Source organism: Nelumbo lutea, chromosome 1 (genome assembly GCF_056320005.1).
Source record: "Nelumbo lutea isolate HS-2025 chromosome 1, American lotus-T2T, whole genome shotgun sequence".
Taxonomy (NCBI): domain Eukaryota; kingdom Viridiplantae; phylum Streptophyta; class Magnoliopsida; order Proteales; family Nelumbonaceae; genus Nelumbo; species Nelumbo lutea.
The window spans coordinates 95,948,168-96,020,256 of NC_142684.1; the positions used below are offsets into that span (position 1 = coordinate 95,948,168).

Genomic DNA, 72,089 nt, shown 5'->3' on the forward strand with positions numbered 1-72,089 from the left:
ACACTAACACTCATTCAAATATATTTAATCAAAAGAAACTAAAAACAAAAATTCCATTTTTGCCCCTAGTAAAACATGGACAACCACTTTATTTTTCTCTATTTGATCAATTTTGTTTTCTGTACAAAAAAAGTGTTAAGGGTACTTTTGGAAGAAACAACCATGGGTCCATGCCCTTTAACATTTTGCACTTAACTTAGGTGATCATGTTACTATTTTCATATGACAAACACAAATAGTTATTAATGAAAGGTCAATTAAGTAAATAGTTTGCAAACTGTAAGGGGTTTTTAGTAAAATGCAAACTCTAGGGTAGGTTTAAGTAAATATGTGAAACTATAAGGGGTATTCTAGTAAATGACCCATGGAAATAAGAACTTATTGAATAAGTGCTTAAAAATATGCTCAAAATCCAGGCTTCTTGAATAGATGCTTAATTTCAAGATTAAGCATTTACTTAGGCTTATTTCCTCAAACACAAATAAATGCTTATTAGTGTAGCCTCAGCCCAAAATAAGTAGTTAAAATAAACACTTGAAAATAATTACTCCCAAACATGGGCTTAAGCATCCAAATGAATGGAATTTAATATATTTCCAACTTTAAGGTAAATGGTATCGTTTTTACTCTTGGTTATTGGTCAAATGGCCCGACCACCTAGGTCACCAAAGGGTCACAAACACTATATGGCTAGGTTGACAAATTTGTCATGTAGGGTGGGCCTTGTTGACAGCCCCACTACCCCAAGTTGTTGAACATGGACAACTGAATTTTTCCCAATACTTCAATGTTTTATATGTATCTGTCTAGTTTCATCAGAATGTAACGATTGCCTTGAGAGTAGATCCATGGCCTCCGAACTACTATTTTTTATTATTACTATAAGTGTACATGTTCTTTGCACATAATAATGTTTATGGTGATGATGACAATAGTAAAAAATAGGTTTCCAAATTTTTTTACAATTTTTTTTTATATTTTTATGTCTATAAAAATTATTTGTATTTTCCATACTTATTTTTGTTTAATATGATGAAGATACAATAATTATTTGTATTATTATTTTTGTTATCTCTATTGGCCCTATAGATAACCCAACTCCAAATTTCTTAGAGAGCCCTCAAACAATGGTGTTAATAGAAGGGGAAATGAGAGTAGGAATCCTAGCGGGTTTGAAAGGTTGGGAGGAATCAAATGTATGGAAGGTGTTATTTCAAGGGGGAGGGAAGCGAAGGCGGTATGACTGGTGATGACATTACTCTTAGGAAATGGGCAAAGAGATTGGGACTGAGAATAAGTAGCCAGGAAAGAGAAAAATTAAATAGGAAAGAGAAGGTAGAAAAGAAAGAAGAAGGGGAGGATGAAAATAGAAAGGAAAAATCTGAAAAAGAAAAGGAAATCTCAAAGGTTAGTGGAAAAGGGGGAAGAAGGAAGGGAAGGAAATAGGATTAGAAGGTTAGGGAGTATGAACTATTTGGAGATAGGAGAGGAAAATCTTAAGCTAGAATCCAAAAAAAAAATGGAGGATTATTAAGTGATATAAGAAGAGAAAAACCAGAAGTACTACTGATCAAAGAATCAAAGGTCCAAGACTTTGATAGAAAATGGGAACACAATATCTAGAAAGGAAGGGGAATAAGATGGAGTTAGACTCCTTCCTAGGGAGCATCTGGGGGGATAGTTACCCTTTAGAGTGAAGAATTAGTGGAGTGTATAGAGGAACTAGTAGGCATATTCTTAGTCTTTGTTAAGCTGAAAAGTGTAACTGATAATTTCGTGGGTGATAACAAATGTTTATGACCAACTTCATATAGGGAGAGTGAATTGTGGGAAGAATTGGCGAACATAGAAGGCCTCTAGCAAGGCTCGTGGTGTTTGAAAGGGGATTTTAATATCATTAGATATATTGGGGAATCTAACAACCCAAGACAACGAATCACAAGCATGAGGAATTTTAAGGATTTCATTGAAGCTTTTGAGCTTAAAGAGGTTGAAATGGGGCAATTTAGATTTACCTAGTCAAATTGCCAAGAGAATCCCATTTGTTCAAGACTGTATAGATTTCTAGTTACATTAGATTAGGAAGACCATTGGAAGGGGGTGAGTGGTAGAGTATTGCCTAGACTGAACTCAGATCACTGGCCAATTAATATTAGAAGGGATAAGCGGAATGAGGTTCGACACCCTTTAGATTTGATAATATGTGGCTAATATCTCCAAAGTTTCTACAAAAAAACAAAAGAGTGGTGGGAAAAGGACAATCCAAATGATATTTAGGAATGGTTAAAATTCCATAGAAAACTAAAAAATCTGAAAGTGAATATCAAAGACTAGAATCTTAGGCATTTTGAAAGAATTGAGGAGAATAAATCAAATTGGTAAGCTAGATTGAGGATATTGTTGAAAAGGAGGGGCTAGACATTTTGGAGAGGGATAAGGAGAATAGGTTCAAACTAAAAAAAGAATTGGAGACAACTTTATTAAGGGAGGAGATTTCTTGGAGGAATGGAATGAAATGGATTAAAGAAGGTACATGATAACACAAGATATTTCCATAAAGTAGCAAACGGAAGGAAGAAGAGGAACCTCATCTCAATGTTGGAACTAGGGGGTGAAGGAATAACTAACTAAGAAAATATTGCAAAGGCCTTTATGGATTATTTTAAATCAATACATAGAAAGTCAGACTCCAAGAAATGGAGTTTAGAATATCTAAATTGACCTTTGGTGGGGAATGAGTTATGTAGGGAATTAAAGAGAAAGTTTGAAGAGGAAGAAATTAAGGAAGATATCTTCTTTATGGATTGTTCTAAGGCCCCAGGCCTAGATGGTTTTACTATAGCCTTCTATCAAGATTGTTGGGAATGGTTAAAAAAAGACATCTTAAGAGTTTTTGAGGAATTCTTCATTAGAGGGGAGATCAGTAGGGGAGTAAATGCAACTTTCATTGCTTTGATTTCAAAGAAATCAAACGCATGTCACCCCAAGGATTTTAGGACAATTAGTTTGGTAACTAGCGAATATAAGATTTTAGCCAAAGTCTTGTCCCTCCGTTTGAAAAAGACCATTCCATCGATCATTTCCCAAATCTAAGGCACTTTCATTCAAGAAAGACAAATTTTGGATCATATACTAATTGATAATAAATGTGTGGAGGATTTTAGAAAGTCCAAAAAAAGTGATTATGTACAAATTGGACTTGGAAAAAGCCTATGATTTCGTGGAATGAGAGACATTGATTGAAGTGATGAAGAAATGTGGATTTGGATCAAGGTGGCGCAAGTGGATAGAATGATGCCTGCAATCATGTCATTTTCAACTTTGGTAAATGGGGTGGTTAGAGATTTCTTTGAGGCTTTCAAGGGTATAAGGCAGGGAGATCCTCTGCCACCTTTTCTGTTTAACCTATATAGCAGAAGTTTTTAGCAGGTTGATTTCAAAAGCTAATGATATGCGAGCAATTAAAGGATGGAGGATAGGAAGAGAGGAAGTGGTTGTGACCCACTTATAGTTTGTAGATGACGTTATCATTTTCTATGAAACTGAGTGAGTACAAAGTGCTGGAGACCTAAAGCTATTAGTGGAGCTTTTTAAGAAGGTAACAAGGCTAAGGGTGAATTTAAGCAAAAGTGTGGTGATAAGGATTAACATGGATCAAAAGAGATAGACATTTGGGCTAATAGAATTTGGGTGTGTATTAAGTGGTTAGCTTTTGAAATATTTAGGACTTCCTCTAGGTGCCAACCCTAGGTCATTGAACTTTTGGGATCCGGTAGTGGAAAGATTTGAGAAGAAACTATCTACTTGGAAGAGAAATTGCATCTCTTTAGGATTAGGATAACTCTTATCAAATACACTTTAGCAAATCTCTCGATTTACTTTTTTTTTCAGTCTTCAATATGCCTAGAGTCATTATTAAATGATTAGAGAAGATTATGAGGGATTTATTGTAGGAACCGGGGGAGGAGAAGAGGGATCACCTATTTAGATGGGATATTGTGTGTAGAGGAAAAAAGGATGGGGGCTTGGGATTGGGAAGAATAAAGATAAAAATGTGGTTTTATTAGGAAAATGGATTTGGAGATAGATTCCCATGGGAAATAGGTAAATTATGGTCTAAAGTAGTGGTTAGCATTCATGGGCGCTCTCTGAGAATGGTTTAGATGTTGGGGTCTCTAACAGGGCTTCCAGAGCTTCTTTAAAACAATTTACAAAGTCTTCCCGCTTTTCCTCAATCACATCAGGTATGATCTCAATGTGGGGAATAAAGTGACATTTTGGGAAGAACTCTAGGCGGGTGAAAACCCCTTGAAGATTTCTTTTTCCACACTATTTGCCTTGTCTTCCTTCAAATGTAAACTCATTTCTAATTTCATTTTCATTCTCATTCGCTCTCAAGTTTTGGACGGAATCTGGGTTTCCAGAGAAATTTTAGAGATATTGGTTTAGATCAGGTCTCTAGTTTCCTTCACTTGTTGGCTGGGGTGTACCTTGATTCTAATAGAAGAGACAATTAGGTTTTCACTATAGATTCATCAGGGGTATTCAATGTTCTCTTTTTTTTATGCTTTGTCTACCTCCTCACATCCCCTTTTAGTCTATTTCCCAATGAAAGAAATCTAGAGTCGTCCTATCCCCCCTAAAGTGAGTATCTTTTGTTGGGAAGTTTTCCATGGTGCTATTAATACATGTGATATGATGGAAAGGAAAATACCTAACTAGTGCCTCTCTCCAAACAAGTGTATCATGTGCTATTTAAATGATGAAACTTCTTATCATTTGTTTATTTCTTGTCCCTTTGTAGGTTACATTTGGGATATGATCTTTATACTTTTTGGTTGCAGGTGGACTATCCCGATCAATTTGGATAGACTTTTTAAATCATCTACTTTTTGGTGGATAAGAAAAAGGGGGAGGTTGCTTTGGAGATGTACAAGGGATGTAGTGATATGTACGATATGGGAGGAAAGGACTCTAAGAATATTCAAGGAAAATAAAAGAATGGTGGAAGATGTGTTTGAAGACATTATGGTTAAAATAGTGCATTGGGCAAAAACAATGTAGTTGTCCACTAAATTTACTATTGATGATATACTTAAAAATTGGAAGGTGATTGCAAGTTCCTCTTCCTTAAAGAAAAAACTTATACAACAATGGGTTCCACCTACAATAGGTGTTCTCAAACTGAATTTTGATGGTAATAGTTTTTGTAATCCTTTGTTGGGATAGGAGTGATAAGAAATGAGATGGGAGAAATTTTGGGAATGTTCTCAGGATTAATTGGGGAAGGGAATTCCACAAGAGCTGAGCTTGAGACAGTCATGTTTGGCCTACAAAAAGTTGTAGAGTACATTCAAAATTTGATAATTGAAGGTGATTCTAAAGTAATTTTAAGCTAGTTGAGAAAAGAGGAAAAGAGCCATTAGTGGTTTAGAAATGAGATCAAAAAGTTTATAAGACTGTCAAAAGATAAGCAATTAATAGTTCAGTGGATTCTGAGATTAGCCACAAGCCTAGCAGATCATTTGGCAAAACAAGGGGCCAGAAGAGAACATATTTTATGTGCATAAATGTAATATCAAAAGAAAACTCTCATGTCTTTGCTCTTTTTACTATTATTTTCCTAGTTTGTAGGGGTAGTCGAGGCTGCCCATTATGTAAATTCTTCTTATAAATTAATAAAAAGTTCTCCTGTCTTTTCTGATAAAAATAAATAAATAATATGTTTTCAAAATTTTTTACAATTTTTTATATTTCTATGTCTATTAAAATTATTTTTATATGTCACACCTATTCTTTTATATTTCTTTGATAATTATTTTTGTCACACTTATTTTAATTAATATAGTATTCAATGAAAGAATAGGAGTTAATACCCTAAATAAAAGACTTAATGAGAGATAATTAAATGAGAAATGTACTAATTCAAATTACATTTTGTGCCCTCACAACAAATGTTAATAGGAATTAATACCTTAAATATAAGACTTAATGAGAGGGATTTGAATGAGGAGAAAAGTGATTGTTCAAACTATATTTCTGTCCTTACAATTAAAGAGAGACCACATTCAAAAGTTGGGGTATTTTAGTCAAACAAAAAAAGTTCCACCTCCCCTGAAGCTTCATTTTAACAAAAAACCTCTCATGTAGTTTTGAAAAATCCTATAGTTACCTCCTTTCCATCACCATCCCGGGTAGAAAATGTTGGCCTAATGCATTAGTTTTTTACAAATACCCATTTTACCATACATTTATCAACTAAGATGGAGATTTACTAAAATACTCCAAAAAAAAAGCTTTGTAAATTTAACTAAAAAAATTCCTAGGCCAAATTAAAGAACAAAGTAATTTAATTTTGTAAGCTCATTATGAATGGATTAAGTTTAAAAGGGAAAATTTGGAATTTTGATTATATTGAAAGGTTTCCTAACAAATAGTAAGGGTAATTTTATAACTTCAATGTTTTTCTTGATAATAAACCAAGACAATGATGGAAGGGAGGTAATCGTAGGATGTTTCAAAACTATAGAGGAGGTTTTTGTTAAAATGAAACTTTAGGGATGGTTTTTTATGATTATCAAAAACCTGAGGGGAGGATTTTATATTTTACCCTTATTACAACGCTCTTCAATGGGGTTGTTTCATAAAAGTGTTTTTATGTCGACTTCAATTTTTATTGGTTTCAAATTAGACAAGGGTTTGGCCTCATGATCAGATTATTGGGAATTTGATTTAGGACAGATTCAGACCGATAGGCATATGAACCAATTTATTTTGGATTGGCCCAATTCAATAATTATAACGGATCACTCAAATCCGATTTGATAAGGTTAAGATTGGATTGGATCCAATCAAAAACCGGTCCATCAACACCCCTAACAGCAATCAATGTCTCTCAAGGTGAGTATCCACAATAATCCACTAGTAAACATTTATGGCAACAGTTTTGTAGGCAGAGTTTCCTTAGCCTATTTTTGGTTTAAAGGAAAATGTAGGGAAATGAAGGAAAAGGTAAGGAAACATTTACAAACCTTGTATAGGTTTCCCTATCTTTCCCTTCCTTTCCCTACCTTTTCCTTCAAACCAAACATAGCCTTAAATAATGAAAATGAGCAAAATGGTGCATGATTATTTTTCAAGTTACAAGTTACCTCAAATTTTGTGCTATGGGCTGATTTTTCATTCTGAAAAGAATGTGGATTTTGTAACCAAGCATTCTAGTGGTATTCATTCTTGCCCATAGTGAGCAAGAATTAAAAGAATGAAGCCTAGAGTAATGAACCAAACACAGCCAGCTTGAGAATGAGAATCTCATTCCAATGGTCAAAGAAAACGAAAGAAGGAAAGGCAAGTGACTTAAAAATTCGTAAAAACACTTTCTCTTTATTTGATGCCAACCCTTCTTTGTGCTTATCTTATGTAATCCAATTTCAATTCCTGTCTCAACCAAACAGATGAGGGGATTGGTGATTCCAATTTCGATTTTTATTCCACCCACAAACCAAATGGACTATGTAAATGTCATGGAATTGAGTATGAGAAGATATTGCTTTACTAAAACTGATTTGCTGCTTGTTTGAAACAGATTATGGGTTGAACACTTGATCTTGTTGCAACTTTGTGTTTATTTAACCACATTCCTTTAAATTATTTCATTTATGAGGGACTTTTGTCTGAAATTTTTGTAATTAACAAAGTAAATTCTATATGTGATTCAATCAAGTCCGATGGATCTCACAAAGGTCAATTCAAATTGGAATATGATAAAGATGTGAGATATTGGAATCTGATTTGATTAGCCATAGGTTTGTAAAATTTAAAAAAGAAATATTAACAAGAAAAAAATAAATAAAATAGTCACAATCTATACACAAAGAGAAACAAAGAACACAAGCATATCTTTTTTTATAAAGCAACACAAATAATATAAAAAATCAATTTGTAAAAACACAATATATAGGGTGTACTCCAAATTTGGTCTGGATTTTAAATGGATCTCATTTTCCAATATAATCCAATTCGAAAATCCAAGAGGGATACCTCACAAAATGGGATCTGGTTTGTATTCATCCGGTCCATTTGTACCACTAATTTGGATGACTTTATTTCACCAAATCCAACCTTGACAACATGTACTCTCTACCAAGAGTAACATGTATGCTCAATAACCACTCGCTAGGCATAAATTGTAGGGCCTAAAATAGGACGGTAGATCCCATGGATTCAGAACAAATTCATAGTGTTAAATACCAAAAAAAAAAAACAAATTCATGGTGTTAAATACCAAAAAAACTAACAAATTCATGTAAATTAGCAAAAAGAAAAGAGAGAAAGGGAACAATGTTTGGACCTAGTTTTGGAGAAAATGAATTTTGGGCAAAATTGGAGAAAATGGATCAAAGTTTGCGTCAAGACCCCTAAATTCTATATTCTAATCAATAGGTAATCGACAAGGTTTTTTGATAGTTATAAAGGTTTAAGGCAAGGAGACCCTCTTTCTCCCTTGCTTTTCATCTGTGCCATGGAAATTCTAACTCTTTTTAGCAAGAAGGTTGCTGAGAATGGACTTTGGGATGGCTTTGCAATTGCGCCTAGTAAGGAGAAAGTTATTGTTTTCAGTTTGTTGATGACACCTTATGTTTTGTTGATGCTAGCCCAAGTCAATTGGTGGTCGTGTTTGGAATTTTGAGTTGGTTTGAGGTGGTGTCTGGTCTCAAGGTCAACTTGAGCAAGTCTCAGATCATTCTTGTGGGTCATGTTACAAACTTAGAAGATTGTGCAGATGTGATGGCTTGTCAGATTGCTCATCTCCCAGTCAAGTACTCGGGGCTTCCTCTTGGGGCAAAATGTACTTCCTCTGAGACTTGGGTTCTAGTTATCAAGAGAATGGAGAGGAAATTGGCATTTTGGAAAGCTAAACATCTTTCTTTTGGGAGTAGAATAACATTGATTAAGAGCACTTTCTCTAAATTTCCTACTTATTTCCTCTCCATCTTTCCTATTCCAATCAAAGTTACAAATAGATTAGAGCAGATCCAGAGTAACTTTTTATGGAGGGAATGGGAGGAGGAAAAGAAGATTCACATTGTAAGCTGGGACCAAGTGTTTCTTCCTAAGGAAGTTGGTGGGTTGGGAATAAAAAAATTGAAGTTCAATTCTACCATTCTTTGTAAATGGCTCTGGAGATTTGCTAATGAAAGAAATGCATGGCGGAGAAAGCTTATTGTGGATAAATATGGAATGGATTGGGGTGATTGGAGATCCAAGCGCCTTATTGCAAGAGGGATAAGTTCCATATGGAGATGTATCTTGAAGGTCATTCCTTTCTTTGAGGAAGGAATCATATATAAGGTGGGAAATGGGGAAAGAATTAAATTTTGGAAAGATTCTTAGTGCTCTAAAGTGTGCTTGAAAGATGCCTACCCTCTCTTGTATCAAATTTCTGTTAATCAGGATTCCTCTGTTGCTCAGATTTTTAATGTTTCTGGTAATTCTATTACTTGGAGTCCGTTTTGTAGGAGTCTCTTTGATTGGGAAGCTGAAGAGTGTGTGAATTTATTGGGTTTGCTTCACAATTAAAGGGTTGACTTGAATAAGGAGGATGCTTGGAGTTGGAAATGGGAAGCTGATGGATTTTTCATTAAGTCTATGTTCCTTAATTTGGTCAGTTCAGGTCATGTGAACTTTTCAGCTAGGCAAATCTGGAACTCAACTAGTCCTAAAGTAAAATTTCTGATTTGGACAATGGTTTTAGATAAGTGTCTGACCGAATTAAATCTGATGAAACGTAGCATTCAGATTCTGGATATTTCATGTGTTTTGTGTCCTGGTTCAGCAGAAACTATTGAACATCTTTCTATGCATTGACCAATTTCAGCTTATATTTGAGGGTATTTTCTTTAGGCCTCAGAAGTCAATTTGACAATGCCAAATTCTGTGAAGGATCTGCTGTATTGTTGGAGAATTGAGGGCCTAACACTACTCCAGCAGCTGCTCTTTGGACTGGTGCAGAAAGCTGTGGGCAAATTATTGTCTTGGGTGTCGGCAACGGAGGAATTTAAAAAATCAAAACATGCGATTGTTTTTTAACTGTCTTGGATGAGATTGTAATCTGAGGTGGCTCTAGGCAACCTCTATTGGCCTAGGCTCCTCTGTTTTGTTATTTGATTTAACTTTTCCAAAATAAAACGAAGGGTTTGATTTTATCTCTGCCAAGAAAAGGGACCAACTAGAACATGCCTACGGCAGAAAAGCCGAAAAAAAACACCCTAATTATCATTGTCATATAATCAAGGGTTTGATTTATGCTCAAATCAAAAGAAATAACCAAAAAATAAGTAAAAATGCAAAATAAACCATCCTAATTATCATTGCCATATAATCAATCGAATAACTCTTAAGAAAAATTGGTTCCGTCTGAAAACTTGTACGCTAACAAAATCAGTCCAACATGAAAAACATAAGAAGGTTTCCCGCCACCAATACGCTCTGGAGCTACATCTTAATGCTGAAATGTTCCCGAACAAAATGATGCACCCTAACATGACTATCTTCACCTCCAACATAGAAACTGCACAACAGAAAACAATTCAGAATGTCAAACGGATTTATGTTCAAAACACAAGCACATTACTTTGCCCTGATGTCCACATATCACACTCCAAATGTGCCTTTATTAAATTGAAAGTAAAAATGTGTTCATGTACAACAGTGCAAAGCAAAGAACTAGAAGAATGTGTATAGGAATCATATGGTAAGCATAGCATGTTCAAGTAGAAATATCTAGGAAAATGACATTGGCTTATGTTTGCAGATACAAGTACATAACACAGTAGAAAATTTGCAGATAAATACTTATTCAATCATTCTCTTGAATGTACTTGTGAAAGCATTTACCAAATTTACCAAGTACTAACACATGTGCATCATCATTTATGCATGGGATTATATATCCTTTTGGACCCATCAGAGTTGTTTTAATTTCATGTGTGCATATTCAATTCACTCAAGTGTACCTTGAAAAGAAGAAAGGTAAATTCCCAAGGGAGGCATACTTTGTGCCCCATTTACTGCATTGTATCACAGCTTAAATACACAACATGGGAGAAGGTAATGAATCTAATGATACTAAACAAGAGTTCCAGACTTCCAGTATAAACCATAATTGCCCTTGTAATAGCGAAAAAATTATAAGCAGAAGCAATATAACCAAAGGCAATAAATTTGGGTGAGGAAATCAAAAGCAACAAAACCAATGTAATTCAGAAAATATAAACAAAAATGATAGGAAAAAAATAAATGAAAGAAAATAATCAACTGCACCTCTTTTACATCTTATGGGAAGAAATTTTGGAATTCCCATATCCTCTGACACCAGAAGAACTTTGACTAATCAGAACCCCACCTGGGTAAATTTTGATAAATAGCAATTATTTATTTAACACTACTTTTATACCTGTTGACTGGATATCAGTTTTTCAGGTAACATAACTGGATAGGATCACCCTAAAGTAGTCTTCAAAAACATCCAAACTTACAATTCCATGACAACGTTCAAACTCCTCCCATTAAATAGACTGCACAGGTGCTTTTAGTTGAAAGGTTTGAAATGGAAAGGAAAAAGCACTCTTACACAATGAATGGGAAAGGAAAATGACATTCTTTGTGCATTAAATGATCAACATGGTCCACCCATTCATACTGTAGTTGAAAGCCAGCACTGTGAAAGTGTAAAACTTTCAAAGTTGAACAACTTCAACAATTCTGGATCTAGGATCTACTGTACACAGGATGCTTTACATACAGTCTGCAAAGGAGTGCAGCCCCAAGCCAGTGCCTCAGCCCTGGCATGTGCCTCAACCATCGTTGATGGCTGGAAAGAGAGGTGACTGGTAAAAGGAGAAAGCATATGAGAAAAATAGACAGAGAGAGAAGAGTAAGAGTGGAAAAATAGGTTGTGCTTCTTCTTTTTTAGATTTTTAGACTAGGAATAACTTGACGGAGAAGTTTATGCTACCAACTTAAAGTTACAAACTCCAAGCATTTTAATGTCAAACACCTGAAAGTTTAGAATTATGATTTCAAGGATAGCAAATTGCCAGATCCAGCTCCAGCAAGGTGCGACAGCTGGTATTATAAGGAAAAGACAGGTGCAAACAGGACCACTGGTTATATAAGACTGTCGCATTTGTGATAATTATTTACTAATAGAAAGAAACTTCCAATGCACAACAATGGAACAAATTGGTGAAAATTTAATGAAATAATAAATAAAACTAGTAGGAAAAAAGAAGAAAAAGAAGAGAGAGAACAAAAGGGAAAAGGGAATATATACACCATCAGACAATGGAATAAGCATTGCTGGAAATATGAATCTAATCATAATCTAAAATCGCATAAAATATAAAACAAACATCATAAGCCCCCACTAAAAGAAGATAAAACTAGTACCAAGGACATTGCAAGCAATAAAATGGCAGTTCAATACAAGATCATTAAACCAATAACCCTAATCATAAAGGAACGGCAAGGAAGTTTAGGTGAATAGCCTTGGTACTTGCACAATCAAATACATGAAGCCAACAGTAGAACAACATCAAGTTAATCTAATCAAGAAAATAAGGGCCATAATGTGTAGACAAAAAATATGCATCTTAAAAGGCAAAGAAGCGAAGAACAACAGAGCTAAACATGGTCTTAAAACAAACATTCTCCATCAGAATGCAGCAATCCATATTTAATGTTTTTTTGTAACATATCTTGAATTTGGAATAGGCCAAAGTATCTTCCATTAAATACCATACCTATTTGACCAATGACACAAAGGTGGAAGATTGGAACTAACGAATTCCATTCCTGTAAAACACCTAGAATGGCCTGAACCTCTAGCATCAGATTAGACACATAGTAGGTACACAATTGCCACAGCACCGAAAGAAAGGCATAAGTAGCAAATTGGCTGACTGAAACAGGATTTTAACACCATTGATCTGACGATTACCCAAAAAATTGTTATAACCTCCCAAAGGTACATCCAATAGGTGAATCACTACGGCCTTGAATACCCCAGGTAAACAAACTCCCATTTCAATATTTGCATCAACCAAGTCAAGTGATTGTTCTGAATAATACATCCTGAACCATTCTATGAACTACATAAGAAATTTCTCCTACTTCCCATTGAGAAACATTATGTATCAAGTAAATCACCATTCTCCTAGAAACAATCAAAATTCAAATACAAGCATAAGCTGCCATAAAGATATCATAAGTTCATAACGCTGTATAAAAACAATACTTCTGCAAGACGAGACCTAATAGAACAAACACTGGTAAATTTGTATACAGTATCCAACATTTAAAATTTACCCAACTAAAGGAGAAGAAAGAAAATCACCATAAATTTAAGTCTACGCAGTAAGGACGACGGCACCACCGGCCTCTTTGATCTTCTTCTCGGCAATCTTAGAGACGAGCTTGGTCTTGACAACGATGGGCTGAGATAGAGGCAAGACACCCTTGCCCAGCACCTTGAAGTAACCAAACTGGGTCACATCGATTTGGGGAACATTGTCCGGAGAGGCTTTATCCTTGACGTCTTGAGGGATCATCGACCAGAGCTTATCGATGTTGACGATGGGGCAATAGAACTTGTTACGGAGCTTGTGGAAGTACCGCATCCCAACCTTCCCGAAATAACCGGGATGGTACTTGTCGAACAGGATCCGGTGATGGTGCATACCTCCGGCGTTACCCCGCCCTCCAGGGTGCTTCCGGTGCTTCCCGATACGCCCATGACCGGCACTCACATGGCCTCTCTTCTTTCTGTTCTTCTTGAAACGGGTCGTCATCTCTCCCTCTCCCTCCCTTACTCTCTTTCTCCACCCTCCGAAACCCTGACGTCTGCTTCACCCTTGCTTCTAATAGATAGAGCGGCGGGGTGGAAGGAAAAACTTTCTAGGGTTTTGTTTGTGCCCGCATTCAGGAAAATTTGACACCGTCAGATAGGAATCGATCTGGAACCCTAGCCATTTTTGTTGTCACGAACTGATTCCCTCCCCAGGCTCCCCGCTAACCAGACGACCGGGCCTATTGGGAATGTTCAAAACTCAGCCCGGCCCGGCGCAACCCAAGCTTTTCATGGGTTGGGCTTAGATTTTGGGCTTCGAACTACAATTAATTGGACCTGGTAAGAATTCAGATTGGGCTCATGGTCATGGACCTATTTTAAAATCTTATCTAGATTACGCGTTTAATTTGAAATAGATACATTTTTGCATCCGATTCAGTTTTGCATCTATTTGTTTATAACTATTATTTATATTTAATACAAAAGTTATACTTTTTGTCTCATTTACAACAATGTTTTAAGACCCAAACCAAACTAAAAACCGGAATGCTCTTTGTGTCCTAGTTTTACCGATTAACGAGATAGTTTGTTCAGTCTGACAAACGGTTCGATCCATCAAATGGGAAATATTCCCCCTATTATTTTGTTTACACCAATGTTTCAAAACGTGTTTCTATAGTATTCGAACTTTCAGAATGTAGTTCAGTTTGAAAGGAGTATAAATACAAATTTATAAAGTGTAAAATATTATATTTTGTATGTATTTGCATTATATATATTTGTATTTATACTCTTTCCAAACTGAGCTAAGTTTACGGTTCATCATTTATTTGTATCACATCTAATAGGCCCATGCTGTTAAGAATCTGTGTGTCACATAATTGGCACGTGCCTCTTAAAACTTTTAATAGTGTGACAACTATCTTTGAAACTAATCCACTATTCACCCATTGAACAGCGACGACAAATCACATCTAATAGGCCCATGCTGTTAAGAATCTGTGTGTCACATAATTGGCACGTGCCTCTTAAAACTTTTAATAGTGTGACAACTATCTTTGAAACTAATCCACTATTCACCCATTGAACAGCGACGACAAATCACATCTAATAGGCCCATGCTGTTAAGAATCTGTGTGTCACATAATTGGCACGTGCCTCTTAAAACTTTTAATAGTGTGACAACTACCTTTGAAACTAATCCACTATTCACTCATTGAATAGCGACGACAAATCACTCCTCTCCTGGTGCTCTTGTGCGCTCTCTCTCTCTCTCTCCTCTCTCTCCCCCTCTGTGTGTTGTTCTCGAATGCCGCTATAATTCCTAGCAATGGCAATCTTGCTCCGCCTCCCTTTTTTTTTTTAATTTTCATTTCTCACCATTCCCCTTTATCACATATTCAGCTGGAGATGAGTGATTGAAGAGGTAGCCCATCATCTTCTCCAACAAAAAATGACGAACCCAACTATATATATCCCATTTTTGTGCTCCTTAGTCTTTCTGTAGCATTTTAGGTTCAAATATGCATCAACTAACCTCTCAACCAATTCGGGGGTATTTTTAGAATTTTATAAAAGTTAGGGCCTTAAGGATCCAAGACTATAGGTACGTAGAGCCTAAAATCCAAACCCAATGACACCAAGATCACCCGATTATGACACCGTTTACCTCTTCATCCCAAGACATGAAGCCAAAACCGATTTCAATAATCCGATCATAGTCATTTTGATCCTAAACCTCATTCCACATCAAATTAGAAAATCCAAAGCCATAGGTATGTAGAGTCCAAAAATCTAAATCCAATGACACTAAGATCACCCAATTCTAACACCGTTTACCCCTTCATCTTAAGACCTGAAGTCGAATATGATTTTGATTATCTGATTAGAGTCATTTTGATCATGAACCTCATTTCACATCAAATCAGAAATCCAACACCATAGGCACGTAAAGCCCAAAAATCCAAGTTTGACAACACCAAGATCACCCAAATCCGACACCGCTTACCCCTTCATCTCAAGACCTGAAGTTGAAACTAATTTTGATCGTCCGATCAGGATCATCTCTGATCCTAAATCTTATCCACCATAAAATCTGAAATCCAACCATGTAGATGGATAGAGCTAGAAATTTCGAGCCCAACGATACCCAGATCATCCAATTCTGACGCCGTTAACCCCTCCATCTTGAGACCTGAAGCTAGACTCGATCTGGGCCCTCCGTTTGGAATCCTCTTCACAACAACTTCAAGCCTAGGGCACCCCACGACCAAAACTTCCTCTCAGCTTCTAGAATCATCTTAAAATTCTAAAATTTGACCAGCTAGGAACCTGCACTCAATCAAGCCAATCACCTAAACTTGGAATGCCCAATTTAGGTAAATTGGTGAAATCTTCCACTCTTTGTCTTGATTGATTGAGATGATATCTCTCAAAGCTATCTTGATAACCCATTCTCTCAATCAATCTTCCTCCAAAAATCCTTTAAACCTCAGCCCTTGATCTTCCTAGTCTCCCAATCTCAGCCCTTCTTTCCCTTCTAGAATCCTCCAAAAAAATCTATAAATACCACCCATTTCTCACATTCTAGACACACAAGCTAGCTTAGGGAGAGAGCTCAACTCCCACGGCCATTATCCATGTCCCTAAGCCTCCCCACTCACTCTCTATGTCCCTAGAATCCCCCATATCAATTCAAAGCCAAAAAATACCCTGGGGTCATGCCTCAATTCAAGAGAAGTATACAACCTTTTTGAAGCAAAGATCATATTGCAGAAAATTACATTCATCTAGCATGCTTCCCAACACTTGGGCTACAATTCAAACCCAAGAACAAACGATGAATGATCAAAAGCACATACTACAAAACTCTCCAAGTAGAAATCATTGAAAATGTCTACGCTGTCATAAAGAATGCATCATGGAGAGAGAAAGGCAATTTCATCTAGTTAAGTTCTTGAAAAAGGTACACTCGTTATCACCCCCATCAACATAATTTCTATTCAACCTTTTCTTTTCTTTGTAAGTAACTGATTATGAACTTTGTTGTTAAAGTTTCAAGTTTCTTCTTTTGATTAATTTATTAGTTCAATCATCATTCATCTTAAAATTGGCTAGCTTGTGTTAGATTTCATGTTTAACGTATACTCTCTTCATTCATTTAGTTTTCTTTTCTTTTATTTGTTTTGTAGTTCATTGGTATGTTTACTTGTTTGTTTACTTTTCTTTTACACTTAAGTGGCACCGTATCTAGCTAGATAATCTGCATGCATCATATTTAAACTTATTTGGCTCCGTTGCTCTCCCTCTCCACCTTTTTCTATTAGTATTTGGACAATTCTCTCATTTGTTTTGTTCTCTTCTTCAATTTTGTTAAATTACATGATCGCAGTTTAATGTCCATGATATGACCATGTTACTAGTTGCACATTTAGGTGGTGTTTGATAGCACTTTTCAGACCTCTAAGGTCTGAAAATATTGCTTTTCATATGCCTATTTCGTTTGGGTTGGGTATGATTTTCAGATCTGAAACCCAATTTCAGATCTAAATAAAAAAGAGCCTCCTTAAGTGCTTAATGCGCTAAGAGGTATTTCAGATGTGAGCAAAAGACAAAAGAGCCCCCATAAAAAATTTAAAATGACTTGTAATGCCCTTCATATAAGCCAAAATTAGGTCATTCAACTCCTCCCCTCATTCGAGAAAGGAGATTTGTCACTGGGAAGTTCTTCATCTCTTTCGTCCTTCTTCTTCTTCTTCGGCCCTGTTTCACAAGTACTTCTTAGAAGTACTTATTTTAACAACCACTTAAGGTTGTTTGGTAACCCAGTTTTCACTTCACTTATTATGCTTTTAAACACTTATTGGGGTGGGGATGTTTGGTAAGCCACTTCCCCATAAATGCTTATATTGACACAAATGACAATTTTATCCATCACTTCACTCATACATATATATAATGATTTTCACATGCTATGCTATACATTTTAACTAAGAGTCCACGTGGACCCCACTTCATAACAACTGAGAGCCCATGTGGACTCACACGTGTACAAGTGAGAGTCCACATGGACCCCACTTCATGCTATACATTATTTTATTATTATTATTATTATTATTATTATTATTATTATTATTTCATACCAAAAACAAAAGAACTACTATTACAATGGCTCATGGCCTTCAATATAAACTCTTGGAACTCTTCTTTCCAACTATTTGGCCCATGTTATAAGAGAATTTACACCGTCAAAGACACATGCCTCCTTGAACAATTAGACGTCACCGCCTCCAAATCCGATTCATTATTACTATCCTCCTTCAAGTTACAACTGCATCGCTCACTCCATCAAGCTCTCGTTATTTTGACTTCATTCTTTGTATACAATCTCTTCACCAAGGAAAGGATTGACCTCCCAGACTTGAGTTTCTCTTGGACCACTGCCACATTCTCCTCAACCCCAAAATCTGCTGATTGCATATTCTTCTTCATGTTCAATTCTCTTGGCGACAAATAATGGACTGTAAATACCTTTGCTTTCTGTTTTCCATTCTATTTCATCAGGAATGTAGTGTACTCGGAAGGGATTTTCTATTGCACCAATAGTTCAGGCAAGATTGGGACATTCAATGTAGCTGAGAGGAGTTGGAGTGTGCTTGCAGTACCGGAAATACAATGTAATCATATCAGCTCGAGTAAGACTTTCATGGTTGAGTCTAATGGAGAGTTGTTACTAGTTTTAGTTAGTAGCCATGGCCATTGGACCAGTATTTACAGGTTCAATTGAAAGCAATAGTGGCAATAAAGAGAAGTGGACAGGCAACAACCACAAAGAAGAAGGAGATTACTGATGCAGAATGGAAGCAGCAGCTGAGAAGAAGAAATTCAAGGAATATGAGGAAATTAAAGTAGAGAAAGAAGAGAAGAGAGGAGTGAGAAGGCCGTATAATAACAGTCGTGTATCAAGTTCTTGTGTTGGCGGAGAGATAGAGACAAGGAGAGAGAGGGAGAGAAAATGAGAGAATGAGTATGGGGGTATTTTAGGTATTATAAGAAAATATTAGGGACTGGTTCATCCCATTTTTTTGGAGTACTTTTTTACTAAAAATAAGCCAACTTGAAGTCACTTTTTTAAATAAGTACTTCTTTTAAAAAAGGTACTTCTTACCCTCTTTTTTAACAAACACCCATAAGTACTTAAAAACCACTTAATGTGTGGTCCCATGTCTTAAAAGAAGTACTTGTTTAAATAAATACTTCTTTTAAGTGTTCTCAAACACTACCTTCTTCTTCATCTTCGTCTTCGTCTTCTTCTATAGATCTGTCCAAAGAGAATGTCTTCAGACTTCTTCTTCTTCTTCTTCTTCTTCTTCTTCTTCTTCTTTCCCACCACCGCCTTTGTTGAAAGTGGGGGGCTCTATAGGTTTTAATGAGAGGTGAATCTGTTGAGGGCGAATTGGCAAAGTCAGATTCCGACAAGATTGGTTTTGCAAACTGATGGGAAAAGGAAGACAGATCGACTGACATGTGAATAGGTAGATCGAAATAGGGAATCCCTGAATTTTTTTACTTCAAAGGCCCAAAAATTCCACTAATTGAAACACAGGACCATCCCCCTCCCTAAACTCCCCTTTTATATAAATATTTGCAGCAATGAAGGTTATTGAAGGAGTTATCAGAGACTAAAAATTCATATCATTAAAACACATATTAAAATTAAACAAAATCTAACTTTGACAGATTCACCTCCATCGGAGGACTTTGACAGAACCTTTATCTCAACATTAGTTTTGTTTGCTTGCTTTGTAGTATATATTTTTCCCTCTCTTCTCCCTATTAAATCTTTCCCCCATTCAAATATGTTTTCGTCTTGAGGAGAGAGAATGTGTGAAGAAAAGACATGATACGAGACCTCTCGTCATCATTGTGCTGCTCTTCGTCTCCAAATCTTATTCCAATTTGGTCTATATCTCTCTCTCTCTCAATCAATTGAAGATAAGTACATAAATCACGTTTTCTTCTCTCATCAACTTTTTTGTTTTATTTATTTAATTTGGTTTTCTTTTCACCTTTGGTTTTCCTGTTGTAGAGATGGTCGGTTGATTGGTCTTGGAGGATTGAATTTTTCAAAGTGGAAGCCCTATTGATTGTTCCTGTTTTGGTAGGGATTGTTGTCCAAGTTTGTGTTTACTCGAATTGGATCGATCTATGAGAGTTTCGATCTTTTTGGCGGCATCAATTGATCTCGGAGGACGTAGAGATGTCTTCTCTTAGCAGAGAACTTGTGTTTCTGATACTTCAGTTCCTCGAAAAGGAGAAATGCAAGGAAACCGTTCACAAGTATGGGAATATATATCTTCTCTTCTCTTATTTTGGTTGTTTATCTGGTTTTGGAAGCTTGAATTTACTAAAAGATATTAATTTAATAGTTATTAATTTTTTATTGCTTCACGGTCTTTGTTACTATTTTCATTATTGTTTTAACTCTTAATAATTTATTTTTAATTTACAAATTGATATGTATTTTTCAATTTTATTCTAATTTTAATAAATTATTTTTTATTTTTTATAATTCATTCATATTTTCAATATTATTTTGAAATTAATAAATTATTTTTTATGAAATAATGCAGATTGAACTCAAAATTACCAAAATTTACTATTTTAGGGGTAAAATAGTAAAATTAATGAATTTCATATGCTTAGGTTTGATCCAACACAAACAAACTTCTTTATTCAGAGCCTCTAAAAAGTCGAAAAGCAATTATGGTTCTTTTTAGATTTCACACTTTCAATATCTTTTTAATTTTTTAGATTTCAGATTTATTAAACTCCACCTTAGTCATTTCACATGTTTTCCTACCATTCCTTACTAGTCATCTAATTTGCATTAGCTACTCGACTCTTTTTTCTTATTCATTTGCTACTATAGTCTTTGTGACCTATCATTTCTTTAGTTTGTTCATTAATATAATCATTTTTTTTTTATCTCTCACTCGTTTTCTTAATTGGTTTTCTCTTTTGGCATGTTATGGTAGAGTAGATCATTTGCATATTTTGAGTCTAGCTTAATGGTGTTTTCTATATCTATTTTAACTTAGCCCATTCATTTGCTTATTTGTATATCTTAGCATGACTCTTTAATTGTTAGTTTACTTTATTATTATCATTTTTTATTTATGCAATTCCAATAATTTCAAAAGCCAAAAAAATTGTTAAACAATCCTTTGAACATTGGTGAAGTAGAGGCTGGTTCAACCGGGAGTGTGTGGGGTGCTTAACACCTTCCCACACTATACATTGGTCATCGGACCCTAACAATCTCATCCCCATCGGGCAATGAGTCACCAAGAAAGAAAAATGTTTTTCTTGAAAAATCTCAATTTTTACTAAATTCCCAATTCCAAAAATTTAGGTGGTGACTCAAAACTCCATATCCAAATCCATCCCCCATCCGGATCGGGTAGCCACACCAACAACAACGCCACTCAACTTCCCCCATATTTGTGGTGATTTATCACTATTCTTTTCTGTTCATATCCATACTCAGCCTTCTCGTTCCATTGATGTTTCTCACCATTACGGGCTTCTTTGGATCTAATGATGCGCGATCTGGTTGCCCCCCTGTTGGAAGGCAATTCAGATGTTGGACTAGCTACGTGGCCAGGTCAAACTACAAGGCAAACGATCAAAGTGTTTCGATGTGCTTTACCCAATGTGGACACTCTGATGCTTAAATTAGTGAAGGAAATTTAAGAGAGTTGATAGATTAAGAGTAATAGAGTGTGAGAGCTAAATCACGCATGCTTTGTGAGGCTAGAGGCGAAACCTTTATATAGATAGGCAAGCTGCCGTGGGCCTCATGATATGCATTTGGGATCATCGGCCCACCTAATCCGGAGTTAGTTTCACACCCAAAGATAAACTCCAAGTAAATTGATAAGACTTATCCAGGTCCATCTGATTTGAGCGAGATAGAAATAAGATCCATTGACATGCACTATAATCCCAAGAAGATTGAAAACAACCACTTACTTCTAAAGAGACTACATGCCACCACAATAGATAGGTGAGCTGCTTGGGCCTCGGTCTTACTTGAATGACGCGAGGTGCCCAAGGTGATGGGTGAGATATCCGAGATCGCTAAAATGTCACCATGTTACTGCATCGGTCCACATGTCATCGCATCATTTGGCAGGCCAAATGAGGGATCCCTCATTAGGATCTTTGGTCAATTCTCACTTGGATATCTGCTAACTCCCCGTATGACACGGAAATATCGTAGCAATGAACAGTCTCTATTGGCGTCTGAGCTTTGATCACCGGACACGGAGATTGTAGTCTGAGTCTAGGTTGTGCTATTCCATCTAGATATCTGTTGGCGTCTGCGGTCCGCCCCAATTGCAAACACCATGGCAGAAAGGTAAGTTGGGTTCTCTGATCAAATCAATATTCTGTACCATCGAAAACTCACTTCAAAAGCATCCCAGTTTTCTTGATTCGATTAAAGGGAGTCCCCTGACCTTTCTTTGCTCCACAGAAATCCCGGTGGAGTGGTTCAATCTCAATTGGATTTGGAATAACCAAAACCTCACACCGGAAGACGTTTCGATGGTTGCCATCGGCGTGCATTCAACATACTTTCACTTCCACTCCACAACCTGTTGAAGCGGATTCTATGATTTCTGTATTCATTCTTAAGGCCGCAGCAGAAGGGTAATTTTGAATATTTTCAAAAATTAACCGACTTATTATACACATTCTGAAAATTCGAAATTTGAAGTACGGGGATTAATTGACTTAAAGACAATCCCTAAAGTTTACGGTATTAGTCATATATATATTTTAAGTTATTTTAATGGAATATGCATTTATCGGTTTTCTTAACCTTGGGCTATTTTTTGGAATCAAATCAGTATTATCAATTTTTGAAAAATTGTAAATCAAAACTGAACCGAAATCAATTGGTTAAATGATTGATCGGTTTTGTTTTTGACTGATTTGGTTCTTTAGTTTTCCAGTCTTTTTATGTTATAAAAAATGTAATAATATAAATAAACACATAATTATAGTGAAAACCCGTACGGTACACATAATCTATCAAGAGAAAGTGCCAAATTTCATAACTAACATAGAAATATAATACTGTTTAAAATAATTAAATCTTTATTTTAATAATTTGTTATAAAAATATTTTACTAATTTATTAATTTAGTAAGTTGGATTAATTATATTAATGTTTTTAAGAATCAATTATATAAATTTAGTAATTTATTGTGTACTACTTTGTTGATCTCTATATAGTATATACCCTGGTGTGCAAATTAGCAATACCCCTGATTATATTGGGCTAACTTCCACGAGACAGCATTTTTTCAGTGTAAGGACAAAAAAGATGTTTATGAAACATTAAATATCACGGCCGTTGGATTTGAAGAATGTGAAAATCAACGGTCCGGACTATGTCGTTATTTCTATTTTAAGTTGGTGCCCGAGTCATCATATCACTATCCACGCGCAAAATCACTAAATACTAAAATACGAGGTGGGCCACGTTCTCAACTTCCTCACGCGTGACGCAACCAGTCTCATTCCCATTTCTCGGTGCTTTTCTTTCTCTCCTGTTAGTGAACAGAGAGCTCCCTTACATCCCCAGCGGAAGATTTTTCGATTTCGATTTCTTCCTCTTGGGATTATCCGAGGAGCCCCAGCAAACCAAATGGCGGTTTCAGTGTCAACAGCAACTCTTCCTTCACTGCAATTGGAGCGCTCCACTGGTTTCGCTTCTCTTAAATTTTCTGCTTCCACTTCACTCCGATTTCCACTACAGCTTCAGCGCTTCCAAACGGGAAAACCGAAGATTTTCTCTCCTGGGCGTCAATTGCTTCCTCGTGTGAGTGCTTCTCGTTCTCTGTATAGCTTTTTCTATGTTTATGTCTATTTGGGGTTAGTGTTGGTATTTTATTCGTTAAGGTATATATCATTTTTTTTTCTGTTCTGATATAAATTACTGTTAGGAACTGTTTTTATGGTACTGTCTACATGGCTAATTGAATCGTGAATGTGAAATTTGGGTTTCTTTATCCATAAATAGTTCTTAGATTTATAGCATTACTCTATGTGCAAGTTTGACGTTTAAACAAGATTGGTAGTGCCCAATTTTGTTGGTTAATGTTATAAACGTTTCTCTTTCGGGTAAGAATATTATTTAAGTCATTGACTCTGCGGAAATTGGTTGCAGAAGTATTGAATACCAAGCAAGTTTCACATAGGTTGGACATGATAACTGAAGGGTAATTTGTGCTTTGTTGATTGCATAGTTACATTCTTAGTCATCAGAACAAACAGGAACCAGACATAAGACTAGATTTGAAAACCCTAATCCCCGGGAACTTAAATTTTTTGCAAATATATACTTCTTATAAATTTGACTTGTATGAGCCTCACACATACAGTCAATGAAGAAGTATCTTAGCACACTACACTGTCAGAACTTAGACGAAATTCGTGATTTAGAGATAGAAAATAATTTTCACCCTACATGGCACTACAAGCATAGGATTTTCTACTGCCAGGCGTAATCATCTGAATTTTCACAGCTATGCCCTCATTTCTGTTTCTTGTATTGTTTCTTTTTGTGGTCCATGGTATCCAGGTATCTGTGCATGCCTAGCATACCAGTAACAGACATGATATTACCTGATATGACACCAGATGCTGCATAGAACTTCTATAGAAAAACTTATATTGTTGACATTTTTAAAGTGTGAAAACGGTGTGTTTTAACAAATTATATCATAAAATATCTACATATGTTAGAAGCTTAATTAAATTTGGCAAAATATAAGTATTGAAAAATGAAAATTGACTTAAAAAGCTAGATGTAAGAGCATAATATTATCATATTAAATAGGGCACTCGTATCTGCATCTATGTCTTAGTCTTAGATCTTAGGAGATGGCAATTTGCATTTCAGTTCCCCTATGTCTATGTTAGTATTCATCATATTCATATCTGGGCATCATGGTTTGTGGTAACTATTAGGGAGATTGAAGTTCCATTCTTTTCCGTGTGAGTGTGTAGATAATGAGAAAGGTTTATTAGAGTGAAGCAAAGGCTAAGAATATGGAATATCAATGTTTTGGAAACCAAGAGGCACATCAGACTGCAATGCATAGAGGTGCAACTCAGGTTGACCTGAGTTACCATTGTACACTACTTTGGACTCAGGCCTTTGGGCCTGGTCCATTCAAATTTTAACAAAAGCCCAACCTGGGCCTGCCCAAGTTTCACCCCTAGCAATGGGGCCTAGATTTTGTCTTTTACCAGTTCAACTGGCTATTTAACCTTAGGCTCCATTTGGGAAGAGTGCAAATGTTGGTTCGGTGCATATATGCACTTTGGTTTAGTTTTGTTGGTGTTTGGTAAGAATGCATTTATGTACTGAAAGTGATAGATTTCACAAATTTCAAGGCATGCTTGAATCCAAAATGAGAGCAAAAATTGCATCCAAAAAATGATGGCAAACTTTGCACTCAAATTTGATTGATGTTAAAAAGGTATACTTCAATCTTGGGATTTGTGTTTGCACCCATTACAACTGAAAATCGTTTGGCAAGAAAGTAATTTTATCAATGCAAAACTAAACTAACTTTCCATTTGCATGGACCATAATGCACACTACATGTTTGTATTTTCACTCTTCCCAAATGGAGCCTTAAGAATCCTAGTTTTCACTGAACTGTTAAGGAGTCTGGTTCAGGTTAAATTGATTGGAAATAACTTGTCCAGCCTGATTTTCAAAACATTGCTAAGTACAAGTCCCCCTAGGAGAGTGGATAGGAGTTCTAAATCTCTACTAGAAGGGGCAGATGAAAGACAACTGCTCATTCAATACAAAAAGAAATTCTCAATAACTCCCCAATACCTATCCAAGACTCCAAAGTGTGAAGCCTCAATACGACTCAGCCCCTCTTCTCCCCTCCCCCCACAAAAAAAAAAAAAATCTGAACCAAACTTTTGGAGAGTATGTCCACTTCAAGCCCTGAAGCAAAGCTGATGAGGGCGGATTTGGCCCTCCAATGACATTGTGACACATGGCATCCCGAAACAGCTAGACGACACCCAAATGCCACCTAGGCAATGATTTGGAGTCCCAGATCATAGTTCGTCTTTGCCCCAACCTAGCGACCTGTCTTTACCGCCAACCTAGTGACTTTGACCACAACTTAGGCCGGCTAGGAGCACCTCGTCTAGGGCCGGCCTATAGCACATTGTCACTGGCTGATGTGACATCGACGTGAGGAACGACCTCCCTCGAGGGCTTGCTGACCTGACTGAGGTCCAGGAGGCGACTTGTGAGTTGTTCTCGTTGACAAATTTGGTATGCATACCCTGACACTCCCAAGTTTCTCGGAAGTTGGCCCACGTATCGAGTGTTCCGGAGGATGGCCAACGTGCGTGGCGGTTACCTCCGGGGATCTCGGACCGGTTAGGTGACCTCCTAGAAATCTCAGATGCGATGTGTGAAGCCCACACCAAACAAAGCCTATATAAAGGCACCAACCCCAATGACACGAAAAGGTACACGCGGTTTAGTGCATTCTAGCTCTCCTTGTTCTCAAACTCTCAGCTTGCATATACTATTACTGACTTAAGCATTGGAGCAACCTTGTCGGGTTAGCCACTCCGGGTTTTCTAATACCTCCCTTTCTTTATAGTTCGAGCGACCTACTTGGCAACAGGTGTCCGAGCTGCCCTACAGCTAGGAGCATCCAGATCGTGCACCATCAATTGGTGCCGTCTGTGGGAAACACTACAAAAAGCTAAGTTCTCACCTTCTAAAAGGCTAAGTCCTCATCTTCCTGAAAACTAAAGATCTCACCTTTTAGAAATTAAATTTCTCACTTTCTAATTTTCATTTTTATGAACTCAAAGGAAATTTTGAGCAGCATCAACACTCAACACGAATACCGATTATTGGGGGGCAAAAACATCTATGATGAACCTAGAGAACTCCACTGTGACAATCAAACAAGTTCAAGCCGAACCCAGTATCCCCAGTGCCCCACATAAATACCCAGCTACTGCATGCGAACACCCCTCTCCCCGCAGTAGAGCCATCAGCAGTTCCCGTCGGCAGTTCCATGAGATGAAGCATGAATTTTCAGATGTGAACATGGGAGCAACTTGACGTATGCATGTCGATGCAGAATAGGCAACAACAGAATGACCTTAACAAACATTAGTCTGGTGACAGGCACCTCGGAGTAAGGCTGTCCCCCCAAGTCGAGCCGGTCATGGTTCCCACAGGAAGTTGATATCCAACAAACTAAACAGTTCTACCGACTATTTCAGCCCGGATAAGCCTCACCAGTCCTCTTTGTGAGGTCTCCTCTACAGATTGAACCCTTTGCGGCTCCCTCGGGAGTTAGCAGCCTACGAACTATGTGAGCGCCCTTGCAGGTCGAGCCCCTCAAGGCTCCTGAGCGAGTCGACGACCTACAGTTAGTAGAGCTGCCCTCGGAGGTCGAGCTCCCTGTGGCTTCTCGTAGGAGTGGACGACCGGCGTCATTACGTGGCTAATGCAGCATAGCTATGGCTCTGAACTTCCGACTCACACTGGCAACAACATTATGCCCTCGCAAGGGGGGGCAAAACATGTATGATGTGGTCTTGCAAGCACTCATCTAGGAAGATAATCCCATGGGATGACGTAGAAGTATCCATATGAGAAGTTACTATAGAATGACCACCCGCTTAGGCGGAAAGGTCAGGCCGCACGTCAGCTAAATAAGGATAAGGAGAGTGGACCGCGAGTCGCTCCCAGAAGTTAAGGGCTAAAGTGCCGAGCTGATAAAAGACCTCGACACCACATGAGACCCAGTCGCTTCTTCGGCATGGGCAAGACCAAGGATAAGGAGAGAGGACTATAAGTCACTCCCTGAGCCTAAGGGCTATCGTGTTGAGCTGGCAAAAGACCTCGACACAGTACAAGACACAGTCGCCTCTTCGACATGGGTAGATAAGTCCTAGTCGCCTCTTCGGCATGGGCAAAATCAAGGATAAGGAGAGTGGACCGCGAGTCGCTCCCAGAGCCTAAGGGCTAAGGTGCCAAGCTGATAAAAGACCTCGGTTCCACATAAGACCCAATCGCCTCTTTTGCATGGGCAAAATAAAAAGCAGTTTGCATTCAACATGAGAAAGATAACAAAGGAAAGACTAGATCGCTTTCAACACCATGACAAACACAAACTTAGTCGATCTCTTCATGGTAGACCTCCACCCGGTTTTAGGCTCTGCATCGAACTCGCTGGCTACTCTTTTGAGAACCAGCCTGAAGGACGCTGTGTCAAAGTCTACCTAGGTGGAGCGACCTGATAAAGAAGTCACACAGAATCCCCTCTTGATGATGACATGATAAACTTCGCTCTTGGGGTAATGGTCGGATTGCAGAACACCTTGACGGTTCCATCCCTAATAGGGTAGATGTCCTCAGGGGACCTGCTCCACCTCTCCTCGAGCGGATGAATTCGCTCTCGTGTCCCGATAATCAAGATGGCGAGGTCCTGCGTAAGGCTACAAACACTTGGACTCTTTTGTCCTGAGAAGCAAATTGGACCAATGCTTACGATTACAAGCTTATTGAATCAGTCATTCCGGGCCAAAATGAGCAATCTACTCCTTTCGCTGAGCTACTTCCAACTCAGAAGTGGGGGGCAATTGATGAGGGCGGATTTGGCCCCTAATGACATTGTGACACATGGCATCTTGAAACAGCTGGACGACACCCAAACGCCACCTAGGCGATGATTTGGAGTCCCAGATCATAGTTCGTCTTCGCCCCGACCTGGCGACCTGCCTTTACCACCAACCTAGCGACTTCAACCACAACTTAGGCCGGCTAGGAGCACCTCGTCTAGGGCCGACTTGTAGCACCTCGTCACTGGCCGGTGTGACCTTGACACGAGGAGTGACCTCCCTCGAGGCCTTGCCGACCTGACTGAGGTTCAAGAAGCAACCTACGAGTTGTGCTCGCTGACAAATTTGGTATGCATATCCCGACACTCCCAAGTTTCTCGGAAGTTGGCCCACGTACCGAGTGTTTTGGAGGGTGGCCAACGTGCGTGGTGGTTACCTTCGAGGATCTCGGACAGGTTAGGCAACCTCCCGAAAATCTCGGATGCGGTGCGTGAAGCCCACGCCAAACAAAGCCTATTTAAAGGCACCAACGCCAATGACATGAAAAGGTACGCGTGATTTAGTGCATTCTATCTCTCCTTGTTCTCAAACTCTCAGCTTGCATAAACTATTACTGACTTAAGCATCGGAGTGACCTCGCCGGGTTAGCTACCCAGGTTCTATAATACCTCCCTTTATTTACAGTTCGAGAGACCTACTTGGCAACAGGCATCCGAGCTGCCCCATAGCTAGGAGCATCCAGATCGCGCACCATCAAAAGCCAACATCTTGGCTTTACCAAAAGTCTCCCTAACCAAGAGGTCCCATGTATACAAACCTAATAAACTCCCGTTCCCCTAATGCACCTCTCTTTCCTAATGGTCCTAGATCCCCAACTCCAAAGAACTTACATTTTCATTCTTGTTGTTTTCATCAAAGGTAGCTTGAATGAAATTCTAATAATGTTCTCCTTCCAGTGAACTTGAAAAATAGTAAATTGGATATCTTTTTCACAGCAGTTCACCAAGTATAATTGATTTCTTTTCCTAAGATGAAGTGCACTTGAAAAAAATATTGCCAAAAGAGGTAGGCTTGTTATGGATAACCAAGCTATTCATTCAGATAGTGAAGAAAAGAAGATGACTGATGATTAGAGAAATATTGGTATGGTGCCTATATTTAAGAACAAAGGTGATTTACAAAGTTGTAATAACTATCGAGGGATTAAACTTATGAGCCACACTATGAAAGTTTAGGAGAGGATAGTTAAACAAAGATTATTACTTGAAATAAGTGTATCAAAGAACTAATTTGGATTTATGCTAGAGAGATCAACCGTCGAAGCCATATTTCTTTTGAGACAATTGATAGAAAAGTTCAGAGAGACCCAAGATGTGCTCCTTATTCTTCTTGAAAATATTTTCTTGTACCCCGCAAAGGAAGACACTAGAATTTGGACCCCTACCCCCTTGGGTTCTTTCTCTTGTGCCTCTTTCTTTAAAGTCTTAACCCAACCATCCAACCCCATAGGCCCTCCTTTCCCTATCAAAGAGATTTGGTGTAAGTCAATTCCTCCTAAAGTTGGGAGTTTTTATTGGGAAACTTTTTTGGAAAGAATCAACACTAGTTACCTGCTTCAGAAAAAGAGACCCAAACCTAGTCGAATTGACTAAACATATTTAGGAGGAAGTCAATGTTAGGGTCTTAAATTCTTAGTGACCTGTTCAGTTGGTTAAGAACATGGGTCTTCACCAAGGTTCAACACTTAGCCTTTATCTATTTGCACTGATCATAGATGAATTGACTAAACATATTTAGGAGGAAGTTTCATGGTGCATGTTGTTTTCATATGACGTTGTTTTAATTGATGAAACTTGTTTCTACTGTTGCTATAGTAGTCTAAACTAGTAAGGAGAAGAAGAAAGAGAAGGAGAAGAAGAAGAAGAGGAGAAGAAGATGAAAGAACTGTCGAACCTAATAGCTAAACCCTATCAGTCGACCTCTTAATAGTGATTAGGCTTTAATTAAATGTACAAGGACTAAACTGCCCCTACTTAAGTATGGGACAGAGAACCTCTAATAGGACTGCCACATAAGCTCATAACTTAACCAAGGTGAGTTGACTAATCTACCCTTATTCGGCTAACTCTAACACTCTCCCTCAAGCTGGAGAATATATGTCATATAATCCCAGCTTGTTACATATATAGTTCACTCTCCCTGAGCTTAAGGCTTTTGTAAACAAATCTGCCCACTGATCACCTGAGCCTACATGTTCTATGCTTATCTCTCCAGTGAGAACCTTCTCCCTCACAAAGTGGCAATCAATCTCTATGTGCTTTGTTCTCTCATGAAAAACAGGGTTGGATGAGATATGGAGCGCAACTTGATTGTCACAATACAACTTCATAGGTTTATCCATGTGAAACCCGATTTCTTGTAGGAGATTCCTCAACCACACTAATTCACATGTAGTGTGTGCCATGGCTCTGTACTCGGCTTCAGCACTGCTTCTAGCCACAATCGTCTGCTTTTTACTCTTCCACGTCACAAGATTTCCTCCAAGAAATGTGCAGTAACCTGTAGTAGATCTTCTATCAAACACAGAGCCCACCCAATCTGCATCCGTGTATCCAACTACTTGAAGTTTTCCTCCTGGTTTATACAATAGCCCACGGCTCGGAGCTCCCTTCAAATATCTTACAATTCTAAGAACTGCATCCCAGTGAGATATACGAGGGTTCTGCATAAATTGACTCACCACATTGACTACAAAGGAGATGTCTGGTCTCGTGATAGTCAAATAGTTCAGCTTCCCCACTAGTCGTTTATACTTTCCAGGATCATCAAATTTTTCCCTTGTATCACTGTTCAACTTAACATTTGGTTCTATAGGAGTCTCAACCGGTTTTGCACCTAACAGTCCTGTTTCGTCCAATAGATCGAGAACATATTTTCTTTGGCACAGATTTACACCTTGTCTTGATCTAGCAACTTCTATACCCAAGAAATACTTCAATGTCCCAAGGTCTTTTGTTTGAAAATGATTTTGCAGAAAGACCTTTAGTTTGTCGATCCCCAATTTGTCACTGCCAGTTTTGACAATATCATCCACATAGACCACTAATAAAATCTTTCTAGCTTTTGAGTCATAGCTGAACACTGAGTGATCAACCTGGCATTGTTTCATTCCAAAATTCTTCACCACTTCACTAAACTTCTCGAACCAAGCATGAGGTGATTGTTTCAACCCATAAATTGCCTTTTCAGTCTGCAAACCTTACCAGCCTCCCCCTGAGCAACAAACCCAGGTGGTTGCTCCATATATACCTCCTCTATAAGGTCATCATGAAGGAAGGCATTTTTTATGTCCAGTTGAAATAGGGGCCAATCATACATAAATTGCCAGGGAAATTAACACATGGACAAAGCTAATCTTAGCCACTGGAGAGAAGGTCTCCATATAGTCCACTCCATACAACTGTGAATAACCTTTAGCAACAAGTCTGGCTTTTAGACGCTCCACACTACCATCTGGCAAATATTTAACAGTATACACCCATTTACAACCCACAACATGCTTATCAGGAGGAAGAGTAGTGAGCTCTCACGTGTGAGTATGCTGAAGAGTAGAGAGTTCCTCCTCCATTGCCTGCTTCCACCCAGGTGAACTAAGAGCCTCTTGGACATTGTTAGGTATGGAAATAGATGACAATAGTGAAACAAACTGGCGATGTGAGGCGGAAAGGCGAGATACTGAAACAAAATTGGAAATGGGATGGAGAGTAGAACTACGTTTACCTTTCCGTAAGGCAATGGGTAGATCAAGTCCTGAGGGTTCAGCAATAGGAGCAACAACAGGATCCGTGGACAAGGTAGAAGCTGGAGGAGGGGCCGGTGTCATTCGACGTGTATACATTTGCCGAATTGGTGGTCGTTCAGTAGGGATTTGCACTAGATGAGGTGACGAGTCAACTCCAACAGGAACACCCAGAACGGGATCACTGACCGGAAGAGGAAGAGGAAGTAAAGGTGGAGACGAATATGCTTCAGTTCCTGAGAAGAAGGGATCAAACTCAAAAAAGGTGACATCAGGACAGACATAGCACTTCCGAGTAATGGAATTGTAACACTTGTACCCTTTTTGAGTCCGAGAGTAGCCAAGAAAGACACACTTAATGGAGCGTGCATCCAACTTGTCTATTCCAGGACTCAGATTGTGAACAAAGCACACCCAGCCAAAGATACGAGGTGTTAATGGAAATGGAGACAAGGTGGGGAACAAGATAGAGAAGGGAGACCGACCATGAAGAATAGAGGAGGGCATCCAATTAATGAGGAAACGCGCAGTAAGTACAACATCACTCCAAAACCGTTTAGGAACACTCATATGATGAAGAATAGACCAGTCGTTTCAAAGAGATGACGGTTCTTCTGTTCAGCCACCCCATTTTGTTGAGGAGTGGATGCACATGAAGTTTGATGAATGATGCCATGCTGTTCTAAATACTGTTGAAAGGAAGTAAGAAAATATTCACGACCATTATCTGAACGAAGAACTTTGATTAGAACACCAAATTGTGTACGTATTTCAGCATGGAATTTTTGAAAAATGGAAAATAATTCACTCATTTCTTTCATTAAATAAATCCATGTCATTCTTGAACAATCATCAACAAAAGTGACAAAATACTTGTAACCATTATAAGACTCTATTTTGATCGGGTCCCAAACATCTGAATGAACTAAAGCAAAATGACTCAACATACAACTTTCAACTCTAGGACTGAAGGAAACATGACGATGTTTCCCAAACTGACACGACTCACACTGTAACACCAACAAATGACTCAAAGACGGAACTAGTATCTTGAGTACCTTGAGAGAAGGATGTCCCAGTTGACAATGCCACTGTAGAGGAGTGAGTGAGGTCTGAAGTGCAGCTGATGATCCACCACCGTCAAGATAATACAATCCACCAGCTTCATGCCCCCCACCAATTTTCTTCCCCGTCCAACACAAGAGGAAGGGAAAAAAGTAACAGAACAGTTAAGAGTCTTGGTTAATTTACTAACAGACATAAGATTGAATGGAAACTTAGGGACATATAGAACAGATGATAAAGAAAGAGAAGCCATGTCAACATTTCCAACACCACAGATGGGAGAGGAGGAACCATTGGCAAGGGTAACAGTTTGAGATGTGGAAGTTTCAGAGAGAGAAGAGAACACACCTGGAGTCCCGGTCATGTGGGCAAGAGTAGCAGTAGTGTGCTGTGAAGTGGACTGAAGGAACCACTCATACTCATCACGCAGTACACTCATCCTTCCATCTGCCTGTTTATTATCGCTGAAATCAACCCCACCAGCAACAGCATGATTAGCCCATTTAGAGGGAGGGCAGCCATGGAGATCATAACAGAAATTTACCGAATGTCCTTCCTTGCCATAGTGGATACACTTCCTTGTAGAGCTGCCTTTTTCTTTGCCACGGCCTCCCCCTGAGTCACGACCATCACCACAGCCAAATATGGAACCACCACGACCTCCTCGGGAGGCATGTCCTCCCCCTTTCGTACCACGTCCACCTCCTTTGGCTGTCACAAAAGTTGATCTATCAGACTGTGTGGGATTCTCTGTCTGTCCCAAAGAAATCCTGTGAAGCCGAGCAAACACTTCCTCAAGTGTAGGAAGGGTAGAGCCCCCCAATATTTGGGCCCTAACTGGTTCATACTCTGATTTCAACCCCACTAAGAACCTTGTGACATCTAGTTGTTCCCTCTGTTGTTGTTGAACCTTAACATCTTGAGTGAGAGGATGATAGACATGAGTTCATTTCTAAGGTTCTTCATGCTGGCATTGTACTCTTCTAGGGTTTTATTTCTTTGTTGCAGACCAAAGTACTCCCGATAGAGCTGATATACCCTTGTAGTATTATTTTGCCCAGAATACATCTTCTTGGCATGTTCCGATATGTCCTTAGTTGTATCTAAGAACATGAAATTGGCACTTATTTTGGGTTCCATACTGTTTTATAGCCATGTCATGATTTGTGCATCCTCCTGTTCCCAATCATCAAACCCTGGAGAGTCAGCCGGTGGTTTATCTTCTTTCACATGCTTCACTTTTCTCTTTGCCTTGAGAAAAACTTTCACTGACTTGGCCCATGGAACATAGTTCTCACCATTCAGTTTAATTGAGGTCATCTGTACATCTAGATAGTCAGAGGAAACCACCACACTAGGTTTCTGATCACTACAGCCATCTCCCATTGCTGCCATGATACTCTTTCAATGCTGCCTCTAATCTGAATTCCCAATCACCAACTAAGTGCTGCTGTCAAGAGTTTGATGTTCCAGAACCTACAGCAGTCCCTAAACACAATGATAGATACACACGCCTTTGTTCTTATCCACACCACTACTGATTTCGCAAAAAAACACAGACTACACCGACATTAATTCAGCACTTACTAACCACATGCAAGCTCTCTTACAACTACTCAACAGAGTTTGTGCATCACAAGCACCACCACACAGCCATAACTGTCACACACAATACAGACCTGCTTTAACGCTTTTAAGAGGGTGCCACAAGACCAACAAGAACTCAACTAGTACCATTGCATTACACCTTGCACCATTCGGCCACCTACAATAGCCCCTGCACCATTCGGCCACCAGCAGCAGCCCTTACACCATTTGGTCACTGTAAACACAGCCTGTTCTTGGAATTTTTCCAAGAACCAGGGCAACAACCAACCTAGTTCTCTAGGTTCTGATCAGTCCTCTCAAGTTCTTGAAGATTTTCAACCCAGAAATACCAACAGCACAAAGAGAAGAGATAACCAACCTTCGTTTGAGAGCTTCAGCCAACCATTCACTACTGAAGTTGTTTTCTTAGGAAAGGAGGTTCTGCACACCAGAAAAAAAGAAGAGCTGAGATGTTTCAGGCCTGGGACGAACCACTTTTCTCCATTGAGAGCCCGGAGAAGAAAAGGAGAGAACTGAAGCACGAACTGAAGTTGTCACGAACTGAAACAGGTCACGAATCTTGCTCTGATACCATGTTTCTACTATTGCTACAGTAGTCCGAACCAGTAAGGAGAAGAAGAAAGAGATGGAGAAGAAGAAGAAGATGAAAGAATTGTCGAACCTAATAGCTAAACCCTATCAGTCGACCTCTTAATAGTGATTAGGCTCTAATTAAATGTACAAGGACTAAATTGCCCCTATTTAAGTATGGGACAGAGAACCTTTAATAAGACTGCCACATAAGCTCATAACTTAACCAAGGTGAGTTGACTAATCTACCCTTATTCGGCTAACTCTAACAAAACTAATGAAGGATTAAATGCAAATTTAAGCTTATGGACAAATCCTCAGAAGCAAGAGGTTTTAAAATAAGTAGGAGTATAGGACTAAAAAAAAGAATATATGACATGTAAATTTAGTAATAATAGGAGTGTAAATCAAGATCCACTTAGGATTGGAGATCAAGAGATAATTCAATGTGACAATTTCGGGTACCTTGGTTGAATAATTCATAATGAGGGAGAGATTGAAGAGGATGCCACCCAAAGAATTAGAACAAGATGGGCAAAATAGAAGGGTGCATCTGGGCTTTTATGTGATAGGCAAATACCACTTAGATTAAAAGGAAAATTCTATAAAACAGTTGTAAGGCCAGCTATGTTATATGGAGCAAAGTGTTGGGCAGTCAAGAAACATGTCCAGAAAATGAATGTGGCAGGAATGCGAATGCTAAGATGGATGAGTAGAAAAAGTAGAAATGATAGGATTAGGAATGAAGTTATCTATAGGAACCTAGGAGTAGCTCCAATAGGTGATCAAATGAGAGAGAGAGTAGACTAAGATGGTTTGGGCATGCGGATAGAAGACCACCAACTGCGCCAGTTAGAAGAAGTGTATTGTTACACATTGAAGGGGCTAAAAGAGCTTGGGGTAGACAAAAAAGGACATGGGTAGTAAGAAATGATTTAAGCACTAATTGTTTAACAGTGAAATAGAACAGATTGGCGAAACAGGATTCATGTAGCAGACCCCATATAGTTGGGATAAGGCATGGATGATGATGATGTCCCTGAGGGATGGATCACAATACTCTTAAACCTTAAGGCTAAAAAGAGTTGCATTATTTTGTAATTTTGAATTAGGAAGAGTATCATCACAAATTATGTCCCTGAGCTGAAACAACGTGGTTATATTTACATAGACATCATGGTAAGGAAGGTAAAAAGCTAACCATTCAAAGAAAAGAACCATAATGACATGAAGGGATGGAGACAAAAAGCACATGAAATTGGAAATGTATTGAACTTGTTATATGATATGAGTGGTACTCCATCAACTTTGTTGTACAGGAGTAACAAAACATTGAGATAGACTTGACTTGCAACTGTAGCCCCCTAATATGAGTAGAAAAAGGTGTCGTTGGAAAGAGATATTGTTTAGAGAATGAGGTTCTACTTGATTTTGGGAATTCCAGAAATGTAGATAGTGAAACGCTGACATGATGGTATCCTATGCTTGGGGCAGGATAAGTTGGCTTTGACAATGTTGGAAGTTAGCAGATCCAATACTCTGCTAACGAATCCAATATTTTCAAGATTGATTATTTATATTGACATGACTAATTATCCTTTTGATTTAGTAATTTTGTTTTTCTTAATTTTAGTAATTCTTTTATTGTCTACTTTCATATTTGCTGTCAACTTGCATATGATTGTTTACAGGTCCTGACTTGTGGCATTATAAATTGTGATTATGGTTTATAAAATGTTCTTTATGACTTATATGACCTTTATGAACTAAAAAACAGTTTTTATTGGATAAAATCCCTAACTTTCAGACTTCTCGGTATGATCAATATGAACTACTAGTGTTGAACTATGTTTTACTTCCCATCCTTTTTAAATACGTAAACTACCCTTGCAGTTTAGCAAATAGATAAGAAGTTACCCTACTGTTTGCATAATCACTTAAAGTACCCTTAGCTTTTCTAACAATGGACAGAGTCACCCCTTACTGTCAGTTTGCCGTTAATATCTGCTAGCATGTAATGCCACATGACATTTTAGTTTTTCAAAATTCCTAAACTACCCTTTATTGTCAAAAATACCCTTTGGCCTTTAATGACAATTTCTCTTCAATATTTTTGGACAAAGACACCCCCTACTCACCCACCTGTTTTCCTTCAGAGCTGCGTCGGAGTGGCTATGACGATGGCAAACAGAAGAACTCAACATTGGCTTTGCTCTGGTTTGGCAAACACAAAACTGGTTCAGTAATACATCAGAGACTTTCTGAATAAAAAACACGAGCACCAAAGAAAGTCTGAGAACTATCCAAGTACAAAAATCTCATGTTAACAAAGAACAAAGATGAAGGTGATGGGTGTGCGGTTGACCGCCATGACCGTCAATAACACGGCGACACCAGAACCCAACGAATACCCAGTGAAGACTATCTTATACGATGAACTCACCCATAACTTCTTTAACGTCTCAGATTCCTGATTCAACAACCAAATCATCGATTTCAATAACCCATGATTTACATACACGCCATTGAACATCTGCATTCCCATTTTTTTGGTCTATATAAATGTTTAAAGTCTTGTAATTAAACCATCAAATTTGGCATCAAGTACATAAGAACAACAATTCTAAACAAATCCCAGAATGCACTCTTATCCAATAACCAAATTTCCAATTACAAAATCCATGAGTTTTGAAAAACTAATTGTTGCATAAACCTACCGCAAATAACTTTAATCACCTCCGGCCTTCTGATAAACGTAAGTCAACCCACACTTTCCACAGTAGTTTCTACCGAAATGGTTAGCCATAAAAATCCTAGCCCCACACTCCTGATTCTGGCACTCCTTCCTCAGCTTTTGAACCTTGCTCGAGTCCTCAGCCTCGTTGAACTGCAACACAGCAAACTTTTTTTTCTCCTCTGGGTCAGAGAACCAAGTAGAGCGTAGGTTCCTTCTGGATGTTGTAATCGGCCAGGGTGCGGCCATCCATGAGCTTCTTTCCCGTGAAGCTAAGGCATTGCTGATCAGGAGGATTGTCCTTTTTGTCTTGGATCTTTCCCGTCACCTTGTCAATGGTACCTGAGGATTCAACCTCCAGGGTTATGGTCTTCCCAGTTGGGGTTTTTATGAGGATCTGCATGGCTACAAATCGGCTGAGACCAAAGGAGAAACAATTCCCAATCCGAAAGAAGGGATGGAAGATCTTGCATTCCCAATTTATTATCAAGCAAGAGCTTGTAATCACTCTCATTGACAAGATTCAAACCTGTAATGGCGAGAATGATTTCACAATGCTTGTAATCACGCCCTAGGTCTGCTTGTATGTGACACGCTTCACGGTTTTGTGCGACACATGGCGAAAGCGGATTGTTTTATGGGGATGGAGAGAGAGGCTGAGCTCTGCTCAGCTTGGGAAGGTCTGGGAGCTTCTCATCACTTAAGAGAATAGATGAGCCAGTGGATTTGAATTTGGCATCCTTTAATGTGGTCGGTGGGACGGAGAACACTGGGTGTTAGGTCTGGATCTGGTACAGAGGATGAGAAATTATTGTCAGGACTTTCCATGGTTGCCTTCTCTGGCGTGTTTTACTCTTGGCGGTGAAAATGCAACTTCAGATCCGGGCTTGTATAGTAAAGTTAAATCTATAAGGGAATAAAAGACATTTTGTCCTCATAGTGATTTCAGGTTCTTTAGCTCTTTACTTAACAGAAGCAATGTCATCATTTTATCTTTTCCGTCAATATTCAATGGTTTTATCCATTGTTAGAAAAGCTAGGGGTACTTTAATTGATTTTGCAAACAGTGGGGTAACTTCTTGTCTATTTGCTAAACCATAAGGGTAGTTTAAGTATTTAACCCTTTTTTTTTTCTGAAACTTCATTGGGGCTTTGCAGCTTGCTTTATTTCCTCTTGATGATTTTACACTCCTTTTTAAATTTTTATTGGAGGAAAAAGAAATGGAGAAAACTTGATTAATTCAAATGACTACTCAAGTGAGATTTGGGCCAACTTATATTTGTTTCTCATTCATGTCAGTTTTCAACTTGAGTTTTCTGCACAGATGCCATTCTAGAGAACCCGATCATCTGGCTTTGTTTTCCTCACTTTGTTGTAGATATCCAGCATTTTATTACAATAGAACTGATGAATCAGTAATGGCTACTTGGGAAAAATGGGGATCTTTCTCTCTCTCAAGGACATCAATAACATGGATTTATTAATGGTTTTGGAGATAAGAACAAAGACAAATGTAGGGAAGGAGGTGGTGTTCTGTTTTTTCTGGAAGCTTCATGTTTTGTGGTTGGTAGTATTAGTATGTAGAAACGAAGGCAGGATTCTCTCCCAGGCATGGTCTCTTGTTGCAGAATCAAGTAACTAACAGTTGACTGACTACAGTAGGTGAATTGATAGGGCACTGTATATGGTACCTGTCTGTTGTACATCTCTTTTTGAGTGCTTTTCCTTTTTCTTATTCTTTCGGCATCTTCAAAATTTTCTTTGTTGCTTTTGCAAACATTATGAACTGGAGAAACGAGTTATGGGATTCTACCATATTTTACATATGTAGTACTATAGTTGGGAAACTTTATATTCAAACAATATTATTTTGCACTTCCTACATAAATGTAGATGAACTTTCAAGATGAAATGTTGAACTTCCCTGTTTTGCAAATTATGCAGGTTGAAGCAAAGAAGCAGACATTTTCCTCCTTTGATGATTTGCTTGCAAATTCTGACAAACCTGTATTGGTTGATTTTTATGCAACCTGGTGAGTTTTTTTTTTTTTTTTTTTTTCATTTTTTTTTTTATAGTTTGTGGAAGCATTCACCAGAAAGGATGTATTTCATATAACTATATCTATACTATATTCTAAAATGCAGTTGTCCATGTCAGACTCCTCATATTGCTTCCCAATCCTTTTAGAATTTTGTGTTTTTTTTTGAATTTTTAAAAATAAAAATTAAATATGGAGTATTGGAGCTATTTAAGCTCATCCACAACTAATTCAGTTAAGAAACTGAATGTAACATGGGCATCTTTTTAACACCACCCCGTGCACTAGTTTATTTAGAATTAATCTATCATGTTGTTACTGTAAATAATCCTTTAGTCATGTGGTGGTGCAATTTTTCTATTGTTTACTATTGCTAACTTTGTCTAGATGTTTTTTGAGGGTATGACCTTCTGAAAGTATGTTTATTAATTAGTTCATGACTTGCAGGTGTGGTCCTTGCCAGTACATGGTTCCTGTTCTCAATCAAGTTAGCAGTATGCTGAAAGATAAGATCCAAGTGGTCAAAATTGACACAGAGAAATACCCAAGCATTGCTAATCAATATAGAATTGAGGCACTACCTACATTCATCATTTTCAGAGATGGGAAGCCTTGCAATCGCTTTGTAAGTCAACTGTGTATTTCATTTTGTTTCCTGCAATAGGCATCTAGTTTTATACAAGCTTTATGTACATGCACTTCTAGTTCTGGAATTTAAGGTCTGCACCAAGCAATTTTAGTACAAAGAATCAATGCCTCGTGAGATTATTAGTTTTTGTGTCTTGATCCATTGAATTATCTTGGAAGGTTAGATTTACAATTAAATTGGTGCATTGATACAGCAAAAACCCAATAGGTTGCAATTTTAGCGTATTTAGTCAAGGTCCACATTTGGTAAAGAAGGTTGTGATGGTGCCATCCATCAACTTTTGGATCCCTTCCTTACAGATCTGTGCCACCTCTATAGCTAAACCACTGTTTGAGTACATGTATACCTTGCACTATGGGTATGGGCCTATGGGGATCTTATTTGTCCTTCTAATTAGTGGTGTATTGTTTTCTCAGTAAACAATTAAAGAAAATCATTGGTTCTTATTATTTTCTTCTAAATTCCTGGCAAATTTTCTGCATTTTTTCAGGAAGGTGCCTTGACTCCAGATCAGCTTATCCAACGTATTGAGACCGCATTGCAAGTCAAGCAATAGTTCATCTGGTGTGCCTTCTTGAGAAGTGTGTTCTTCAATTCCAGCTTTTAAACTTTTTTTTGTTCATCTTGTGGCAGCATATTTTAAGGGATAATAGTTTTCACATTTTAGCTCTCGTAATAAGGCTTTGATTTGTTATTCAGCTTAGATGAGTAACCAAATGTAGACCAACATTAGGAATTTTGAGTCCCCTGTCCTTTGCATGCAAGATCTCACACATTTACACGAATATCCTGGTCGGCTGGTCCTATGAATCAAGTATCAGAAATTTGGCTGGTGGTGACCCTTGCTACAATTGGAATGTATAGAGCCACTGTTTGTAGCTTCCATCACAATTTATCCAACTATGATTTTCCTTTTTGTGATATTTCTCAGTACTAGTGGTTATATTATTCTTATATTTATAAACTTGAATCAATGAAGATAAACTTGGATGTTAGGCAAAGTGCTGAGAAATGTAGTAAATTATATCTCTACAAATTTATATTGAGTGAAGAAGGGTGAATAGATTCGTATAACATGGAAAACCAGTCTGCATGAGAGAGAGAGAGAGAGCTATTATATATTCCGTGGAAGCATTTTCTTCATCTTTTGGTCATGCCCATATCATTTATTGAGACAGGGGAGGTGGAACATTTTTTCCAACTAATTCAACACAGTGATTCCACAGTCTACGTCCCCAAATGTGAAGTGCTTGGGTATCAGGTCTTTCAGAAGGAGGCTTTGAGAGAATATAATTGAGGATATCATCCCAACAATGCTTTTGCCTTTGAATCACTTCCCTGCAACAGTAAATGTCATCAAGCGTGTTCAGACCAACAAAAGCAATTGCCATGTTGTCTGCACATACCAGAGGGAACCCCTCTTGGCAAGGTCCCTTGTATCCTTCATCCATGGGCCTAGACGCATTGACTGTTGCAGCATGCAGCATTGCTGCACTGACAAGGAGTAACACCAGTACTGAGTTATCACGGAACCATGCCATGTTATATCTTTCCTCTTCTTCCTTTCTCCTCCCTTCCCTTTGGTCTGTTGTACACGCCTGTAGGGAGAAGAGATAGATGAGTTTATATGGGGAAATAGGTGAGAGAAAGAAGCGTGATAAACTTCAATTAATATATATTATTAATGAGTTCTATACGTTTTGCAGGGTCTTTATTTCCTGGGTATTTTACCTGAAAACTTTATTAATTATTAAAGGTAACTTGTCAAAGAAAAGTTTACCTGAAAAGGCATTAATGAAATGAAATGGATTCACCCTCTGTTGGGTTGTCTTGTGGAGGTTGAAAATAATTCCGGGCATCTCTTTCTCCAGATTTATCCCAACTGTTGGCCAGTTGGTGTTTTAAAACTCAGAATGTCTTCATACTTGGATTTCAGTTCAGAAGAATTAGAGTGAGGCGTAGTTAAGGCATGAGTTTATACGAAATTAAATAACTATTTGTAAATGTAATTAAAACATTGGAACCGCTTTCAAATAAAAAACTTAGAACATTGGAATCGATATTTTTATATCTCAAAGTAAATGTAATTAAACAAGTCAACAGGATGAGTTTTGAAGCGATGGAAAGCTTGGATTGCTGATACCATCTTATTTTGTTACCAGTTAACTGCACAAATCCTTCAGTATTCCCCCAAATGGAAGCTAACCAGATTATATATATAATTCCAATATCATTTATAAATTCATCAGTTATGAAGAAAGAACAAATTTAGGATCTGAAAATGCAAATGGCAAGTAGGGAAAAAAATATGGAAAAAAAAGGGAAGGAAAACATGATACTCAAACACAAAGATTTTTGTGATTTGGCTTATAATAGCTTATGTTCATGAATGTCATAGGAGAACACTGTAGAACAGTAGCAAAGATTATAGTTGGTTTATACAACCTCTCACCAAACCCTATCTTCCAAAACATACAAACATTAGGTTTTTGGATTTTGAGACGGGGGTGGGAAGGAAATTTTATTTTCTTGGTACCCATCTCACAGGTGGGTAAAAAAACTTTTCCACAAAGGGAAAAGTTGTAAGCACTTGGATGAGACAAAATACCCCTTTTAGTAATGGACTTTTATGGCTAAAATGGTTATTGTTTTATTTATCTGGGAAATAAAAGAAAATGGGTAAAGGCACTTACCCAATAACATAAATGCATTTACCTGGATAATTAACTTACCTAAAAACGAACAGGGCCTCAGTGTCTCTCACACGTCCCTACTTTTTTTTTCTTTCTTCTTAAAATATAAGATAGTTTGCTAATACAATAAGATATATGGTGGGTGTTGAATCCAACCAAAGATAAATAGTCTTGCTCCGATTTAATAATCTGTAGATAGTGATGAGTAAGGTCGTCTCCACAAGGATTGGGTGGGTTTATTTCCAAGTAACAAAGTAAGGGGGTTTGTAAACTTAAAGAAAATAAGAAAATAGCATAAAATAACAGAAAACAAAGATTAAATCAATGGGAGATGGCTTCCGGTTGAAAGGACAAATTCAGCCTTGATTCTTATCATTGATCATCGATGCAAGGATATGTTCATATGTTTACGAATAAATTGGTTATAGCTATTAACAAGTTCTAACAGCCAGCCTCTACTCGTATTAATCGACAACCAAAACAAGTTCTTTGGTTGCTTTCCTTATCAATAGACAGTCCTAAACAAGCTCTTAGGATTTAATCTACTAATAGCATTAAGAGGGGAGAGACCTAATTCTGGTCAGCGATCTCGCAAGTTCGAACCGTTTAAACTAGATCATACATTTTCTTAACATAAATCGAAATTTTTTTTGCAATCAATTTCTGTTAGTTGTCACTATGATCAAACCTACCAATCATATATGAAACTGGAAGTTCAATCGGCCATAGATTATTTCCATTGAATGAGCAAGGGGCCCTTTTTACTTAATCAATAAAAATAATCCCCACAGTTAATCGCAGAAAACATATGAATATCCATAAACAATGAACTGAAATAAAAATCAATTAGATCTCACAATGTTATAAAATCAAAACTTTCATAACCCTTCAACCTGAAATAGAAACTTACAGACACTCCATGATGAAATCGTAGCTTCCAGATGAGAGGGTTGGGGGGGTGAACTCTACTTCTTCCTCCTTTGTTGATGATGTCTTCTCTCTCGGAGGATTTGATGCCTTGGGTGCCAGTCCCCCCCCCCCCCCCCCAGGGCTGTTCTCCAACTCCCTTTAGGAGATTATCCTCAAAACTGGAAAGTTCTAGTCTAATATGAATTTATCCTATCCTAACTCTTATTTCAATCTCTTATCTTTCTAGGATTACAATTTGAAAATTTAAATCTAATAAAACTCTCTTTCTTGAGATTACATTCAACTTCTATTCTAATGGGACTCTTGGTTCTTGAATTCGAGTTGGCTTCTTTAACAATTCGGGTTGCTCCAAGGCTCTTCTACTAAATGGGCTTCAGCTATGAAATAGGCCTTGTTGCGAAATTGCTCTGACTTTAGGCCCGAATTCGTCTTCAATGCGGACCAATTCTGCCAAAATCTAGTGCTTCTTAAATTGTCCAAATCGGAGTCCTGAATTAAGAATTATGCCCAGATCACTGATCAGTGCCGAAACTGTGCAAAATAATCCGATTAACCTTGTTTTCTTCCAATCGCCTTCTTACTTGCCCTAAATCAAAATACAAGAGTAATGAGTCCAATTAGGCACCAATTAAGTGTAAAATACTGAATATTGAGGGATAAAGATATGACAATTTTTATTCTCATCAATATACATGTGAATCAAACTCTAATAAGTCCCATATATGAGTAAGATCCAATAATAATGCGGGTCTATACCACACGGCCCAAACCATCTCCATCACAAACCACTATAAAATTTTCTCTTTTAAAATTTTTGTCAACTTTATTCGGGCGAGTCAATCACTGGGTTGCAAATGGAATCTAAGGTACAAACTCAACAATCACAAATTTTATGACAAAAAAATTAAAATCAATTTAGTCTACAATGTGATGTACCCAAACCATTTGGCCTTTGTTAAGAGTAGTCCTTTTTTCTTTCAAAATTCTTGACAATATAGTACTTCAATTTTGTGCCACAAAAGTCACAGGCTCCGATTAAAAAGACTGAAGATTTAATGCGAAACCAGAAACCACGAAAGCAAACGCAGAAAAGAGAAGATTCCTTCCCTCCTTTCAACATTGTTCAGTGATAGCCCATGTCCACAACTTCTGGACTTGCATTTAGAGCAGAAAGCAAAAATCATGGATGCCAAGTTTTTTCAAAACCAATATAGAAATTTCTCTTCTTGCTACTCGGATGTGTATGATGAATTCAGAAAATATATGCCTCATCGAAGAACAGATGGCACCGATACAAAATGAGTTGGAACCTTCCTGCAACCTCTAAGAAGAATCAATAGTGTGGCAGTTTTGGTTCTTCTCCTGTGTCTAATTACTATAACACTTCTATTTCTTCTTCCTTGTGTTACCTCTTACTTTTTGTTATCTTCCACTCCTCTCGTTGTCCTCTCTCTTCCTCTTCCATGTTTTACTGTAACTCTTTTTGTTTAGTAAGTTAAATTAGCATACTTCGGTTAGGCTAACCAATTCTAAGGGCTTTCTAAAATTGTGAACCAAAATCGGACGAAATCAATCAATTAATCGGTTAATCAGTTCGGTTTTCATGGTTTTTTATATTTATAATATAAATTATAAATATATAATAAATAATATGCATATATAGTTGGTTCGGATAACCATGGTTTTTTCTAGGTCTATCAAAGATCAAGCCTGTATCTTAATTTGAACCAAAACTGAATCAATCAATTTAGTTAACCAGATTTTTGGTTCAGCTTTTTGGTTTTCGATAGTGGTGGCAATTGGGCGGGTTGGGTTGGGTTGAATTTCAACCCAGTCCATTTAATCCGCCAACCCGTTAATGACCCAGTTATATATAATTAAATGGGTTGGGTTCAACCCAAACTCGCTTTAGCCCAACCAAACCCACCCAAACCCATTAGTCTTATATTTATGTACTTAAAACAAAAAACTAACTCCTTTTTAACAAATAAGTTAGTCATAGCTTAGTGGGAATAGTAGTTGTTATTTGCACAAGTCGTAAAGGTTCAAATTACATTATATGCATGCTATTTTTATACAAGCAGCAAAGCCATTTAACTATGTTCGGGTTTCGGATTTGATGAACCACATAGGTGCAAACCGGTCAGACCAATTTGAATTATCTAATTGGATTGTCTTCAAGGTAATCACATCAAGTTCAAGAGTGGTTGAACCGTTTAGATCTGGATCAGTCTGGTCGAACTAGACCCCGATCGGGACTGATTCAATTCGGTTGGTCTAGACCCCGACCGGGATGGTTCAATCCAGTCGGACCAGACTAGACAGGGGCAGCCAAATGGTGGATTGACTTGGGTCGGCTCATATCAGGTTTGTGCACTAGTTTGGGACCAAACCGGTTGGCCCGAAGCGGGTCAAAAGAAGTAAATCGGACCATGTCAAATTCAGGTCGGGTCGGGTCGTACGGATATGGACCACACTGGGAAAAGCAAGCGTGGTTGTTTAGGGTTTGGGTCCCATCCGGTCCAACCCATCTCAGGTTTGGGTCGACCCAGATCAGCTTGTACCAGGTCGAGCTAGATTGTGTGAATGATGGTTGAACCGGACGACCCAAACCGGGCAAAGCAAGTGGTATCAAGCCATCCCGTCCGATGTCTATTTCGGATTCGAGTCGACCCGGATTGGTATATGTTGGATCGGGTCAGACCGCGTTGAATTGGTCCGAGCTTGGATCAAATTGATTTGGATTTATGTTGGGTGAAGTGTGTTGATTTAAGACAACTAAATTTAGTCAATAATTAATAGAAAATTAATGCATTAATTATAAATTATTTAATTCAAATGAAGATAATAAAAAAGGCTAAGGAATTAATACTAATGTCTGTAATGGTTAACCCAACGGTTATCCACAACCCAACCCATTTAAATGGGCGGGTTGTGTGACGGGTTGATCACACAACGTGCCAAGTAAATGGGCGGGTTGGGCAGGTTAGATACTGGGTGGGTTGGGTGAAAAATTGCCACCCCTAGTTTTCGATGAGCAACTTTTAGGCTCAGTTTTAAAGGAGTACAAATACAAATATGTAGAGTGTAAAATTTTATATTTTGTATGTATTTGTACTTTGTCGGTCTATCCAGACTATGCTTGAAAATGTTCTTGTATAAGAAGAATTGCAATGCCCTCAACCCTTCTTTTGTTGAAAAGTAGGAGACTCGCTTCTGATTAATGTAGTATTAGTGGGGACCCATGCGATGCACGAGATTTATTAAGTGAAAGATAAATAATAAAAATAGTCATTTACTAAAATAACTTATAGTTTCATAGATTTACTAAAATCTACCATATATTTAGAATTTTACTAAAGCACCACTTATAATTTAAAATGGACTTAATTAATCTTCCATGAGATGATAGTGGAAAATGATAGTGTTGACCCTAATTTTCATTTAAATAAATTTAATTAAAAGAAAATAGAAATAAAAATACCATTTTTGCCCTTAATAAGACACGGGCAACCACTCTATTGGCTATATTTGTCAATTTTGTTTTTTGTATAAAAAAGTGTTAAGGGTATTTTTGGAATAAAAAATCATGGCCTAATGGCAAAACAATCATTCCTTAATGAAAGAAAGGTTGATTAAGTAAATAAGTTGTAAAACATATGGGATGTTTTAGTAAAATGAAAAATATAAGGTAGGTTTAAGTAAATATGTAAAACTATAAGGTGTATTCTAGTAAATGACCCTAATAGAAACACATAAGAGTATACAATTTTTTTTTTATATTTTTAACTTTTTAAATAATTAATAATTATTCATATTTTATATACTATTTTTAATAATTTTTTTATAATAAAAAAATAAAAATAAATAATTTCAGTTAGGTTTATTCATCAAACTTATAAATCCAACCAACTCGATTAACTTGACACGAGTTGGTCAGTTTTCTAGTATTTAATGTCGGCTTTGGTTCAAAAAAATTCCCAATTTTACCAAGTTGGATTAGTTTCACTTTGGCCATTAGTAAATCGACCAAAATCGAATGACCTAACCATGGATATATATTAATATTTTATATTTTAAATATAATTTTTAATATGAAAAAGTGAAAAATTTCCCCATTTCTTACTCTAAAATGTTTTATTTTATAAATTTATTTTTTAATAATTGTACTATAATTTTTAAATTAAATTAAATTTTTAAGTTGAAATCTTTTGAACCAATTGACATTTTGTGAAAATCGACTCAAACCGCAACTTGAGTGGATCGGTTTTAACAAAAGGTCAATCAGTTTCAGCTAACTAACTCCCCAACCTGGCCAGGTCAATTTGGTTGGCCAAATAGCCTATGGTCGGACCAAACCAACTCATGAACACATAATTTTAGATAAATTAATAGTTTTATTTCCAATAAATAACAATAGTTTAATCTCCAATAATTATTGAAAATTTATAGCGAAAATACATAATTATTGAAAATATATTGATAATGAAAAAATATAATAATTACAAGAATTACAAAAATACAATAAGTACTAAAAATATATTAACTTAGTCAATAAATAGTATAATCTCAAATAATGGTTTAATCTCTAATAAATATTAATAAATCAATAAGTTATAACAAAAATACAATAAGTACAATAAATTAAAATTTAAAAATTCAATAATAGTAGTTTAATCTCCAATAATTATTAAATGTTTTCTGTTAAATAACAAAACAAAATAAATTTGTACATAATCGTCGAAAATACATTTCACAAAAAATAATAAATAATTACTGAAATACAAAAAATATTAATTTTTTGTACATATAATCATATAATAAATACAAATTAAAAGTTTAAAATTATTATTAATAAATATTATTTTTTTGAAAGTTATTTTCTTAAATTATTACTTGATATAAGTGAAATTATTTATTTACAATATTATGTAAAAATATTAAATTGTTATTAATTTCAATATTATGTTATAATTATTTTTCTACTTTGAAGAAAATTTTTAAACTTATTACATAATTCTGTTATGTTAACTATTTAAAATCTAGTTACAATAAATATTTAAATAATCTATAAGATATTTAAAAGTTTTTGTTATTTGAACTTTATTTATTTAAAGCTATTACATATTATTAAATTTTTGAAAAACATTTAAATTGATAATCCAGAAAAACATAATTTAAATTGTTAGTACATAATTTCATGATATATTTTGTAAAAACATAAAATTATTTTTTTGTGTTTTTAATAAATATTTTAATGTTATTATATAATTTTGTTAGAATATTTAAATAATTCTAGGGATAGTGGGAGAGGTAGTTTAGGAGAAGTTTTAGGAGAGGAGATTATTTAGGTTTGAGAAAGTGCATTTCATTGGTTGTTTCAAAAGTGATGTGGAATAAAAAAAATAAAAATTTCAAAAAAGGGAGAAAATTTCTGCCCAGAGAGAGAGAGAGAGAGAGAGAGAGAGTATAACTGATATTTTAGGAAAAATTTCTTATCATTATCTTGTATTTTAGGGATTGTCTCAAGTCAGTCCTCAAACTTCAAAATTTATCTTTGTAGTACTCTGAACTTCAAAATTTAAATATTATGTAAAAATATTAAATTGTTATTAATTTCAATATTATGTTATAATTATTTTTCTACTTTGAAGAAATTTTTTAAATTTATTACATAATTCTGTTATGTTAACTATTTAAAATCTAGTTACAATAAATATTTAAATAATCTATAAAATATTTAAAAGTTTTTGTTATTTGAACTTTATTTATTTAAAGCTATTACATATTATTAAATTTTTGAAAAACATTTAAATTGATAATCCTGAAAAATATAATTTAAATTGTTAGTACATAATTTTGTGATATATTTTGTAAAAACATAAAATTACTTTTTTGTGTTTTTAATAAATATTTTAACATTAGTATATAATTTTGTTAGAATATTTAAATAATTCTTAAATTTTTTTGTTCCAAACTTTCTTTAGATAGATATAGATAAAAAGAATGGGAGAGGATAGATAGGAATTAGAGATAATTTAGGAGATGAGCTCTCTACTAAATTAGAGATAGTTTTGGAGAAAATGGGGATAGTGGGGGAGGTAGTTTAGGAGAAGTTTTAGGAGAGGAGATTATTTAGGTTTGAGAAAGTGCATTTCATTGGTTGTTTCAAAAGTGACATGGAATAAAAATAAATAAAAATTTCAAAAAAGGGAGAAAAATTCTACCTTATATATATATATATATATATATAGAGAGAGAGAGAGAGAGAGAGAGAGAGAGAGAGATTAAACATAAAAATTCAGTAACCATGAGAGAGAGAGAGAGAGAGAGAGTATAACTGATATTTTAGGAAAATTTTCTTATCAGTATCCTGTATTTTAGGGATTGTCTCAAGTCAGTCCTCAAACTTCAAAATTTATCTTTGTAGTACTCTGAACTTTCAAAAAATATCTAATACATCACTGCCATTACTAATCCGTCAGTTAATTTTAGAATTATCAAAACTAGACATTGTTAATTGTCTTCTACCTAAGACTGAAGACATATATGATAGAAAAGATGAATGGGATTAACCGTTCTAAAGTTGGAGTTGGTAAAGGCACACAAAACATGGAATCTTCGCAGGGAGAGGCGCATGTTGGCTATCGTGCTCATGGGATGTCTACAGATTTGATGGGTCAATCTCTTCCTCATAGCCCTCGTGTCACGGGGGTAATTCTACAGCGGAAGAAACCCGTGCGGCGTCCTGGCCAAGGCAGGCCAGGACAAGCCTTTGTGCGCTTAGAGGCTAGGAGTTGCCCGCTGGGATGGCTCCACCAAAGTCAGTAGCACTGGATCATGACCTCAAGTCCAATGGCCGGGGCACTCTTCTGGCTCAGACCGGTCCATGGGAGGCGCCGCTTACGTGCTAAAGGGGGACAACCATCATGGAAGGCGACCATGCGCCGATGAGGTGACTTGGCACCGATGTGTAGGGTCTCCTGTATGCCGATGATGACAGGCACCTGTGTGCCATGATGATAGGCAACCGCTTGGGCAGGAACCCACCCGTGCGCTAGGGGCAACGGGATGGCTCAATCAGCTTGGGCAAGGGGCGGGCGAGGTGTAGGGACATGCTTGAGCCAGGCACGCGTGCCAAGCCTCCCTTGAGTGTCGGCAGCGCAGTGCCGGTCCAACACTGTCCCCATGAGCTAGTGTGCGCCCATGAGGAACCCTGGTATCCAGGCTAGCCATTAACCAGGGCCGCCCCGCAAGGGGATGATGGTTTAGGAGTGCCAAGGTTAGGCACCCAAGGAGGTCGACCACCCCTCCTCAAGGAGTACGTTAAGCTTTCGGTGGTCTGCCTGAAGATGACATCAGTTCTCCCAAAAGTCTTACAGGCGAAAATGACGGGCATGTCCCTAACGTAAGCCTGCCAAGCGTAGGCAAGGCTAAGCCTGTTTTGAACCGTAACAGGCTCCCCCACTCAATCCATTGTCGTCCTCGACAATGGGTCTTCCTCGTGAATGGGCGTCTGTGTCCCGCGCCATCCACTTCCTTGCCAGTTCCAGGGCTCGTCTGGCTAGCCCGGGTCTTGCCTATATTGGTGTCCATTTATGGGGACGGAACCATTTCACCATGCCGGCCTGCCTGGACTTCACCCCAGTGTCGAGGTTACTCAAACCGCGCAATGGCTATGCCGTTGAATTGTGAAAGAAGGGCCCTCGAAGAAATGTGTGTGGTGCTTCGCGGAGGTCCGCCCCATGTATCATCTTACCTCAAGGCTCAACCGTCTTCTTGGTAGCTTTTCAGTGATGCTACCGAACACGTTGATAGGTCTACTCCTCATGTTGGCGATGACCTGGGTACCCTTTCACCATGCTGGCCTGCAGACTTCACCTCGCCCTGTGCGGGTTACTCAAACCTAGCCATGGCTTATGCTCTCCTGGGCCCTCGAAACTACGCTTCGCCTCGCCGACTCGGGCTACATCTTCACTCCGAGGGGGCCCCACTGCTGCTGCCTCAAGGAGACTTGACCGCTTCGAACGCGAGTGTGGCAACTTTTACCCATGAGTTGCCGAACATGCACTCGCCTTGTGATAAGCTTCTGCTGCTGCAAGTGTTCAACCTGAAAACTGAGCATGTCCACCTGATACTTTGCCGGTGTAGGGCCGCCATGCTCCAACGGCTAGCGTAACCACATTCCTAACACGGCCCATGCGTCTGCCCCCGCATGAGGACAACCACCAATGCGTCTGCCCCCGCAAAGGAAGCTGTTTTAGGGTCATTGGAATGGGAACGCGAACATTGAATGGCCTCTTGATAGGCCTGATTAACAATCTGCTCGGGCAGTGTACCCACATTCCTATCAAGGCTCACGCGTCTGCCACCGCATGAGGACAACAACCAAAGCGTCTGCAACCGCAAGGGAAGCTGTTTTAGTGTCATTGGAATGGGGCCACAAACTATGAAATGGCCTCTTGCCAGGCCTGATCTGAATTGTGTCCGATCCTGGGTGGAGGTGACTAGAGACCGCACCCCACCAAATGCTGCTTGTCGTAATGACCGCTTCAACTGGCTCTGGGCTAATCTGCTGAAAACCAACTGCGGCTGCAACTGGCCAACTTGCTCTGATACCAACTGTCACGGGGGTAATTCTACAGCGGAAGAAACCCGTGCGGCGTCCTGGCCAAGGCAGGCCAGGACAAGCCTTTGTGCGCTTAGAGGCTAGGAGTTGCCCGCTGGGATGGCTCCACCAAAGTCAGTAGCACTGGATCATGACCTCAAGTCCAATGGCCGGGGCACTCTTCTGGCTCAGACCGGTCCATGGGAGGCGCCGCTTACGTGCTAAAGGGGGACAACCATCATGGAAGGCGACCATGCGCCGATGAGGTGACTTGGCACCAATGTGTAGGGTCTCTTGTATGCCGATGATGACAGGCACTTGTGTGCCATGATGATAGGCAACCGCTTGGGCCGGAACCCACCCGTGCGTTAGGGGCAACGGGATGGCTCAATCAGCTTGGGCAAGGGGCTGGCGAGGTGTAGGGACATGCTTGAGCCAGGCACGCGTGCCAAGCCTCCCTTGAGTGTCGGCAGCGCAGTGCCGGTCCAACACTGTCCCCATGAGCTAGTGTGCGCCCATGAGGAACCCTGGTAGCCAGGCTAGCCATTAACCAGGGCCGCCCCGCAAGGGGAAGATGGTCTAGGAGTGCCAAGGTTAGGCACCCAAGGAGGTCGACCACCCCTCCTCAAGGAGTACGTTAAGCTTTCGGTGGTCTGCCTGAAGATGACATCAGTTCTCCCAAAAGTCTTACAGGCAAAAATGACGGGCATGTCCCTAACGTAAGCCTGCCAAGCGTAGGCAAGGCTAAGCCTGTTTTGAACCGTAACACTCGGGCAGTACCATCACCTTTAATGTTCAGTCCGTGGGTCGATTTCTTTTCTTTCAGATTTTGGTTATTGTTGTAATTGTTGATAGTTTATGAGTTCATGTGTTTTAGCTCTTTTTTTACGTGTGATTTTCTTTCAGTATTATATATATACCTTTTCTTTTCTTTTTTTCTTTTTTTTTTTTTTTTTATCTTTGATTTATTTCCTTGATCCTTTTCTTCGTTGTTTGAAGGAACGGAATTGTAATTGCTTTTACTTGTGAACCAAACACCTTGAAACTATAACTTTTGGCACCATTTCTTTTGCCTTCATTTCGTGAATTGGACTACTTCAATATATGTAGCAGAGTATTTAATAATGCTCACTCGGGCACAGAAAGTTTATTGGACCAAAGAGATAAATATGCAAACTTTCTATATAAATTTGCAAACACCTTGAAACTATAACTTCATTTCGCAGGGGCAAAATTTAAAAATCTCATTTGCAGATATAATTTTTTTATGCCTATTTAGAGATACAATGTTTATAGAAATCTATTTCTTAATGTTACATCTTTTTATTCTATCGACTTATTTTATTAAAATAAAATGATAGGGACCTATTAGATAGTTTTTGAAAGTTCATGGTACAATTTCTCCTAAATTACAGGGTCTGATCATGGTTTTTAAAAACGAACCGGTGACCGAACCAGTCAGGGGTCCGATTACCAGTTCAAATGGTTTGACCGTTCAACCTGAATGGTTGACCCATTCTAACAAGAAAATAAAAAAATTGGAAAATGGTCAAGACCATTCGAACTGTTCAAATGGTTAACTGGCCGGTTCAGCAGTTTATTGATCAAAATCAACGGTTTTGAGGGAAAATAGAACCGATTAGGTGATTGATTCCCGGTTTTTCCGGTCCGACCATCTGGTCCGTTCTGATTTTAAAAACCATGATACTGATCAGGAATTTTCCCAACCTTTTATTATGGGAAGAAAAAGACATTGAATGATCTTCTTCCTCTTTTGGTTTTTCATAATTGATTAGTAGCTTCTTAACATCCTCTTCGGTCCAGGCAGGGAGGGCTGTGTATTTTAAGAAGCGAAGAGTGGTGATGCAAAACCACTGAAGATTTCATCCAAATCTAGACAATTGTCCTAGAGTTTGTTTCCCCATTTGTATTGATCAAACTTCATGGATCTATTTCCATTTGAGCTGATAATATCAAGAGCTCCCCAGCAAATAAACCCTCTTTCAATCATTCTGTTGCAACCAATTGGGTCATCGGGCAATGACCCAACGGCCATGGACAAGTTCATCTTGTCTACACAGTCCATGGCTATCCCCTCACATCTTTCCTGGTCATCTGGGGCGGGAACGACCTCCTTTTGAGTTTGAGTGTCTGAAGCTTGAGATTAGTTATGTTTAATTTCTTATGCACCACGAATGGTAATTGAGTAATGGAGTTTTTCTTGAGTCCAAATCAGCCCCCAACAAGATTGCCCTCCACAACATGACATCCTTGCCGTCTATTGAAAACATTTCCCAATGATGATCACAGAAATAGTGAAGTCATCATTGAAGAATGTTCTCAATACACGGCGGGAATGTAATGTGGGGCGTTGTGGGGGACAAATTTGAACTTATTTTTCTTAACATTTCTTGTTCCTCTCTCTCTCATCTGGAATCTCGAATCTCGGTAAAGAGTCTATGTATAAATGTTCAACCAATCAGCATCCAATTCCTAGTAATGGGATTGGAGTTGCTTCCCTATGTAGGCATGTCGATGGACTAGTAGATCCAACTGACCCAACCCGGTCCAACCATATTATGCATGTTCTAGGAGAGGTCCCAATTCTAATGGGTTGGTTCTGGGTGTTAATGTTGAGCTTGAGGCCTAACCAAATAATAATCGGGTTGATGCTAGGACCTGTTGTTAAGTGCTATCTTGCCTTATAAGGGTAAAAAAACTTCAAACCAATATGAATGCACATGTTTGAAATATATAACATATCTACTATATAAGTAAATCTATTTTTATAGGTAAGTAGAATATTGTCGTAATTACAAATCCAAAGGATCGTAGTGTGCCACGTGTCATGATGGATTTAACTTAAAGACTAACAGGCATGGGGGACCGGGTTAAGGAACCAACCACTACAACAAAGTATGGTGTGCAAGAAACCTTCAAGCATGTAAACCGGGTGAGATTTGTCTGTTTGGTAGGCTGGGGAGACGGGAGGATGGCACCATTGTTGATATATAAATTTTTGGCTCAAGAAGTGAAGTAAATAGGGCCCAATATGAAATTGAATGAAAAGGCCCATTAAGCAAAAAATAGCAGAATTTGGGCCTAAGAAAAATGTTGGATGGGAGCCAATGTGAAGTCTAATTAGAAAATAGACTTCAAGGCTATGTTTGGTTTGAAGGAAAAAGCAGGAAAATGTAGGAAAACCTATACAAGACTTTTAAAGGTTTCTTACACTTCTCTTTCTTTCCCTACGTTTTCCTTCAAACCAAACATAGCCTAAATGTATTAGCCAAGAAGACTTGAGTAGAACAAAATGTAAATTAAAGAAGAAAAATGAAAAAAAAAAAGAGTTATTGAGTGGGGTCTGCTACATACCAAACTAAAACATTTATGGAGACACCCGAGTGAATCCACAATTAACGGTGATAAATTAGAGAGATTTTCTCAAGACAATTGGATCTCAAATCAATTTGGTGGGCCCTTTATATATCCAATGGTGCCTAGATGGGAAAATCGACCTAAATGAGTAATTGGGGTTTCTTTTCATACGAAGGCTTAGCCTCTTGCCAACTGGCCTCTTCACAAAGCCCCCAACCAATGTTAATTATTGATAAGTAGGGCCCACCTGTCAACTGTCATAACAACACAGTTTGATCAGGAAAAATGACAAAGGGAAACACATTATTAGCTGGATAATTTTTTATTAATTCAATCTAGTGGGACCCATTTGTGTGAAAATTAATGGTGGCTAAAGAATAACTATATAAGAGGATAATACAAAGGCTAACAAATTCATTGAAAATGATCAAATCTAATATATAGATTTCAATTTCCTTGGAATTCAAAATTAAAGATGGGCGGGTCCTTGTAATGAGCAAAACCACTATAAAATGGGGGAAGAGAGAGAGAGGGTTGCATTAGTCTATGGTTAGAAATGAATGTTCAGATAAAGTGATTAAAGCTGCATGCGCATAGGGAGATTTTCCATCAATCCAAGCTGAAGTAGTTTCAAGTTAGCAATTGGGATCATTTTCTCTCGCCAAACAAACTTATCGTCACACAATGATTCATTTCTCAACCCATCAATTGCCTGTGAATTGAGAGAACCCTTTTACTCAAAATCCAATATCAACTTTCACCTGTGGCTGCAAGTTACAATAAGTTTGCTTTCATGTTTCTCTTTCTTGAAATATCTTAATGCATTTACCTTTATAAGATTGGTCTAAAGGCTCCATTTGTTAAAAATACAAATATCGAATGGGGGTATTTATGTACCCTGGTTTGCTTTTGAGATTGTTTATTTGAAACATAAAAAAATAAGGATTATCAGAGTAAAAATGTATTTTTGACACTTTTGTACTCTGACAAGAAATCATTATTTTACCTATTTTTTTATATAATTTTGTGTTTTTTTGATAATTAACCTTTTGACCAAAATTAATGAATTGGAGCATAAGATAGTTAGAGCATTTAATGATAAGTCCACACTTTTGCACCGATCTCAAACAAACAAAATAAATGCAAAAACGTTTTAAAATGTAAATAATATTTCTGTATTTGCATTCATAAACTACAAAATCGGTAAATATGCATTTGTATTACAACCAAACGTAATATTGAAATCTGCTTCATTTGAAATCCTCAAAGTGAATGACAATTTATAGAATGATCCTGCATTTTTTTTATCGACAAAAGAATCAAATGATGCTTATTGTTAAAAAAGAGTTTGTATCTCATTTATATTTCTATAAAAAAAAATTAATGAAATTTCTGGAGCCATCTCTGGGGTGGGTAGGACCCTAGGGGATTAGGCGTAATGAAGTAGTTAGGGCCTTACCTGGACAAAAGGACAAGATGGGGGCATCCCTATAAAAGGTTCCATGCTAGAAGAAATAAGGACAAGAGAAAAGGATTATAAAGGAGAAAAGAAGGAAGTCTTTCAGTCGTTTCTCCCCAAGGGCAACCTAACCCCCAGTTCATCACCTAATGAAGGCTCTCCATCAACTCGTAGATGAACCCGGTCGCGCCATCCGTAGTGACCAGGTTCCAACCGGCCTCTCAGATCTTGATATGTGGCTCACATCAATTCGGAACCCCACAAATATAATATGTCATATTATCAAAAATAATGTATCAAATATTGTGAATATTTGTGTAATATTAGTTGGTTAGGACTGGTTTGTTTGTAGTGAAATTTAATTTGCAATGGGGCAAAGGTATGCGAGTATAATTAACCTAGAAAAAAATCAAAGTAAAACCCAAAGTAAAAATGAATCAGAATTTGCATTCTTTTCAATTACACTCGTACATTTATATTACTACTTATTATACAAATGAAGTTGAGTTGCAAGCAAAAAGAGCCTTAGCAATAATCAAGTCATATCAAGTTGGACTCATAAAGCCTGATAAATAATAGGGTTGGTTTTGTAGGGTGTATCTTTAAATTGGTAAATCTTTAAAACCCGTTGAAAAAGTCAAAAAATTTGTTGATCCAGGCGGTCGAACCGCTAAACCGTTCAACTTGGACAACTGTTCGCGGATTATCATTTTTATTTTCATTGATTTAAATAAAAAATAAAAAACAAAAAACAAAAAACAAAATGACCCCCATATTCCTGATCCCATCTCTTACGTTTAGGGTTAGAACGACCCCCACATTTTTATTTTCATCCGTCACACCCAACCGACCACCTGTGGCAGCCACGACCTATGGTGTCTAACAACGATTCATGATGACCGACGATGGCGGTGAGTTTCGTCTATAGTAGACAGCGTTGATGTTGTAGGAGATCCAACAGTAACAGTTGTGGGTTGCGACAGTAACACATCCAACGACTGACTTATAGCGCTGATTGACAATTTTGCAGTGGCGATTTTGCAACCTTACCTATACTGACGATGATGGTATATTTCCCGTCCACAATTCTCCCATGCTTGTTTTATTTGCAACTTTTGAGAATTGATGAATCAATTTTTGGTGCTAAGTACTTCGTCATTTGGTCTCTTCCAAGTGGCTGATGATTCAGAGGCCGTAGTGGAGAACTTTTGCTGGATGAGGACTTGGGTGCCGAGCTGACTAGGCCAAGCTGGGGGCAGATTAGGTGTCGAGCTGGGCAGGTTAGGTGCCGAACTGACTGGGCCGAGCTAGACAGGTTAGGTGCCGAACTGATTGGGCCGAGCTGGGCAGGTTAGGTGCTGAACTGACTAAGCCGAGCTGGGCAGGTTAGGTGTCGAACCGGATTGATTGTTGAGCTTCATAGTTCTTTAGAGACGACCTACAAGTAATCAATGTCAGAGGACCCGGAGTGGCGAACCTAGCAAGGTCTCTTTGATGCTTAAATCAGTACTCTCATAGTAGTCTGCGAGCTAAAAATCACAAAGTATGAGAGTTAGAATATGCTTACTTGCCCCCCTATGCCATTGTGGTTGGTGCCTTTTTATATAGGCATTGTTTGGTGTGGGCTTCACGCACCACATCTGAGATTTCTAAGAGGTCACCTAAGTGGTCCGAGATTCCTGGAGGCAACCGCCATGCACGTTGACCACCCTCTGGAACATTCAGTATATGGGCCAACTTCCAAGGATAGTGGGAGTGCTGAGATATGCATGCCGAATTTGTCGGCGAGCACGTCTCGCAGATCGCCAGGTCGGCGCCTGTGCCAAGCCGCCGGTTCAGTGCCTGTGCTAGGTTGCCAGTTCGGAGCCTGTGCCAGGTCGCTAGGTCGGTGCCTGTGCCAAGCGCCAAGTCGGCGCCTGTGCCAGGTCGCCAGGTCGGACACCATCAACTTGGATAAGGCAAATTTTTATCTAAATGATTTCTAATATCACCTAGTTGTTCCAAAATACCATGTATCACAATGTCATTTAGAGGGCCAAATCCGCCTTCATCAGAAACCATCCAACCTTCGGTACTTCAAGCGTGAAGGTATAAAATTCAAAAACAATGCTAAACATTTGGGTTCCCAAATCGGTGGTTCCCAATTGAGTGTCAGGCTCGAAATTGGTGATTCCCAAAAGTTTTCCTTAGGAACCACCAATTTCGAGTTTGACAGGTTGGTGCAAAATTGGGAACCACCAATTTGCGAATCCAAAAGTTTTGTTTTTTTTTTTGAATTTTATACCTTCAAGGACTGAAGGTCGAGTAGTTTCCAAAATTGAAAATATATTTTATATTTTTAATTTATTTATGATGTCACGGGTCAAATTATTTGACCCAAACGGTTGACCACTTAAAACCGGTCCCTGACCGGTTCGTTTTTAAAAACCTTGCCCAATACCTTATCGGGTTTGGGTCAATACTATGTAATCCTAACCTCTATGGAATTATTAACCCAATAAAACCTCTATGGAATTATTAACCCAATAAAGCTGGGATTCACTATGAACAATTTCATGGTCATCCCATATTTTGGGAATGAGTCTATGGGATATTTAGAGACCACGGTTCACCTCAAGTCTCTCTCTTTAATCATCTTGACATAATAGAAGGGAGGAGGAGACCATTCATGCATTAAGGTGAAAAGTGGAAAAGTTAAGAACATTTATTTACCAAATCAAATTAAAATTAAACTTAGTTAATGCAAAAATTAGGACAGCCATGACCTATGCGGTTACACATAAACCAGTTAAGATCATTCATTAAATTCACTACTTAAAAACAAAACCGGATTTCCTACCCAAAAGCATATAATAATCCCTTGGTCACTGGAGAGATGAGAGATTTATAACATGGCAAGGTGGGAGAGCAAGAGCATATGGATATTCTTTGTAGAGTTCGCATCGGCACCCTACATAGCATGCCCCATAGGCGCCCCACATATACATCTCAGCACGCATTGGGAGCATCTCCTGTACCACTTAAAAGGAGCATTGCATGGAAGTGATAGGCGATGAGTGTTTGGGCTACATAACGTTTTCACTGCTGGGAAATGGGTTAGGCATTGGGTCACCATTGAAAGGATAAGATGGGTTTTTGTACCACCTGGGCCCTTCTTGCCTTGTGCTTATACAAATGGGAAATGATGTAACGGTTTCTGCTCACCCTCTTATCCCTACCTAAAACGGAAAACAATTACATGGATTATTCACAATAGGAATGGCAATGGGGGTGAGGTAGGGCCAGGTTTTGTGTGCCCTATCCCCAACCCCAAATTTGCCCCGCTCTGCCCCGAACCCTATCGGGACTATAAATCCCAACCCCATCCCTTTTTCTGTGGGGAATGGGGTTCCCTGAATTTACCCCACCCTCTACTCCAGTTATTCCTACTTGCATACTTGCATATTTTTTTTTTGAAATCAACCAAGAACTATATTATATTATGTAATATATAATATAATATAATAGTTATAAATAATATATTAGGGGTTGGGGTCAGGGTGGTGTGGGCCCAACAAGTATAGGTCAAATTTCCATCTCTAGTTCTCACTTCTAGGTTGCAAAACAAAGAAAGCTTTCTCATTTATAAAAAAAGGATTAATTGTTGAACCTCCCCTAAAGTTTATAGTTATTGCTTAAACCTACCCTGAAGTTTGGTAATTGCAACACCTCACCTAAACTTTTTTGACATAGTTACAAGTAGGGCCCCCTTGTTAGAATCCTCTAAAAAGAGACATAAAAATGTCCAAAATATCAATACAATTACTTTTGACCAAAAATTCTCTTCATATGAGTCACTAGTCCAAACCCTTTCAATCTCTTTTCTAAAAATGATTTATTTTCCAAATTTACCCTTCATAGCACTCACTCAAAGGTAAATATGCAACTTTAAATTCTCTCTTTTTATTTTTATGTTGTTGTTTATAAAGTTTGTATTGTTTTTTTTTTCAAAAACCAGTGTCAATAAAACTGTAGGGATATTTTGGATATTTTCTTGCCTCTTACTTAGACTTCTTCATGGGTCGAGTAGCTCGACGGGCTGGCCTGGCCCGATGTAAGTCAAGCTTGGACAAGATTTCAAGCTTGCGGGCTAGGCTCAGGCTTGGGTCTAAAATATCGGGCCCGATTTTTTTTGGGATGGGCTTGGGCTTTCTCATAAAAGCTTGGCCCGAGCCCAAGCTCAACTTGATAATGTATTATATTAATAAAAGTATATCTTATATAATAAAAAAGCATATATAATATATTTTTCTTTGTTTTTCTTCTCTTTTTTCAAGCAATAATTAGGCTTTTCATTATTTTTTTAGGTTTTGAGGTCTTTAGTATAAATAAAATAACTTTTAATTGAATTAAAAGGAAACAAAATCTTTTTTTCCAAATTTCTAACTGGGCTCGGGTTCGGGCCCGAGCTTCGGGCTTTATATGAAGGTCGGGCTCAAGCTCAGGGCCTAAGTTCAATGGTCGGGTCAGGCTCGGGCTTGGGCCTAAACATATTCTATTAATGTAAAGGCAAAACCCGACCCGTGAACAGGTCTCCTCTTATTAGAGGGTTCTAAAAGAGGGGTCTCCTTGCAACTATGTCATAACGTTCAAGGTAACTAATTGACAAACTATATCCATGCTATTTAACTATTGTCTTAAATCACCCTAATTGTTTCTAACAATTAACTAGCTTTGCCCTTGTCGTTAGCATCCATTAATGTTCTGTCAAAATTAGGCAACTTCACAGAATGCCTCGATCTCCTTCTTAAGGCTAGAGCCAAATTCCTCTAAATTGTGATGGTAAGTCTGAAGAACTGATTTAGATTTTGTGGTGAAGGTTTTGATGAAGCCATCAAAGCTCCAACTAGAAGTTATTGAAGAAGTGGGGCTATGGTTAGGATTTGACTTATGTTAGGCGTGCATAGTGGTTTTATCGATTAGAATAGTGGCTTACAAGTAAGCATGTTGATAAAAGTATTTATTGTGTTGTTTCGGTGACTTTATCATCTTGATTAGACATGATGATGACAAGCTGAAATCTTGTAGATGAAATTTTTGATTGTCGTTTCCACAATTTTCTTTTCTATCTGAAACTGTTGGAGGCCTTACAACAACCACCCACAGGATAAAACCACAAGGTATTTGAAATAACAACCAAGATAATTCTAATAGCAAAAAAAATAATGAAATCTAAGCAAAGACAAATAAAAACAAGCACAACAAAACACAAAGATTTACGTGGTTTGGCCTTATTGCCTAGGTCCATTGGAGAGATGAAACATGTTCTTCATTATGAAAGAAAACTAAGAAACAATACAAATACTTCATACCTTGCAACCCAAACCAACCCTTAATCCTTATACATTCATTCTCCCTTTCCTCTCAACTCAAAGAACAAAACAAGAAAAAAGAAAAACACTCTTACACCAAGAGCACCTCTATTTTCTTCACACTCCCACCCTCTCTCTCACTAAAAAACTACATACAAAAGAAAGCTTTTATATGTAAAACCTCTTTAACCTAAAGAGGAACCACACTAATCATTAGATTAAAAGGCAATCCAATGGTTATAAAATAAGACACAATTCGAACAATCTCCTCCTTGGCTTATTTTTCGACCACCTTGGAGATCTACCATTCGTGCCTCCACCTATTCGCAAATACTACAAATATCTGTTGGCCTTGTAAAACATCACCAGCTATACATAACCTGAATCATTTAGTCCTAACTCCACCTGATGCAAGCAAAATGGTCAATGTACATGTGTAATTGTACCCGAGCTAACAATCCTAGCTAACTCCAGAGAGGAACCTTGATCATTTCTCTCTCTTAGTAGGAATATTCATCTCACCATCATCTATGGAAACTTGCAACACTTGTCTCTACCCTATCTGCGAAAGAGACTCTATATGTGACTATACTACCTTGCGCACTCCATTTCCAACATCCCATCGAAGTCTTGGGAACCATTGTACTCCAAACCAAATAATACAAAACCTTGCATTTTCTCCATCATTAGGACCATATCGTCACATGTGATTTTCATGGTTTCATCTACAATAAAGACCTTGCAGCCCTTGGAATCTAATTGGATCAATGACATTAGATTCCTATGCATTTTTGGGAAATACGCCACACCACCCAAAGTGCGAACCACTCCATCAAACATTTTGATTTTCATTGTCCCAACACCTGTGATGTCACAAGTAAATCCATCACCTAAGGAGACTGTGAGAACGTCCAAAATCTAAAACCACTCATTTGGAAAAAAATTGCACATACCTTTGGACACTGTGAGAACGTCTCCATCATCATCTAATGCAATTTCCACCCTTCCAGATTCATTCCTACTCCTTTTTTTTTGTGTAGGACAATCTCTATTTATGTGACCAAATTCTTTGCATATGTAACATTATACTTTGCCATTTTCCCTGGCTTTGGATCTTAACTTACTAATCTCAGATCTCTTGCCAGACCACTTTCCTTTCTGATTTGTTCACTGCATAACCAATGCAAAATCCTACCCACTCTCATACTTGGGCTTCCTCCTAACCTCATTGAAAAGAAAAGATGTGGTGCCTTCTTTCAACTTCACTGTATCTTTCCCGTACATCAATGTTGTCACAAAGTTTTCATACGAATTAGGAAGTAAGGTAAGAAGCAAAAGTGCATTGCCTTCTTCCTCCATCTTAACATCAACATTCCCTAGTTGATCCAAGACACTATTGAACACATTTGGGTGTTCTAGGAGATTCCCGCCTTCTTCCATCTTCAGCCCATACAAATGCCGCTTCGAAGATAGCTTTGTAGTTAAGCTTATTCCTAAGTAAAGTTTCTCCAACTTTTCCCACAATTACAGTGCATAATCTTCCTCCAAAACGTTAAACGTAATGTTATCATCAATGAGCAATTGAATCGTACTAACACACCTGGACTTGATTTCCTCCCAACCAACATCCTCCAAATCTTCTGGCTTCCCATCATTTCCCTTTAATGCTCTAGCCAAGCCTTGTTGAACCAAAACATCCTTTACCCTTCTTTGCCATAGGCTAAAACTGCCTTTGCCATCAAATCTCTCAATCCGAAATAGAGAACTTGTACTTTTATTTATCTTTGTTTAGACTTCATTATTTTTGTTGCTATCAATTACCTTATTGTTTTTGTGTTCTTTGTGGTGCTTGTTTTTATTTGTCTTTGCTTAGATTTCATTATTTTCGTTGCTATTGAATTTCTCTTGGTTGTTATTTCAAATACCTTATGGTTTTATCCTTTAGGTGGTTATTGTGAGGCCCATAGGGTAAAACCATAAGGTATTTGAAATAATAATCAAGAGAAATTCAATAGCAACAAAAATAATAAAATCTAAGCAAGGACAAATAAAAACAAGCACCACAAAGAATACAAAATTTTACATGATTTGGCCTTACTGCCTACGCCCACTAGAGAGACAAAAACCTATTTTTTACTATGAAAGAAAACTAAGAAACAATACAAGTACTTTTTGAAATGATGAGAAATCCATCATATGGATGGCCGAACCCTGTAGGTAGGTTGGGCAAAATTTCAAAATTTTCTTTCCCATGTGGAAATCACATTCCCTGTTTTAAAAAATTTGCATTTTTAATGATCAATCTTGAACCCAAATCAAACCAGATCTGAAACCAAAAGGGTAGGAGAGGGATATACCTGATACGAAGTAGCAGTAACTCCTAACGAAGGTATTTACACCCATGGAAGACTCCAAAGACTACTCCCATTGAAGATGACACAGCGTAGGGTAGAGTAGAATCAACAGGTTCTTCACAAGAACTGAATCCTTCAACAAGAATTCAATGGAGGGAATGTGAGCACGACTTTAGATCAAATTTTCTCCAAAAACTGATATCAAGAACACTTCTTGATCGCTCCTACAGTGGAGATCGAACTGGCAATGGGGGCAATAGGAGGAGGGCACAAGAGCAGAAGATGGCGCAGTCTTACTGTAGTTGTATTCTCTCTTACTGTGATCTAAGATCTGTTGTATTGAGATGATTGAAGGTTCACCCTCCTCCTCCTTTTATAGCCTTAAAGAGAGCTCATAATCTCATTACGAGTTTTCTAATCCAAATCTGTATTTGGATCAAGACTTCTCTTTAAGAGATAAGGATAAGCCTTTATCTTATTTGCAAATTAGATCAGCCCTCTTAATCTTATTAGGAGTTTCCAAATCCAAATTTGTATTTGTATCTAGACTCTTTGAGTGGATAGGGAGCTATCCCTATCCTATCTGTTGATCCAAATCCCAGATCCGCCCCCTTCTTTAACTAATCAAATTAGACCAGTTCGAATTGGGATTTAGGCCCATTAAGTCTATGGGCTCACTTACCTTCCAAACTGCTGCCCAGTTGGGTTTCCTTGTATGGTGTGGGACCTAAACATTGATCTACACATCAGTCACATGGGTTAAGCCTAGCCTCTATTACAAGGCCTAGCCAAATTCACTGTTATGGACAATGAACCCCTGAGCCCATCACCATGGGCTCTTAATGGGCCCAACACTTACACTAAATGGTCCCTAAGCCAAGCCACCTTATAAAAACCTAGGGACTGTAGGTAGATGCAAGATTGGCCCATCAGGTACTATCCTCAATGGTCTTACACTTAACCTCTCAGCCCATAATGATCAAATACTGCCCGACAAGAGAGGACATTTCCCTCGACTGCAAGGAACAGTGTTGCACTCTCTACTCATATGGATCCCGGGAATTAAAACCTTTTGCAAACATTTTGAAACCACAACAAATTTAAACAAATGAAATCAGTTGCCGGCAGCTTTGGTTTCCATCAGAGAGAGTGCATCCCCAATCATTGCCTTTGTCCGACAAAGGGATTGATTATGTCACTATGATCACCCACTTAGATGAATTCTCAGATTGTCCCAACATACCCAGGTTTTGACCCCTTCTAAGGATATCACTGATTGGCATATCAAAGACAGCCCAATTTGATACCTAGTGCAGTATCATAATCGAGTCTAGGGGTCAGGTGTAACATTCCAGTTTTGCCCACTAATCACCAAGGTTCAAGGCAATACTGAAATTCTAGTCTGGTTCAATGTTTCAAGTAAACCTACATTGCATGTACCTCGAGTCTCACCCTAGCAGCTGAGATAGGCTACCCCAACCAATTTGGCGGTACATCACTGTCAGCCTTATCAGGATAGATCTCTCAAGATCGACCCATCAGTCATGAACATTCTAAACTACACAAGTCTCATATGTGTCTAGTTTAATGGTATTACACGAAAACACACCATAATGACATGAATCAAATATGTACTTTATTCATTTGCAATAAATGCCATAAGGTACACCATTTTGATTGGAGCTAAGAGCATACACTGTCTAACACTGTTTGACTTGCAACCCAAACCAATCTTTAACCTTTGTACACCTGTTCTCCCCTTCCTCTCAACCCAAAAAACAAACAAGAGAAAAAAAAACACTCTTACACCAAGAACACATCCTCTCTTTTCTTTACACTTTCACTTCTCTCACTAAAAAACTACATACAAAAGAATGCTTTTATATGTAAAACCTGTTGGATTTTAATCTCCCAATGGGTTTGATTGGTCAATTACATGAGAAATTGCACCTGCACACTTGGTTGGAAAATCAGTTTTTTTTCTTACAAAAAAAAAAAACAGTTTTGAACTTGTCCCACATTGGATAATTACAAGGTTTGTTTTTAGTATTTCAATAGGAGCAGATTTACACTCCTTAGAATTAGTAGAGGAGAGTATGGGGATTCGATACCGCGCAACGCGCGCGCACACGTGGCTTGCAATGGGCGGCTCTGGTTTTGGTACGTTGATGACCGTTGATCACCATTGATGAGATCATCAGTCACGATTCGATTGGGTGTGATCAAGAGGCACAATTCAAAGTTAACAGTCACCAACTGTTAACAACTTTTTAAACAGTCACAATGGTTGAAATTGTGACTGTTCAAGGTGCCTTCTCTAAACCAGCACCTACCTTTTCCTCATACCTCTTCACAAGTTATTTAAGGAGCATGAATCAGACTCCAAAAACACAATTTTGAAATTCACTATCTCTCCCTCTCAGTCCGGTCTGCTACAGTCTCACAGAAGGTTTCTTTGGAGACTCTTCAACTTTGCTGATTGCAGATTCTCGCCCAAGGTTCTGTTGTATCCTGGGAACGAATTTGCATGTAACCCAACAGCAAACTCAGTAAAACTGAGTGGGGGCAAATAACGTTTAAAGACAGTGTCTTCAGACGCGCATCAAAGCTTCTCCTCCAAAGTTACAGTGACCCCATCTTCCCCAACAAAACCTTTTTAAGCTAAAAAGGGACCACACCAACTGGTAGATTAAAAGGCAATCCAGTGGTTATAAAATAAGACAGCATCCCAACCAAAACCAACTCATTTCTTCTAACATGCTATATGTGATTTGAAGGTTCGAATGAAAAATAGCTACTATGGTAGATAATGAGATCTGCTTTATCTAGTGTCGCTTCCCCGTCTAGTACACGTACATTTTATGAGAAATAGTTGTTCTCCTTCTTAAGTCTTTTCATTTAGAGCTTCTGAGCTATTTACTCCATTGAATTTGAGCCTGGGTGGTTTAGCTACAACTCTCTTGTTTTTCTATTCCAAAATCTTTTGAGCCTGGGTGGTTTACTCCATTGAGTTCAATCCGCTGACCTTTTTAGGGTTTCACAAAAGGGGTTATCAAAGGAAAGACTAGGGTAGAGAGGTCTTTCCATTTAGAGCTTGTTTCTGTATAAGCATCTTGAGGCGTCGTTCGTCATTTCTTTTCTTGCCATTTTATCTGCTTAAGTTCAAAGCCTCTAGTCACCTGTGATTGGTATTATTGGAATAGACATTGTAGATTGGTCTGATGGAGTGCATCTGCTGAACCCAAGGATGATTGAAATTGCAACTTAGGATGAGTATACAACAGAAACATTGGAAGCAAGACAAGAGATCGGGTACTTTTAAGATAATATATAAAGAGTAAGGGTGGAATTAGTCAATTAACTAATATATAGCTTTCTTTAATCTGATCTTGATAACTGTTTACCCAAAAAAAAATAAATCTTGATATTTTGGGTCTTTTACAATATGAGGGGTTGTGTTAGTAATTAACCATGAAGCAGATCGATTATATATATATATATATATATATATATATATATATATATATATTGCATGACTGTATCCTTCCCCTACGACCCGCCAAAAACAAAACGAAAATCAAAATCTCTCTCTTTTTCTCTGGAGTGTCTCAAGACTCTCAACCATGGCGAAGCGTTTCCGATCAGGTTCCGCCGAATTTCCAGTTAGGTCGCCGGCAACAATAGCTCTTCTCAGTCTTTCTATCCTTGTGCTTTCAACTCTCGCTACGGGAATCTTAGACGAAGAACTCGAGATCGCCATCGAAGCCCTCGCGTCGAACGGCTACATTCTCTTCGGCAACGCCATCGCCACCTCCGATCTCCGGTACCAACTCCTCGCAGGCGACTCCATCACCCTCTTCGCCCCTACTGATCAACGTCTCTTTTCACTCGATTTGTCATCAGAGGCCATCGATTACGTCAAGACACTTCAATACCATATAGTTCCCTATCGTATGACAATCTTCGATCTTCGCAATTTGTCTACCGGTGTTTCTCTTGAAACGCTTCTCCCTGACTACGTTCTTTCCATCGCCAACAGTCGTGTAACACCGCAGCGAATTTTTTCCTCTGACGTTACTGTTGATGGAGTTCCGATCTCGTCTCCGGACATTTATGTCGGGCCTAATATTGCCGCGCATGGATTGGACGGGATTCTTGCTGTCAGTTTTCCTGCAGGAATAAGCTCTCCCGACGATCTTGGGTTCATTTCTCCTGCGACTTCTCCCACCGAATGTCCTCCTCCGGTTACACCAGAACTGGCGCCAGAGTTTGCTTCGCCTCCGAAAGATATAGAATCTCCTCAGAGCATATGGTCTGTTTCTCCTGAAATTTCTCCCAATATTGCTCCAGTTTCGTCTCCGATTGACGCAGATTTTGATACTTGGTCGAATTCGCCAGCGCCGGGAAATGTAGTTATTTCGAATAGGACATGCGAAACAAGGTACAATGGAACACCAAGAGCATCTCTGCCACCGGAATTGCAGGAAAGAGAAGGTCATCAAGAAAACCATGACAACAACATAGACGGAGGGGGCACTTATTATTGAGTATACTCCTCTTTTGTAGTAATTTTCAAAAACAATTTCAATTGATATACGATTTTCTTTTTTTTTTTCTTTCTACTGTTACCATTGGACCAATACGTCAAATTTTTTTTTTCCGGTGCCAATTCCGGTTCTCCGGCAATCTTTGTTCTGTAGTTACGATTCCATGTCTAAACTACTGCACATATATGATCCTAGCAATCTGGTTTGTCTTCTTTTTTACTGTTGAAATGTGAGAACATTTATCAGATTAAGATTTTGTGTTTTGATCAAATGACACATCAAAAGTGAAGGGAATCCTTTCGTTCATAAACCCTTGGATATACCATAATTCTTAAGTGGATCCATCAAATCCTCAACTCAAACAAACAAGACTCCAAACATGAAAAGTCATCTACATATATCTTGGCATCATGGATAGAGGACGTGGATAGAAGTAGGAAGACAGAAAATAGCTAAATGCTGACGAACAGGGACGAATTCTACGAAAGCTTTGGTTTCAGTTCTCCTCAGAAACAAAAAGGGGAGGACCCAGAGCAGACGGTGAAGGGGGGTGGTGGCGGAGGGGTAGAGCCGGCGGCGTCGCAGTAGCCTCGGAGTATGTCGCCCTCCTCCGGGGTGAAGCCTAGAGAGACGAGCATGGAAGGCCAGCATTGGTGTTCGATGAAACGGATGGCACGGCAGCAGCTGGGACCAAGATACATCTGGCCATTGAGGAAGAAGAGGATAACCTCGCCGGTGCAAGCTCGAATTTCGATCAACGATTCCCAACACTGCGCCATGCTGTCAGATTGTAATCGGGCAGACAGGCTTGAGGTTGAGAGTGAGGGTGAGACTACAGGCTGCAGGGGTCGCGCTGTGGCCGCCGGTGCCAGCATCATCGAAGCCAACAAAGCGTTGAGAAGAAGGAAAAGCTTGGTGGAGAAGGCCATTGCCAGAGACTGAGTGAAAGAGGCGGATTAATTTCCGAAGAAGAGCGCAGGGAAGGATTGGTTTTATAGTAGTAGAGGTAGCACCATGTAACGTGCATCATGGGGGAGATTAGAAGTGCATGTTCTGTAATTACGCAGTTAAGGCCTAAGCGTTTATATGGTGGTGCTTGAATGTAACGGATCGTTCTCATTATTATGTGCCTCCACTGTTTGTTAGATGGAACTCAGGATGAGTCAAGATCCTTTCTGAATATGGTCCTATCTCAACCTCCACTGTTAGAGCTTCTGATGCACAGTTCAACGTAACCACCTCGAAACCAGCCTTGCTATTTAGGAGAGTACGTACCCATCCACTCTGACATCACCAGAGCTTAACCAATGAAAACAATGCACCCCCCCTCCCATCAATTTCCATGAATTTAAGTGTTCGACTAATCGACTTGTCATAACCCCCTACCCCTAGGATGGGTCAGTTTAATCTGTTTGCGGTGCAAATTTCATTTTTATTAGTATAAATGCATGGGATTACAAATAGGCTGGCTGAGTTAAATTCTGGTTTCATTTCATCTATCTCATTTAATTTGTTTATGATAAATAAATAACAAAAGGTAGTAAAATGATTAGACCTTCTCATGGGCAGTTCGTTGGGCTTGGATTTACACTGTTAGGGGTTCGACCTTTGGTTTAGGCCCATTCAAATTTTAGCAAAACCTGCATCCAAGCGCAGCCCAGCCCATGAACAGGTTAAAAAATTGTGTCCCCCACCTTATATGAAAGGGAAGGGAGGTAGGAGAAGACTGAAGACTTATTTGTTTGGGAGGTGAGG

General features: G+C 38.3%; 2 protein-coding genes, 1 long non-coding RNA gene and 1 pseudogene across 3 annotated transcripts; 2 read left to right on the forward strand and 2 right to left on the reverse strand.

Moving 5' to 3' along the window:
• Nucleotides 1–10,344: 10,344 nt before the first annotated feature.
• LOC148876268 (large ribosomal subunit protein uL15x) lies at nt 10,345–13,928 on the reverse strand. Its single transcript, XM_088966481.1, has 2 exons — nt 13,397–13,928; nt 10,345–10,570 (listed from the first exon to the last, which is right to left on the reverse strand). The coding sequence occupies exon 1, from the start codon at nt 13,848–13,850 to the stop codon at nt 13,410–13,412; it is 441 nt and encodes a 146-aa protein (XP_088822607.1). The 5' UTR covers nt 13,851–13,928; the 3' UTR covers nt 10,345–10,570; nt 13,397–13,409.
• A 2,513-nt stretch (nt 13,929–16,441) lies between these two features.
• Nucleotides 16,442–20,218, forward strand: LOC148876269 (uncharacterized). Its single transcript, XR_016105617.1, has 2 exons — nt 16,442–16,814; nt 19,938–20,218. It is a non-coding gene; the product is annotated as an uncharacterized LOC148876269 (long non-coding RNA).
• Nucleotides 20,219–22,092: 1,874 nt separating this feature from the next.
• On the forward strand, nt 22,093–42,015 carry LOC148876270 (thioredoxin Y1, chloroplastic-like). Its single transcript, XM_088966482.1, has 5 exons — nt 22,093–22,271; nt 22,389–23,741; nt 40,271–40,359; nt 40,813–40,990; nt 41,505–42,015. The coding sequence occupies exons 2-5, from the start codon at nt 23,568–23,570 to the stop codon at nt 41,568–41,570; spliced, it is 507 nt and encodes a 168-aa protein (XP_088822608.1). The 5' UTR covers nt 22,093–22,271; nt 22,389–23,567; the 3' UTR covers nt 41,571–42,015.
• Nucleotides 38,320–38,912, reverse strand: LOC148876271 (ubiquitin-ribosomal protein eS31 fusion protein-like; annotated as a pseudogene).
• Nucleotides 42,016–72,089: the final 30,074 nt, after the last annotated feature.

What these genes read in the sequence shown, in the direction of transcription:
- LOC148876268 (XM_088966481.1), bottom strand. Translation starts at nt 13,850, where the DNA reads ATGACGACCCGTTTCAAGAAGAACAGAAAGAAGAGAGGCCATGTGAGT.
- LOC148876270 (XM_088966482.1), top strand. Translation starts at nt 23,568, where the DNA reads ATGGCGGTTTCAGTGTCAACAGCAACTCTTCCTTCACTGCAATTGGAG. An exon ending in GGCGTCAATTGCTTCCTCGT is followed by an intron (nt 23,742 to 40,270) that starts GTGAGTGCTTCT and finishes CAAATTATGCAG; the next exon opens with GTTGAAGCAAAGAAGCAGAC. An exon ending in GGAAGCCTTGCAATCGCTTT is followed by an intron (nt 40,991 to 41,504) that starts GTAAGTCAACTG and finishes GCATTTTTTCAG; the next exon opens with GAAGGTGCCTTGACTCCAGA.